The sequence below is a fragment of the Glycine max genome, chromosome 16 (assembly GCF_000004515.6).
Source record: "Glycine max cultivar Williams 82 chromosome 16, Glycine_max_v4.0, whole genome shotgun sequence".
NCBI lineage: Eukaryota > Viridiplantae > Streptophyta > Magnoliopsida > Fabales > Fabaceae > Glycine > Glycine max.
In genome coordinates, this window is record NC_038252.2 from 4,313,411 (window position 1) to 4,378,018 (window position 64,608).

General features: G+C 31.3%; 5 protein-coding genes and 1 non-coding gene across 12 annotated transcripts; 1 reads left to right on the plus strand and 5 right to left on the minus strand.

Moving 5' to 3' along the window:
- The first annotated feature begins 2,826 nt into the window (after window positions 1–2,826).
- Window positions 2,827–7,036, plus strand: LOC100790844 (DNA cross-link repair protein SNM1). Of its 4 annotated transcripts, none has more exons than XR_005889126.1 (10): window positions 2,827–3,440; window positions 3,950–4,130; window positions 4,290–4,529; window positions 4,638–4,782; window positions 5,314–5,448; window positions 5,546–5,612; window positions 5,746–5,823; window positions 6,157–6,209; window positions 6,329–6,533; window positions 6,627–7,036. XR_005889126.1 is itself a non-coding variant. In XM_041010779.1 (9 exons), exons 1-9 carry the CDS (start codon window positions 2,921–2,923, stop codon window positions 6,425–6,427), a joined length of 1,518 nt encoding a protein of 505 aa, XP_040866713.1. In that variant the 5' UTR covers window positions 2,827–2,920; the 3' UTR covers window positions 6,428–7,036. The 4 variants fall into 4 exon arrangements, 1 of the variants encoding a protein (XP_040866713.1); XR_005889127.1 differs by having other exon boundaries at window positions 5,314–5,442; XR_005889128.1 differs by lacking the exon at window positions 6,157–6,209.
- Window positions 7,037–10,457: 3,421 nt separating this feature from the next.
- On the minus strand, window positions 10,458–11,751 carry LOC100791374 (uncharacterized). The gene has a single exon (XR_005889129.1). It is a non-coding gene; the product is annotated as an uncharacterized protein (transcript).
- Window positions 11,752–13,143: 1,392 nt separating this feature from the next.
- On the minus strand, window positions 13,144–15,748 carry LOC100787141 (syntaxin-22). The gene is made up of 7 exons (XM_003548774.4): window positions 15,476–15,748; window positions 15,296–15,389; window positions 14,611–14,747; window positions 14,266–14,334; window positions 13,913–14,070; window positions 13,724–13,824; window positions 13,144–13,546 (listed from the first exon to the last, which is right to left on the minus strand). The coding sequence occupies exons 1-7, from the start codon at window positions 15,646–15,648 to the stop codon at window positions 13,481–13,483; spliced, it is 798 nt and encodes a 265-aa protein (XP_003548822.1). The 5' UTR covers window positions 15,649–15,748; the 3' UTR covers window positions 13,144–13,480.
- Window positions 15,749–17,213: 1,465 nt separating this feature from the next.
- LOC100791900 (ATP-dependent DNA helicase At3g02060, chloroplastic) lies at window positions 17,214–29,586 on the minus strand. Of its 4 annotated transcripts, none has more exons than XR_418676.4 (14): window positions 28,722–29,586; window positions 27,825–28,050; window positions 27,364–27,609; window positions 25,964–26,098; window positions 25,744–25,868; window positions 24,346–24,485; window positions 23,278–23,348; window positions 21,928–22,089; window positions 20,597–20,683; window positions 20,203–20,376; window positions 19,947–19,991; window positions 18,995–19,351; window positions 18,108–18,460; window positions 17,214–17,454 (listed from the first exon to the last, which is right to left on the minus strand). XR_418676.4 is itself a non-coding variant. In XM_003548438.5 (13 exons), exons 1-13 carry the CDS (start codon window positions 29,330–29,332, stop codon window positions 18,359–18,361), a joined length of 2,481 nt encoding a protein of 826 aa, XP_003548486.1. In that variant the 5' UTR covers window positions 29,333–29,586; the 3' UTR covers window positions 17,623–18,358. The 4 variants fall into 4 exon arrangements, 1 of the variants encoding a protein (XP_003548486.1); XR_418675.4 differs by lacking the exon at window positions 17,214–17,454 and adding an exon at window positions 17,623–18,028; XR_418677.4 differs by lacking the exon at window positions 17,214–17,454 and adding an exon at window positions 17,623–18,031.
- A 3,256-nt stretch (window positions 29,587–32,842) lies between these two features.
- Window positions 32,843–37,630, minus strand: LOC100790329 (potassium transporter 4). The gene is made up of 9 exons (XM_003548776.5): window positions 37,362–37,630; window positions 36,707–36,947; window positions 36,357–36,602; window positions 36,157–36,207; window positions 35,786–36,046; window positions 35,555–35,607; window positions 35,052–35,166; window positions 34,709–34,963; window positions 32,843–34,115 (listed from the first exon to the last, which is right to left on the minus strand). The coding sequence occupies exons 1-9, from the start codon at window positions 37,404–37,406 to the stop codon at window positions 33,025–33,027; spliced, it is 2,358 nt and encodes a 785-aa protein (XP_003548824.1). The 5' UTR covers window positions 37,407–37,630; the 3' UTR covers window positions 32,843–33,024.
- Window positions 37,631–52,402: 14,772 nt separating this feature from the next.
- LOC100792421 (ethylene-responsive transcription factor LEP) lies at window positions 52,403–53,732 on the minus strand. The gene has a single exon (XM_014768825.3). It carries the CDS (start codon window positions 53,606–53,608, stop codon window positions 52,901–52,903), a length of 708 nt encoding a protein of 235 aa, XP_014624311.1. The 5' UTR covers window positions 53,609–53,732; the 3' UTR covers window positions 52,403–52,900.
- Between the last annotated feature and the right edge of the window lie 10,876 nt (window positions 53,733–64,608).

Below are 64,608 nucleotides of genomic sequence, written 5' to 3' on the forward strand. Positions count from 1 at the left end.
TAATACTGAATAAGATATATTTAATGAACATTTATTGAATGCAATAAATATAATAAAGTTAATGTTATTTAATTTTTTAAATTAATGAATTGAATATTTATTACTATAATTAATAAACATTTATTACATTTAATAAATTTATGTTATTTTATAAATATAGTATTTAATAATACAATTTTGTTTTGGTACAGTTTTATTAAATTTAGTAAATATAGTATTTAATGATATTATTTAATAATCTGAGTCTTTCATTCTTTTTAATTATAATCTAAGGATTAAATCAAATTTTCTCATTTCTCATTTGAAACATTCTCACATATATTTAGTATAATTAATAAATATTTATTAAACATATTAATTTTCATACCGATTTAATAAACACACACAATGAGAAGGAGAAATATTATGAAAAGTCAAAATTCATCAATACAATACATAAAATATTTTTATAAATACTACATTAATAATACTAAATAAGATATATTTAATGAACATTAAAAAAATGTAATAAATTTAACGTTAATTAATTTTTTTATTTAATGAATTGAATATTTATTACTATATTTAGTAAACATTTATTACATCTAATAAATTTATGTTATTTAGTAAATATAGTAGTTAATACAATTTTTTTGGAACAATTTAATATGATCAATGCTATTGAAGTAAATTTAATACATATGTCTATAAATTAAAATACTTATTATTTTCTTTATTTTATAAAAAATGATATAATATTAAATAACACATTTATTAGCCTTCAACAAAAATAGATTTATTAGATTTAATAAATTTTTATAAAATATAGTATTAATTATTTCATATTTTGAACTAAATATTTAATTCACATTAAATAAAATAGATTTACTAATTTAATAAATGTTGTCAAGTTTATAACTTTTCATACCAATCTACAAGTACGGTGCAAGAAAAAAGAAGAAAGGTATTCGTCTACTTACCCACCAAAGCCACATGATCTCCTATGTTGTACGAGTATAGTTTTGTTGAAGAAAAAGATTCGGAATAACCCCCTCTAATAAAGTCATTGAAGGGGATACGAACAGGCAAGTGACAGAAAAGAGTAAGGGTGTTCTTTAGGCCAAGGTCCTATGAAGACTTAACCATGCTTCTGCTAGGACACAAGATGGTGGATTGCATAAAAGAACCTATAACTAGAGGACAAGCTCTCACTAAAATCTAAAACTAGAGAGGAACCAAAAGAAGATTCCTTAATCCGTCAAACTCCCCAGATCTCAAACTAGAGATCCCAAAATCCATAAAAACTACCACGTACATGAGAAAGTATCCGGTCTTTGGACTCAGAGAAGGAGAAAAGAAAGGGCTCGACACTTGATTATAATAGCTATATAAGGTGTACAAAGTTGACAAACAGAAAGGGGTACTAATAGAAGTTGAGTCCCATAAGCCCAAATGGCCCAAGCTTTTGTGGACATTGAATTGAATCTTGCAAGATCAACGATTATAAAGCCATATATATTGTATTTGAAAAAGTTCGTTTACTTGTCAAAAACACAAAGGGATGGACTATCGTCCACTACTTTGATCTGAATAGATTTTATAAAAGATGAAGACTTGTGTGAAAAGTGTAATAAATAAGTGTTTAATGAACATTATGGTAAAACTTAGGAAAGGAGTAAAAACACTAATCAATGTGATTATAAATGAATTTTTTTTTATCACTTCTGACTACATTTATTATTTTTTAAATCACTATTAACAAACTCTTAAACTCCTCTAAATCAAAAGACATTTAAATATTATTTATAACTAAGTTACTTCAGACTTTTACAAACAAGTGTTTGTTTTGAATTACAAGATTCAATAACTCAAAGTGTGGATAAAACAAAATTAAGCTCAATCTCTTCGAAATAATATTTGAAATACAAGATTCAATTGGTGTGACCAAAGTCTTAATTATATTATAAAGCTTAAACTTATTATCAAGAATTGATGAATTTTTTTTTATTAATAATTAATTTATTTAATCATATCCAATGTCCATCTTAAGATATTAGGTGTCCAAAATTAAAATACAATAAATAACTTGTTAATTATTATAATAAATTCAGGTCAAAGAAAATTATAATTTTTTTTGGGGAATTTTCTATCGACATATTAATGTAATATTAATTATTAAGAATTTTCAATTGAATTAATTCAATGATGAAATCCACCATCACCTATATATGTAATTTAATAAATGAAATATATTAATCTTTATCCAGTAAAAATTGTTACATATATATTAATCTATCCAGATTATTGATATCTTGTTCATAATAATTATATGATCAATAATAATTTAGATTAAAATTATAAAAAAAACTTTTTTATTATTTTTATTTAATTAAAATTTTATTAAATTAAAAATTTAATAAAATAATAAGTATAATAATAAAATAAAAACAATATTTATTTATTAAAATTGATAAGATGGTAAATTAGAACTTAAGATATTAAGATATTTATAAGGTATTTATGGCAAGAGTATATGGTTTAGCCGTAACCACATGATGCACAAAAAACAAGTGATGGAGCAGGTAATTGCAAAGGCCTATAATGAAATGATTGGTGAAGATCAGTGGCTCCACACATCCAACTGTTTGGAAACGTCCTTATGTGAGCATAGTTAAAATAAACTTTGATGCATCAACCAAGAGTGTGAATTGCTTCAAGAATACCACGCGTCCTTATGTAACGATTGAAAAAGATAAAAATTAAATTATATTTTAAGTAAATAGTTATTTTTGTTTGTAACGATAAATTCGTTCTTGACGCGTCAGATAAGTCTTATAATAGATGACCCTAATTAAAATCTCGTTAATTTTCCCGCTGGTTCATTTAAAAAAAACCCAAATAGCCATTCAATTTCGAGGCTTTACGCGCCGTTTCGAAAGCGATGACGCTATCCACCGCGCCCTCACCGCCACCGGCATTAGAAGAGGAGCCGTTACCTCACGACGGCGACGATTACCACGGCATCGTTTCACTGGACGACGAGGGTTTCCCGTCGCAATTCCCCGAATCAGGAACGGCGTCGGAAAAGAGCAGTTTCGCCGCGGATTTCTATCGCAGCGGAACCGATTGGTCCTCGCTGTTGTTGTCGCTGGAAGATAGTAAACAGAGCGATTTAGCGCAAGATTCGGGGAAGAAGATGAAGCAGGCCAATCTGTTCCAGATTTGGGGGTTTAAAAGAAACGACGCCATTGGTTCAGTTGAATCTGGTCCCAGTAAAAGTGGTTGTTGTGACGACGGAGGTGGTTCTTCTGAGAGGAAGATTGTGAAACCTGAAAATCGGTGTTCGATTTTTCCCGACACAGGGAAAGAGTTCGAGAACGCGAAATCTTCTCGCAAGAGAAAGGGTTCCTGTGGTGAAAATAGGGTTACACGTTCCTGTCCCTTTTATAAGAAAATGCCAGGTGAAATGAAATGAAATTTCTTCCACTTTCTTTTTATCGGTTATATCTTAGTAACTTTTCCAATTCAAGTTGATTCAGTGAACCAACTTAAAGGGTACAAGTTTAAGTCCACTAGAGTGTTGAAAACAATATCAGCTGAGAAATGAGTTTGGCGAAAGTTATGTGTGTTTGATTTCTTCCTTTTGAAACAGTTTTTAGTTTTCAAAATGCAGCTAAATAAAGTTGGTGCAAGGCACATAACACAGTGTGGAATTGAAGGATAGGTTGAACAAGATGAAAATAGAAGATGAGAAAACACTTGTTTTGGAAACAATTTTCAAAACTTAGCTTCATAGATTTTGCATGAGAATTTGATTGTTGATTTGAGTAGTATTGTTTTATTAAACATTTTTTAGAAGAAAAAAATTGAGAAGAGAATCAAACAGACCCTTACATGTTGATTTTTCTTCTTCTCTGTTCCGTGAAGTTTCTGAATGTTCTAAATGGATATACTATATTTGTCAATGCAGGGACAATGTTCACTGTTGATGCTTTTCGTTATGGGTGTGTTGAAGGGTGCTCAGCATATTTTCTTACTCATTTCCATTGCGATCACTATGGTGGCCTTAGCAAGAAATGGTCACATGGCCCTATATATTGCTCTCCTCTCACAGGAAGGCTCGTTCAAATGTGTCTCTCGGTAAATCCTTTGTAAGATTTCAGAAGCTCAACTGTCTCGTGTCTCCTATGCTTTGTCTGTAGATTGCTCACTTTCATGGACTTATGAATCAAACTGCACTTGATCTTATTTTTTCCCTTGCAATTCTGTGAAGGGAATAACTTGTTTTTTGTTAATATTTGTTTGTATAGGTATATCCACCCTTTGGAATTTAATGAGGAACATGTGATTGATGGTGTCAAAGTGACTTTGTTAGAAGCTAATCACTGCCCTGGTGCAGCTTTGATTCACTTTAACCTACCAAATGGCCAACGCTATTTGCACACTGGAGATTTTAGAGCATGTAAACTAATGCAAGCTTACCATCTTCTTGTAAATCAACGTGTGAATGTACTTTATTTGGATACCACATATTGCAACCCAAAATACAGGTAAGACACTGATCTGGTTTGTATAGGTCTTGTCATTTGGTTACAATATTTAATCGCTGGTTTTTCCAACCTCGGTTGATGGTTCTAAGTGACAAATTTCTGCTTCAGGTTCCCTTCCAAGGAAGAAGTACTCAATTATGTTGTCAAAATCACAAAGAACCACCTCAAAATTCATCCTAGAACTTTAGTGGTTGTTGGGGCATACAGTATTGGCAAAGAATGTGTATATCTTGCAATTTCTAAGGCTCTTGGGGTATGTATGTTTCTTTCCATGGAAAACTTCTATTTTGACTTATGTATACATTCTATACCTTTTTCTTTTCAATTGTCCTTCTTGTTGACATGAAGGGATGTCCTAGGAAAAATAAAAAAAAAACATAAATTGATACCTAAGAGATTGATTTATGTCTTTATGAGGATCTAATCTATAATGCTGATGGTTTTGAAGTATTCTCTTTATTTCTTTGATCCTTCAGATCATATATTGATACCTTCTTGATTGGTTTGTCTCCATAACGATCTAATCCATATTGCTGATGGTTTTGAAGTTTTCACTTTATTATTTTGATCCTTTTGCAATGTCTAAATTTTTGCGTGCTGGAGTTGCCAACATTATAGCCAAATGACAATTTTGATTATTTGTGGTATGGTTATGAGGGTTTTTTAGACTGTTTCATGACCTGAATTAATAAAAGTAGCTTTAATTTGCCTTGTGATGTCCCCTCTTAGAGGCTTAGACTGTTTGACCCAGTGACGGAATATATATGCCTCTTTTATGATTCAGGTTAAAATTTATGCAAATGCTTCAAGAAGACGGATTTTGCAAGCTTTTGGTTGGCCTGACCTTTCAGATAAACTCTGTACAAACGGAAACAACACACTTCTCCATGTTCTGCCGATGTCATCTTTAAGAGTTGAGGTTTAATTCTGTGCCGTTACATTTTAATCTCAAAAGTCCTTCCTCTTAAAAAAATTTATATTACAATTCACCATCATGTTTTTACTTGTTACATCAGACCTTAAAGGATTACTTGAAGACCTACAAGGAGCAATTCACAGCAATTTTGGCATTTCGTCCTACAGGCATTTTACCTATACTTATGATAACATTTATTTCTGAATCATCTTGGTATTTTTAAGTTATCAACAGAGAAGCTATTTGTGCCGACAGAGTAGTTCAATTCAAGTGAAAATACTTCATCCTTCATATTTTTAGGTTGGACTTTCAGTGAGAAGATAAGCAACGATCTGGAACTAATTAAACCTGTTTCTAAAGGAAATATTACGATATATGGTAAGATAAACTGCATTTCAACAACCACTGATGATATAAAATATGAACTTGTTATTAGTACTTATTTGTATTGAAAATGCTCTGTACTGGACAATGGTGGATGAGGGTATAGTGTTTCTTCGTAGTAACAATCTGCTTTCTGATGCTGAAATGCATCCTCAGTGTGAAACACAATTTTAATTTGTTTATTCTCTATTGCCCTTATACCACTTCTGTTGGTTTTTAAGTGTTGTTTAAGGTTGGGACATAAGAATTAAGAAGTATAATTAATGTAAGTACAGTTTATCTAGTAGAGCAGTACAGTTTACAAGTCGTTTTTCTTCCTTCTTTTAGGGGTTCCCTATAGTGAGCACTCCAGCTTCTCAGAACTGCAAGATTTTGTTCAGGTCCAGAAGTGAATATTGTGATTACTTTCATTGAGACATGATAATTTATCTGATGATATCTACAAAATTGTAATATTTTGTTCTCCTTTTCTAGTGAACTTACCTTTATCTTCATACAGGTTTTGAGGCCTGACAAGATAATTCCAACTGTGAATGTTGGAAATGCTGCTAATCGAGAAAAGATGCAATCCTACTTTCGAGATTGGTTGAAGGGCTAAATTCTCTGGGTCTCTGCTATTCCTGAAAGAGATTGAACTTTTTATCTGAGATTACCATTATAAAACCAATTTGCAAGGACTCAACATTTCTTGCTGTGCGCTGAAGGTGATATATGAATTCTTTTTACACCTTAATCATTTGGATTACATGCTTTCTCAAATGGCTACACAGTGCAACGGGTGTTTTGACATGTTTCAGGTTGAGCCCCGGTATGGTTCCCATTTGTTGCCACTAAAAATATCCCTGCAAGGTCCTAATGCAGGGCATGCCACAATTTTATGACAACCAAAATAGGGAAAAATAGAAGGAGATTCCGTGCCTTCTGATATTGTCTTCTGTGTACCTTAGCAACTGCCCATTTTGAACATTGATGTTTAACAAATAGCAGTGAAGTTTCCTATTTTTTATCCCGCTTATAAATCAAGTAATTATTGTTGTTTTATTCCGTAGGACTTGGTTATATCGAGTAGAGGGCTTTTGCTAAAGCTTCATGTAGGTATTTTTATTCCTTCCTTTGTAGTATGTTGGTAGTAGTTAAGCTACCTGTACGTTGGAGAAAAATATCGTACGATTATAACACATTTAATATCGATTTGCATTTGGTGAAATCAACCTGAGGGATTATCAATTTTTCATTTAATTTTAAACTTAGATTAATAAATATTTCAAAACTTCTCAACTTGAAGAACATGGGAAAGATTTTAGATATCCTAATAAGAAAACTAAGGAGTTTTTCAGCGTACCCTTCATGATATGCAGAGCAAATCTTGTTATCTATTTTATTTTATGGTAATTTATAGTTTAACAATCTTTTGCGATTTGATCCTCAATGCTTTTAACATGAGACTTTACTCCTGCGGATTGATTTGATGTCATAAAATGAGTCCTTATGTTAATTATCATAACACTTTACTTGCATCTACTTTTTAATAATTAAAAAGATACTTGTTAGAGTTATATAATAAAAACAGAAGTTTATATAAGGGTTGAGTGTGTTAACAAGATACACTTTTAAGAGTTTTAACAAATCAAAAAGTTATAACTTGGTTAAGTTTTTGCTAAAAAAACAAAAACACGTGAAAATATACTATCATTCATACACTAATTTTTCAGGCGTTCTTTAAAAAATTATACCATCAAAAGTATTTTAATAACTCAAAAGCTACAAGTTGTTAACGTACTTCTAGAAGCAACTAAAACTTTTTATATAAACATGAAGTTCATTTAATTAAATTTCACATGAAAAGATATTAACAAACTGTCAACGAATTTATCGTGTAACAAACAAGGATGCTAGGCTTTGTTATAAAACAGTAAGTGATACTCAATTACTGAATCACATATGCCATTTGACTCTAAGGAGATTCTATTAACATTTTCTTTTTCAATCTTAATAGATGAAGATAACCATACCTGCCTAACAGACCATGGGAGACAAAATGATATAAAACTTTTAGTTCCTATAAAATAAATAAGTTTTATATTTTTTGATATTGAATTTAAACAACATTTTTTTTTATTTTTTTATCTAAAATATAAGTAAATCTCAATTAATGAACTCTCGTCTAATGAAATTATTATTAAAATATCTTTTATTTTATGTTTGATATCAAGTTCCAATCAAAGATAATTCAAGAAAAAAATTAATTTTAATTGAAAATAATAATTTAATGAAATTAACTAATTTCCTTAACATCGTGAAACATATTTTTTTATTTTCTCTTTTCATTATAATCAAGACCGGAGAGAGTAAATACTAAAATTATTATTTTTGATCCATTAAAAATACCACACTTTCTCACGATCACACAAGAATTTTCCATACTTATGTTTAAACTGACTTAGTTGTTTGTTTTAATTCAAATACTCTTTTAAATTTACAAAGATTATGTTCGATAGGGCAATTCAAAACTTTTAACTTCTAATTTAAAACGTTACTTGAAATAGCATTCTTTAAAACACAACTTGAAATATCCTTTTTTAAAACATTAATTTTTAATTTTTTATATTTTCTTTTAAATAAATCATGATATTATTACTTTTTTTTATCATTTTATACCCACTTTAACAATTAATTTTATCGAATACTTCTAATTTAATAAATTAACTTTTCCATTTCCAGCTATATGGGTATTCAGCTTCCAAGGATAGTTGAAGCAATCGGAATTATATTATTAATTAATATATTTAAAGATTGTTTGCAAGCCCCACGTCTTGGCACGATGGGCTCCTTGTCTAATAAAATTGTCATATTCTCTGATCTCGCCCTAGCATTAAAGCCATGAATTATTATGTAGAGTACAATCAAAGTCAATAACGCACAGTAGAGCTTTCTGAACTCCATACCTTGTTAGTTTGGACAACCGTCACCCAAAAGAAATTAAACTTGATAACCATATTTTAGCATGCCACATTGCCATTTATACCAAGTTCTCAATGAAAATGCACACAAGAAACGATACTGACAAAACAAACACATATTTACTTCTAGGAAAAAAAATAAGAAAAAAACAAAAATAAATTTCTTCAAAATTTAAAATTAACTCTTCATTAATTAATTGTTAATTAATTTATATATATTCTCTCATCTTTTAGAGAAATTATATGAAATTTTTTACAAATCAACTAATATCGAGTAAATATTATCGAGTTAATTTTAACTTATAAAAAAAATCATCTCATTTTCTTCTTATTATCTTAAAAAGTGCTTATAAGAAAGCATACCCAAATAGACCCATAGTGGCTATACAACTGTAATTTTGGCTCTAAACCAAGTACAAAATTGCTGATAAAATCCATAGTTTGTGTTTGTTTCTATTAAGATGCTTCGGTGATCTGTCTGTTGAAGAAAGAGAAAAAAATATTGTGCTCAAACTCTCCCTGTATGTAGTGCCCCCCATATGCATCCCCATAAATGCAATTCACGTGCTGTAAGGGCCATAACTAATGCTGGATCACAAAAGGGATATCAATCACATGATTTCAGCAAGAACTAAGGCAGATTTAGTTCATGTGCATTTCACAGGTTGTTTGCTTATGTCAAAGACCGAAAATAAATGGTAAATCTACCTTGTGCAGTAATATACTGGAACATCAAGCACAAATATCTTCCATTTCATCTTATAATGACAAACTGTCCGATACCAACTTTTTTTTTTAAGTATAGCCATGCATAACCCAATGATTAGTACTCAGTTTCTTTTGAAACTGTCCCATGATAGATTATACTACATAAACCTGTTAGACACTGTCATGATGCCATCACCTTAATCCCGTGCAGAGTGCAGAAAAAGAACTCAAGTAGATTATGCAAGCCACACCTCCAAGACATTAGACCAAAGAGAAGCAAATGGCATAAAGAACCTTAAGCTCAATAAATCAGTGGTTTCAAAGTCCTTGATTAGCATCCATGAAAGAATAAGCCCACTGACCCATCTTAACAGGTAGTTAAAGATCATGGAGAGTAGCCAGCCAAATATAATTCCAAGGCAACTCACAGGCTAGTTTAGAGAAATGTAAACACTTCAACATCCACAATTCATCAAACAAAGAAATCCTACGTAATGTAAACTTTAGGTCATGCAATAAGTCATCCTTCACCACCACTGGCACTAGCATGAGCCTATTTGAATACAAGGCTAGAAGTACTCTTGAGAGCTTTATGTGTGTGTGTGATCTTGACACGCTACCATCTCAATTGTATAGAATACTAAATACTAAATATTAAATTTCACACATAACACTTACCCTTTTTTTTTTATAAAGGCACTCTACCCTACATTCATTATCACTCATTTTTCAGATGAAATGCACGACAGAGATCATCATGTTCATTTACCCTCCAAACCAGCTACATAGTTTATCAATATTTTCAATTCCAAAAGGTTATGCATAACCAAAGGTCCAAACGGAGACAATCCACCTTTGAGTACCTTCAGATCTCCCGAAAGAGATTAGTCAATGTGAATGACCTGATATGATATGCTTGTGAAAAAAGAACTCATCATATCTATGAAGGGTGTTTAGGAATATGCAAAGCAGTGAAAAGTTCTATATCATAACAAAACAAAATTGGAACTACACACGTATTCATCTCTCTCACTCACTAAACAGGAATACTAATGTCCCTACATTCTGATCAAATACTAACGATAGATAACAAAAATTCTAAATAAATAAATAAATAATGAGCGAAAAAAAAAAGATTCAAGCCTGGGTGCCAGTAAAGGCCTTCATCTGAATATGGCTGTGATTAGCGTCCGTAGGGGAAGCCGCGGTGGGGAGCGCCTCATAGGATCCGAGCCTCCTGCCACCGACACTCCTGCAGACGAGAGCATAAGTAAGGAGAACGATTAGGACGACGAAGATGGTGTGGATCAAGAACGCCAGATCAAGGATCGCGACGGCGCGGAGCTTGGACTCATCGAGATCGCATTGTGGGGAACCTTCGTAAGCGCTGGTGACGTCGAGGAGGCGGTGGTCAGCCCCTCCGGGATGAAGGCGTTGGCGTAGAAGTGAGAACCCGCTCTGAAGGCCCAGAACCCGCGGAGCCGGAAGGCGGCGGAGAGCGCGACGTCCGCGGGGAAACAACCGGGGGAGCGCGGCGAAGGAGGAGGCAGAGGAGGGGCGGAGAGGTGGGAGAGCCGAGGCGGAAGACGGAGAGGCATTTGGCCTCGATGGCGGAGGTTTGGAGCGAGGCGCGGGCGGAGGCGAGGGAGGCGTGGAGGAGGAAGAGGGCGGAGGCGAGGGCGAAGGAGAGGTCGGGGGGGAGAGGGAGGAGGGCGGGGGAGGCGTCGGCCAAGAGGAGGGCGAGGGCGAGGAGGAGGAATAAAAAGAGCGAGGCGGCGGATTGGAGGGAGGTGATGCGGTGGACGGCGGTGGCGCCACGGACTAAGGGATCAGCGTCGGCGGAGATGAGGAGGTGGTGGGCCATGGCGAGGAGGAGAGATGTTATGACTAAGTAAAGAGGGAGGCGGCGGGGGTAGGGGAAGGGGTGGAAGGGTTTGGCGGCGTAGGAGAGGGGCGATTTGAGGTAGTTGCGCGTGGTGGTTATGAGGTGGTAGATGCCAAGCGTGAAAAGTGCTGCGGAGGAAATCACTTGGTACACTAAACTCCCCATTCTGTTACACTGCTTCTTCTCTTCTTCTGTCAGGTTTCATCTTCCTCTTCCTCTCCCTTTTCTCTCTTAATTATATTATTATTATAACTATGACTTTTTCCCTTTATTGGCTTTTCTTTCTTTCTATCTCCCCCAACCCAAAATCTTATCATACTTTCCTTTTCTCTTTCTCTCGAGAGGATGTGTTGACAGTTTATTTTATTTTTTTTTCATGAAAGAATGTGTTGATGTTTCGGATGGAGAAAAAAAATATTTAATCGAAGAAACACATTGCTTTTCTAATCGAAGAAACACAATGCTTTTCTAATCCAAGAAAAAAGAAGAAGATAAAATGAGAGAGAAAAATTAATTTTTAAAATTAAATTAATTTTTATCTTTTCTTGTTTTTATTATTTTCCTTTTCATCTAAACAAATCTTGTAAGTCTATTTTTGGTATAAAAGAAATAAAATCAAATTTAGAAGACAAAAAATAAATTAAATTAATAAAATAGGACAAAATTTAATTTTATTTTAAAATATGTTTTTCTTTCAATTAATACAAAATTATTTTGATTTAGCTAATAATCTCTTGTTTAAGTCATAGATGTGTAATTTTCTTAAATAATTAAAGGAAGAATAATTATATCATTTATTGATATTTTACTTTTTCTTTCTCTTACCCAATCTTACCATATATTTCAATGAGTATAGCATAATTACAATTCAAAATTAAAAAGTATTTGTTTAAATAGTTTCATATTTTGTCATATAAATATAAATATTTTTATTATAAAATTAAATGTAAAAAATTTCTTGTATTAAAGTCCATAGGGAGTGCATTGTTATTGTATTGCCTTATAAATTTTAATATATTATTTATTGTATTATGTTATATGATTGAAAATTCTATTGTTAATACTTGATATTTGATAGTAAGAACTAAGTAACACCAATCAAAGGTTATTAACACCATATATTGCTATTTCTACCATTGACTTAAATGTAATTTTAGCATATTTATCTTTTTTAATTCATAATTTTAAATTAGAGATATTTAATTTCTATATTTCTTAAAATTTGTAGTATTGATCTCCTATTTTAAAATAAAAACATTGAATCTTTTAATTTTGTAAAATCTACAAAATTAGTCCATCTATCAAACTGAAAATGTTGATTATTAATAAATTAATGTTGACTATAATGTTGACTAAATAAATTATTTCATACCACATCATTAAATTTGGACAATATTAGGTTAATCTCTTCATCGATCGATGATTCAAATTTGATGGAAGGTTTCTAAAATCGCAAATTTTATAATATTAGAAGATTAAATGTCTTTATTTTAAAATAGAGAAATCAAAATTATGAATTTTGAAAAATAGGAAAACTACATGTGTCTATTTTAAAATAGAAGGACCAAACTTATGGATTTTGACAAAATAAGAGAATCAAAATTGTATTTAAGCCTCTGCAAATTAATAGCGGTTGAAGGGATAAGCAAGCTTCAATTAAGTAATAAAAAGTCCATAATATCATAATTCGAATACAGAAACAGATTGTTGCTTGAATGCGAAGCTAAACAAATATGCAGAAGAGAGGGTTGGAAGGGAGAATTTACACAGACAATGCAGCATGGACGTTAAGATAAGCACAGGGAAGGCACTAGCCATCAAGTCATCAACAAATTGGTAATGGCTTTTGAATTCATGTTTAAATAGAAAGTACAAATTCTATGTTGCAAATTTACATTACAAATACAGGACAACTCTTCTTATAATCGCTTTACCTCACTAACTTCTTCCAACTTCCACCTGCAAATGCGCAGTCAGCATATCAAACTGCAGTGCAGTACTTTCTAACACATTTCTTTTGGTCAAAACACTCTTCACACAACAAAACACTCACGAAATATGGGATGAAAAATCTGTCCAGCTTGTAGGCACTTGCACACTAAAAAATGAGTACAACAAGTAAGATGACAAGCACGACCACAAAAATTGCAAGCAACCACCAACACTGCAAAGTAAGAAAATATTTAATGAGAAGTCATATATTATAAGAATGATGTAAAAGTGTAATAACATTAATAGTAGAAGAAGAATGCTGTATGCTACTCTTGCACTTCTTCCAGGCTTTGATTGTGTTGGAGCATTATTAGAGATTATTTAGTATGATAAGATCTTTATGACTCACCCATGAGGTTTTGGATTTCACACTTTTGGAAGCCTTAGCTAGCTGGACCCTAGCTTGGGTTGTTGCACCAGCAGAAGCATCAATATTTGAATGAATGTCATCTGTCAGAATGATGCATAGAAATATGAGCGAAGAGAATAACTAAATGTTGTAGCAACAAGAAGCTAGTAAAATGGTAATCTTATTTACCAATAACAACACCCTGATCATGAACCAGAACAGCTAGGTCCTTGAATATTTCATTTGCTTGTCCAATTTGCTCTTCTACCTCTCTAATTCCCTGTTCTCTTTCTTCAATCATGGCCTCATTGAAGGATATTTCATTGTCCAACAGAAGTATCTCTTGCCTGGATTTTTATTTCAGCGATCAAGGAAACCAGACCTCGAAAAATTATACTTCAATCAAGAGTTGAATAAGCCAAAAACAAACTATACATATATCTTTCAAAAACGCATATATTGTTTATATATTACAATGATAAGATAAAGATTAAACAGAAGTCAATTGGTCCCGTTAAATAGCTGAAATGTTGCAGACTTACCTCTTATGCTCTCTGATAAAAGGTTGGCTTTCCACGTCTATCCCAACCGATTCTTCACCAGAGCCAGAGCTGTTTACAAACAAACAAATGATAAAGGAGAGCTCGAATCAGGAGGGAAAAAAACAAAAAATAGGCTCCAAAGGTTAAGAAAAAGGGTCTGCAACTGCAATTGCGGCCCAAATCTCAAAGTTTTTGGGGTATTTCTGACTGCAATTGTAGCTACATTAGCTCTATTTGTTTGCAATTTTCCACAATATTAAGGATTGGAATGAAACTGCAACCACAACGGTGACTTTGAGGAGTATAGAAGTGATATTTTTACTATAATGCAAAAGAATGATTGACCTTGTTGGTAAAGAAGAAGGGGCAGCAGGGGTATAAGCTGATTCGCGCTCAGAGGCAAGCTGTTGTACTTTCTGGAACTCTTGCAATGTGGTTTGGAAATCTCTTGCAAGCTTAGCATCCTCAATTTTCTTACTAGCCTGGGTTTAGATGAAGAAAAACTGGGAGGGTTAACTAACATCCAATTCATATTTAGCATTCACAGTTTTCAAGCATAGAAAAAGAAACAGAAAGTTTGGAGCACCAAATACAAGGCCAAACAAAAAAGTCAATTCCAAATTTTCAATACTAGAAAGCATCACAAGGCTATGATCGATTGACTTTTGGTACACGGCACGCAACCATTAGTTTCCTGTGGTTCAACAAGGGTTGAATTTCTTGGAAAATTTCCAAATAGAAACTAGAACCCAGGTTCTTTTATTTTTTCCTCTCACTCTTTTCTTATGAACATGACTTACCAATAAACACTTAAAGAAGAAGAAAATAAGAAGTAAAAATGAAATAGGCTTTTTTCCATAAGAAAACTTAATCATAAACTAATTCTAGTTTGTAGTATAATCTTTTTTTATAAGTATTTACGGAGAAAATTGATCTAATTGATTTATGAATATGATCGATTGTAGGTAATGAAAATTCTTAGTCACACATGAAGCATCAAATTAAAAGAAAGAAAAGAAGTGAAGCATACATTGGCATTAGCATCACGATCAGATTCAGTCAAGGATTTGAGCTTAGCAGAACTATCTTTCACCAGCAGCAATATTCTCTGCCTCGTATTGTGCCTACCAAACACGCCATGGTAAAAAAAACAGAAGGAAAAAAAAACAAAGAACCAAAGAAACAAGAAATAGAGCGAAGGGGAAGGTACAGTTTCTGACGGTGTTCGGGAGTGTCTTTAACGGTTCCAACGCCATCGACGAGTCGCCGGAAAGTAGCGACGGCGGTGTTGATCTGGAAAATTCCGGCGGCAACGGCCTGCGACGGGGACTGGTTCCGGCGAGAGGGAGGGTTGGGCCCACCTTGGATGTCTTGAAAACTCATGGCTGATGGAATTATGAAATTGAAGCAAAAAAGTTACTTGCTTCGAGACAGTGAGAGGAATATGATTTCAATTCAGTTTGAAACTTAAAATTAATTTAATTGTTGAACCAATTGGGAAGTGCCACCTTGACTCAAAAGACTACACAGACCCCACTCTCCCTTCTGTTCTGTTTTTTCTTTGGATCATACAAATGTTTTCAAAAATAATAAAAAAAGGAGGTACTCTAGAAATTTTGCCAACACTGCTTTCATACGAAAATTTGTATCTATTTTTTTTTTCGTCTTAATAGTAGTAGTTAATGTGACTTAATATGCATTAAGTAAAGATTTTTTTTTTGTTAGAAAAAAATTAGGAGGAAAGTCCTTTGAGAGGCTTAAAAAATGTTCATAAAAATATTTACATTTAATTTTTGTTTTCATGCACAATTATGGTAATGAAAATTAAACTTAAATCCTTGTATATTTACACCAATCCCTTGGATTCATTATGTAATTAGTTCGTGAAAATGCATTTTATTCTGTAGGTGCTACTTTACTATGTGTAACGTGTTCCTCGCCGAGACGTGTGCCGTCTTCAGGTCTGAGTTTCACTTCTTTTTTTTTTTTTTTTCCTGGTGGGCCTTACCACTCTTGATACTAAGATTGATATTTTGATAATCTATTACACATTTTTTTTTTATTCATAAGGGATTAAAACACAATATCATAAGAGAAGATCTACTACTCACCTATCATATTCAATCGACTAAGATATGTCCCTCGATAACTATTACAAATAATTAAGGCAATTTTTGGTTGATGATTGAATTTTTATTTGATACAATCTTTTATTTATTTTTTGTTTAAAATCATATCTTTCCATATGATATTAAAGAAAGATATAGATTTTTTTTTTATATATATTTTATTTTAGGACAAAACTTAGATACCATCCTGTACATGTTTTTATTTTGTTTCCTAGTCATAATTAAAGTTTAACCTCGATAATTCATATGATAAAAAATATTATTAGAAGAACACTAACAAGATTATCTTTAATACTTTTTCTCTCACTCTTTATTTTTTATATGGAGCTAACACTCTTTATTATTAGTAGTTAATAATTATTGGAAATCATAACTATTAAATGTCAATGTAAACTGTCGAATTACAACTCTACTTCTAATCGGAGAATAATATCAAAAATGTATATTGGACCTCGTCTAAGTTTTTTCTTTTATTTTATGCTAAGTGCTAACTGATCATCAAAATATCAAAATAGGTATTGAAAGTGACCTGTAATATTAATATTTATCCCCCCACCACCGTCCTCCCCTTATTAATTGTTATCCTTCAGTGGCTTTTGTTATTTTCTCCAAAATGAGTTCACTTTTGTATCTTAAGTTATTTTCTGTCACTAAAAACATGCTTCTTTTGTCTGAGATATCCATTAACCCATGGTGTTACTTGACATTTTTTAAGGTGAAGGAATGTCTTAATATAATAATATTTGCAATTTAACCTTTGACTATATTCTCAGGAATATCCAAAAATATGTAACCAAACATGCAAAGGATCGTCAGACATCAGTACACAACATTCTCAATATTTTCATGTTCTTGTGTCATGTTCCTTATTTTTCCTTTTTCTAACACTTTGTAAGTACTTCACGAGTCTTTGGTAAAACATACTGATAAGTGATAAGTGAAAAGTGCTAACAGTATGTGTAGCCTGTGCACAATATGCATTAACCACAGCTACTCATTAATACATGCCATAAGGTTATAGTCAGCAAGCTTGAGATGCCTCAAATGATTTTCATGTTTTCTGCACAATTAGAGAAGGATAAGTTTTGTTGTCCCCTTCTATTTTGAGAAGTATTTTTGAGATATAAGCATAGGAAAAGGATTAAAAACTGAGAAATAGAAATAATTATATAAAATGTCCACCACAGTATTAATATTAAATAATGGAACTAATTGTAAAAACTTGTGGTTACAAGAATTTCTTTCTATAGAGAATACAAGTTTCCATGAGGAAAATAACACAGATACATGACAACAACAACTATAAACAACAGTATATTTCTGACTTATCAGTAACAAAAATGCACTATTCACCAGACCGATTTCTAGTTTCTTTAGAATGTATTAGCTAGCCTGAGACTGAATCTTAGCATTGAATTTCTTCATATCAGGTAACTTCAACGAAATCTTAGAGATGGGACAATTGAGGAAAATATGGTCGGAGAATACTTTACAATGTCATGTATAAAAAAAACGACGAATTCTGGATAATTTGATTAAAGGTTTACTGCATGAAAACTCTAGGTCATCATAGGCAGCTTCTCAAAGGAATGTTGTTTTATGATTGCAAGTATTGAAGGTGATTAGGTCACTACCTGCTACGCATAAGGCATGCAAATCAGGAGTACAATTTAGATAACCCCAACTCCAAGGTGCTTGTAAGTTGTAACTAACCTCATTGATGTGGCTCTGATTATACATCTTGAAAGGAAGCACATATTCACCATTATCAACTGATAGTCCCCAGTCTGTTCTGATGTCCTGTACTGCCAAGTCAGTCAAGCAAAACAATCTTGTTTTGCATTCGCCGTGGTTAGTTTCTGGCCTTTCAACACACTAAATCCACCAAATCTTACATATTTGTGATGTAAGCAGTAAGTTGAGTTTCCAACTTGCTTATTGGCAGAAATGACCAGGATTTGAACCTAGTACTTTATGAAGGAGGGTAGTGAAGCATGAAGTTCAGCCAAGCATTGAAAGATCCAATTAAGAAGTTGTTCTTTTGGTAGCTCTAGTAGTAGTTCAGCCTGCATGAAGCAAATCATTAGGGAAAAGGAATAAGAGCTAACTGCATTTATATATGATTTCCGGCAGCAGTATATGTATGTTGCCTAAATTATCTGCAGAAACCAAAAGATAGGAAGGATCCATTATGCACAAGAAATTACTAACGTAATGGACAAAAGCCGGCAATCATAATGGCCAGAAAAAGAAAAATACTGGATTCATAATTCCTATAGATAAATGGTAACCTCAGACTTTTCATGGTAATGACATGTTGACATTTACAATGAGATAGCCTATCAATATTAGATGCAGACAGTCATCTTGCTTGTTTCTAAATGAAAATATGACATTGAATCCCTAATGCTAAAACAAAATAGGTAAAAGAAAAATTGTTCTGCTAAAATTACACTATTAAATATTTAAGTGTGAATGTGTTAAAGATCAGACAACTATAATGAGGGGGAAACTGAACAAAATACAAAGGCAGATTCCAAAAGAGATAACAAAGGCCACCAAATTCAAGAATTCAGAAATAAAGAATTTCTATGCAATACCTTAATTTGGTCCCCCTCAAGAACCAATGAATTTCTATGTAAATCTGATGCCATGGACTCTGTCATCATCTTGAATACCTTTTTACTCATGTTTGTTTTCATATAGATCATCTTCCCTGAAGAGTAAATACTGGTTATCCCTAAATCAGCAGCCATTCTCCTCAAGTAAAGCTTCTTCAGTAAAATCTCCATGGAGCGAGGCTCTTTTCCATATTGGCGGCGCAAATTCTCTGTAAATTGCATCAGACTCCAGATGTCTTTCTCAGCAACTCTCTCAGCGTCATTTATTATTTTCAAAGGGTTCTCCAGATAATTAATGTAGTCAGAAGGGAGATGAGGATTGATGTTTATGTCAACCTAAACAATAATAAAGTAGAAAATGCATCAACCACAAGATCTCTGTTATATGCATCTATACAGATGTTAGATACATATTTTACCTACATAAAAGCAAAGACACATAAAAATGAAGAGAACAAGAATTCAAAAGAAAAAGTTTGTTTGAATAATAATAATAATAAAACTTGAAATGTTTGAATATGAAAATATGCACACAAAAAGAATCCTCGGCCTTAGTTTGCTATTGAGGACAGATTCTAAAAAAAAGAATCAGTTCATTATAATCATCCAGCCTCAATGAGACCAATAATTATTGAGTAATTACTTTTATGTGTTTGATGTCTTTACATTATTATAAGAATTGTGATAGATGACCTAATACTATCTTTTCCACAACAAGGGATAGATGTGAGCTAGAACACCGTATTTTCTGGTTCACATCATTTTACAATGTGCAAAACAGCATTTTACATTTTCCTGTTTCACCTCAAGCAAGAGAAAAACAGTGTCAGTGTCAGATTTAATTTGTGGAACCCTGTCTGCTTTCAGATAAACACATATCAAGCATAGATTATGCTAATGTCTTAAATCCTTTGTGGTACATCAAGCATACCTGCACTGAGTGATAAGGAACTGAAACAACACGGTGATCTTCAACCTGGAAATAAAAAATAAAAAAAAGAATAGGATAAGCACAAAACTAGCAGGCAGATGATCAAGAACTACAGAGCAAAATGCTAAGAAAGCGAGTTTTCACTTTTCAGCCAACAAACAGTGCATGCAAATTAAACAAAAGAATACTTTTATTTTAACTACAAGTCCAGGAACGATGGCACATAGCAAGAAACACGTCGCAAATCGAAGTTTACCTTGGACAAGCTCTCGAAGAGCATCTCAAAAAAAAGATCAATACCAACATTTCCGACATCTCCTGATTGTTGTTCACCAAAAATTGCACCAAAACCTCTTATACCCATGTCTTTCTCTGCTAGTTGGAAGCCTTGACCAAGTTCGCGGCATTCTTCAATAGCAGCAAGCCTCTCCTACGGAGATCACCAAGTAGAATGTCAGTTTTAGGCAATTGTTTAACAACTAATTTTCTATATTTCAAATGAAAGAATCAATTTAAATCTAGGAATAAAAGTGAAGAAGTATGAAATATGTTAAGTTATGTGACATTCATTTGTCATATCTGATGAATCAAGTATTGTTTTGTGCAATTTGTTTTTACAAATAAAAGGTAAAGATTGACAAGAAACATACCAATGCTTGATCAGAAAGCAGGCTTTTGTCAGGGTAAAATAAGTATGCATGTGCTTCCTTATCTGCTCGCCCAACCCTTCCACGCAACTATCAACATTGAACAAATGAAAAAATTTCCAATATTAGTGAAACAGTAATAGATGATCTTGTGTGGTCTGACTTACTGTGTTCCAACAAAAATTGAAAAACTTGAAAAAGAATGCATACAGGTTCTTTCTTTTACTTCTACACCAGTAGGCATTGCTAGGCCAAAATCTGATTTGGGTATTTATAATTCTGTATTATAAAGTTATTAGGAAGTTATTTTTATATAAATTTCAGATTAGACAGTAATAGGTTATGATGTGACATATAAGTTGTGTTACAGACTTCTAAAATGCAATTAAGGTGTAAGGTTTATGAGTTTTGAAGGAGGAAACTCCTTGTTAAGGGAAAACCTTGTGTTTGTTCTCAAATATGGCCTAAAAACCAGACTATTTCTATCTTTATTCAGAATTCAGTGTGCTTATTTCTTGAGTCCAACAGCAATAAGCAAGCAACATATCAAATATTGCTTATCAGGCATGTATTAACCTCATTGTTGAGAATATAATCAAGTTCTTAAGGAAGCAATCACAAGGCAACTATATTTTTTCAGAGAAGTAGTGAGATGCATTACTTTTGGTTTGGAATTTTGGCAAAATGTTGGCAAAAGCAGTTCAAGAGTGACCATATGGAATTTTGCACTTCCTCCAACATACATCGCATAAAAGGATTTATGTTAGAATACCTATAGAATATATCATTATCATTACTGTATCAAAAAATATTTTAGAGTATCTTGGATGATCTCTAGGAGTGGTTTCCATATTCATTGTATTTCATCATATGTTTCCTAATTTGATTAGCATTAAGAGAGTAGCAGTGGTACTAGAACAAATAAGGATTAGTACTTTTGCCTTTAGCATCACATCAATAAGCATAAGAGAATATTATCCATAGTCTCCCATTCCCTCTATTCCTCCTTCTCTATCTAAATCCTTATAATTCTGACATTTCACATTCAATTTCTTTCAGTCATAAAAAATATGCTTGTTTGAAACAATATTAAGTTGATAGTGGGATGAAACAACAATTACTCCTGCACAAGATCTGAAATATGAAAACAAAACTACTTGATGATCTAAAGTTCTGTATTCATGAAATTATCAGCTCAGGCATTATATCCTGTGACAGTGTAATACATAATACACTGCCAATATAATAACATTAACCAGTTTTAAACAATGTTTGGAGTCAGCAACAGAAATATAAGAACATCCAAACCAAAAATAATTTAGGAAGAACAAAACCTGGTACAACTGTGCGAGGCCAAATTGTTGAACATCCTGAATGATTATGGTATTTGCATTTTGAATATCAAGCCCACTTTCTACTATATTTGTGCAGATAAGGATTTTTATTTCACCCAGAGCAAACTTCTCCATGGTATCCTCTAATTGTTTTGAGTATAGCTACACCAGAAACACAATCAAATGCATACAATTAAAGTCAAAATATCATTGTCAACACATGATGCATATATACACTTTTGATACAAGACAATTAACTTTTGTAGTTGATCAATCCAAACATATATTTTCATCATATGAAGAATAACTTTGTCGACTGAGTACTTATATGATGCACAAGTTCCCCCAAAAGATCCAGGAGAAATTTATCATGGTAGAGAGGCAGTGTGTGTGCCACACCATTGGATTTGAAGTAGCACTAACATCTTGCGTTGAATAAAAGGAAGAAGTGAACTTGTATGACTGAAGCAGATATAATTTTGTGAAGAAAGGATTAACTAAAATTGCACATCATGAAATGTTCTTCACAAAGCAGCCAGTTGGCCAGTATCCAGTATAGATGATGACACATCAAGCACTTAAATGCTTATTAATAGAATGACAACCAACAAGTACAAAATGTATAAGCAACATCCCAGAATATAGTGCTTCCCACATAAGGATGGAATGAATTTGACAATTGCATCAATTTCCATAATTAGATTAGATTATTGGGAGTATATTGCAACTTACTAAAGGTAGAAACTTGTCATACTAATGTTAATATCAAAGAGATTGAAAAGACTCTTGCCTGCAGAAGTCTAAAGGATAGTTTTTCAATAATTTAAGGAATGTTACAATATCTAGAGTCATCACAGAAATGTATATGCATGGTGAATATGAGAATGCAAAGCACAGATGTTAGATTGTAGGCTGTTATATTGCCTGGAAACATCAGGGAATACAAAGATCTCTTCATGAAAAAATAATATTAAAATACAAAATAACTATGCCTTTCTTAATTACTTATCCACCTACAGAGTTACAGGGTAAATGTGTTCAGCCAAAATTAACATGCTTCAGGTCTAAGCAAACGGTGTTGCATTATCTCTAATATCTCTAATTTCAAGATTTCAGACTTCAAAGTGAGATAATTTATATAGACACACTTTATAGACTTGTGCTGAAATCACTAGTAAAGATTGGTAAACTGACAATTAATGGCACTAGTAATTTTGAGAGTGAGAAATATTTTATTCACTAATCACTACTTCACTGATGTTTAACTTAAAAAGAATTCTATTTGGAGATCTGCTTGACAGTCCTACATGCAAGCACTAGACCCTTAAAAAGGTGTAAATGTGTAACTACCTTCCCATGGGCAATGGCTATTTCCACATTTGGAAATGACTCTGCAAGAAATGTCATTACTTCATCAAGTCCTGTAACACAATTATTCAGAAACAAGAGTCAGTACTGTAATGGACATTAGACATATTAGCAAATATACATTAACAGCAACACCACAGGCAATCTCCTTTTAGGTCTGTGATGGTCATATAGTAAAATTCTTCTTGTGACAGGAACAACATCAAATTTGCACAAAACTTATTCACACTAATGGGAGACTTTAGATTAGCTTCTTTATATTATTTATTACTTTTGATATAACAGCAGGCTTCTCAGTAACTGAAACCACAAGTTTGCTGACCTTGTGTTCCTCAGATGAAATGATCAGCATAGCATATCCCATGAGTTGTTTCTTGTAAATTGTAATGTCTCAAAATGATTTTAAGAATATGTAAGGATGTGTTTGGCTTATTTTTTATTGATATGTTTTCATTAATACTATGAGCTTATGACCTTGTTTTCACTTTATTTCTTGTTTTCAAGAATTTTCACAAGAAATGGTGAAAATAAGATTTTGCTGTTCTCACTATTTTCTTTGCAAATTCCTGAAAAAATGGAAATAAAGTGAAAACAGGGTGGCTAGATATTAGAAAGCTATACTTGAGCAATTTTCCAGTAAGCTTTCTGGTGCCACATATGCATTCTGATCTTCAGTTTGCCCAACTTAGTTAATGAACTTATTAAAGTTTGGTGCCTTAACTGGGAAAATATGTAAAGAACTGAATATTATTTCTAGATAATCTGTAAAGAAGACACATATATAGGAGACTAGCTGTGCTGTCATAATTACTGATAAAAAAAGGAAACTAAATTACAAGGAAATAAATCTATACAAAGAAAAACCAAAATAATGAAATAAGGAAAACTTGAAATATGAAGATAATCAGCTACAACAAGAGTGACAAACAACACTTCTTACTTCCAATTAAACATAAAAGACATTGCATAAGGTAATAATAGGTCTTATTATCAGACTTGGACAATACATCAGCTTACATGTCTGTATAGAAATTTTTAGCTGAGAATCACCTTTAATTCTTGGCAGAACATAAAAAACTTGACCACCACGATCCAGCTCATACTTGATGGCTGATACTACTTTGTCCTCACTGAATGAAGAAAGGTGAGTCTTGATAGGAACTCTTTCTGGGGGTGGAGTTGACATTAAACTGAAACAGAAATTAATAGAACTTACAGTAGCATTATACTTAAGCTCAGGGGTTAGGTAATCTTAATGATGTTTGATTACCCTAAGTTCAATAGAAAGAGCCAATCATGCAAAAGATGAAGTTCCCATCTAAGCATCCAACAAAGCACGATGCTAGGAAAAACTAGAACCAGAAGATTAAGGTGCAAATAAAAATGTTAAGGTCATTTCTAAGAGCAGCAGAATTTTGCAGGGGACAAATGTTACTGCTACAGAGGTTTGTGTTTAAGTTAAATTTTCAATATTCTGGGGAGTTGACAAACCAACTTCTGTTAACTAAGATAGTTTCATATTTATGCCTTTGACTCTATATTTTTCTTCGTCACTAACTTATTATCTCTTAACATTATGGATGTCCTGTTACACACAATTTTGGGGGAAAGCAGGGTGGGGGAAGGGAGAATAACTTGGCATTCAAGTACAAGAGATATTAGACTGTTTCATCATATCTTTTCTCAATATTCATTGGGACTTAGCTCCCTCTTTATTTTTTCGAGTTTTTTTGGATAAAAAATCCCCTCATCGTGCATAGCAGGATAGACAGCTTAAAAGAGTTGTCAAAAAAACAAGTCTCCCAAAAGCTTAAGCTATCAGGCATCATCCATCAGGTGAAGGCTTGTGAAGGGTTTTATACCTAACATGACCCCTCACACAACAGCCATGACATGGCTAATTCACAAGCTACTCCATCTTGTGCTAAAATTCTCATTTAGAAGAATATGCATGTAATCATGTTGAATCAAACTCTTGATCACTTGGTCATAGAGGCTCTAGTCTCTAATACCATGTCAAGAATCAACTCTTCCAAAAGCCTAACCTATCAAGTGAAGACTTATAATGGTTTAATATCTAATGAATCAAATCGCAACTTAAACATACTTCTAGTATAGAAGCTTAAATCTATGCTATGGGACCATAATTCATATGTTTTGGAAGGCCAATTATATCATAATCCGACATAGTACTCCTCTGACCCTCTCTCTCTCTCTCTCTCTCTCTCTCTCTCTCTAACTCTCACACACACATTTTTATAGAACATCCACAACACTACCTGCTTAAGTGAGTGAAAGAAAAAGTACATTCATCAACCAGATATGTTAGATAAAAAAAAATCCAATAACAATATGCAAGACAAATTCATGAGAACTTTTGTTTAATATCAAGACCAAGTTAACCAAAGACATTCAATCTTCCTTCCTAATTTGTGAAAGGCTAGTTACCTAGCATCACGAAACCCTGTTAATGCTAAATAAAGAGTTCGTGGTATAGGGGTTGCAGATAAAGTAAGTACATCCACAGAAGTTTTAAAAGAAGCAATCTTCTCCTTCTGTTTGACACCAAACCTCTGCAAGCAATAAATTGTTGCTCAGTAAGGAAAGAAGGTGGAGTGCCACTGTAGTTAAAGAAAAGGAAAATATGTAGAGCAGATAATTGGTAAACCTGCTCCTCATCAACCACAAGCAGACCAAGGTTGTTATATGTAACACGGTCTCCTAGGAGTGAATGAGTCCCAACGATAATATCCAAGCTACCATTCTTAATCTTGTCCAAGTTCTCTTCTTTCTCTGCTTTGGTCTGAAAATTGAGATAAGTGAAATAGTCAATAATTGATATAGAGCTTATAAACTATTCATAAATATCCACCTAGAAGCCCATGATGCCTATCATATTTGATTGACAATTTTCCAAATTTCAAGTTCCTACAATGTCCATATGCTTTCACTTTATAAGAAAAGTTTGTAGTGGGAAAAAAGGAGGAGCAAGACATATCCAGTTTTCGAATATTATAATACCATGAACTAGTGAATTTAATATATATCTGAATGGCAAATAAGGGCAGTAATGTATACTGTACCACCATAGAATTATTGTCACTCTCACCACTGCAGATCATAAAGAAATTCAGATTGTTGAAAGGATTAAGCATAGGATAACAATTATAAATGGCTTTGTAAAATGCATTTGCCAAATCAGGAGAAAGAAACCTATAAGAACCATCACATAAAAATGATGTATGTGAGGAACAATATAGATCCATCAAGCAAAATATAGTGCCACATTTCATATATCTATGAATAATAAGAGAATAACAGCAATAACTATCTAATATTGTCAGTTAGAAAGTGGGTTTGAGTCTAACTCAACCCTAAACATGCCCTCTTTTTCCCCACGGCTACCCGTCACAACTAAGGTGGGCTAGGGGTGACCACAATTAAGGTGGCTTTCCAACTTAGCCATTAGTCCATAATAATAATAATTAAAAAAAAACAGAATATAGAAATGGACACAAAAACAGCAATTACAATTAGAGGTATAAATGATTTATGATTAACTAATTTAAGTATATATTTAGTCCATGCACAAGCAATAAAAATAAAACTAACCATTCTAATAGTAAAAGTGTAATAGCATCACAATTATGGTGAGTGGTGACCAATAGCATGCATATGCAATACGCTAGAAGTAGATAAAGTCAGAAACTACCAAGGTGATGTTCTAGATTGGGTATTTCACTCAAGGTAGATACTAAAAGGCTATCAAGTTTATACAATAAATGGGAATTTTGTTGTTAGAGCCAGGAAACATTACCCTACCCAGAAACTGGCGTGTATTCAGTTCAGACCATGATTATAATCTATGGGACAGTTCATGAAATATTTTGATTCTGATTAAAGTGAATTATCATTGGAGAGGACTTAGTGATAATGAACCCATATTATTATTTGACTACCAAAGAAGTTTTAATTAGATTAGTGAAATACCTTCTTTGTAGCATGCAACGCTAACAACTAGATGAATTTAACTACAACTGAAACGGAAAAAATTTATCATAGTCATACCTGAAACCTGCTTAGTAGTCCAACCTTAATATCAGGATATACAGAAAAGCGCTCTGAAATAACATCAAAATGTTGTTTTGCTAGAACTATTGTTGGTGCCAGAACCATTGCTTGTTTTTTAGCTGAGACAACACAGGAGATAGCACGTAGTGCAACCTCAGTTTTACCAAAACCAACATCTCCACAAATTAATCTGTCCATTGGAGTTTCTCTCTCTGTCAAATCCCTCTCAACATCAATAAATGCCTGCAAGAATATGCATTCAGAAAAAGATTACATAACTGAATAAGCATCACATAAACATATAATATTGTAACAAGAAAGAAGTCAACATGTGCACTTTGATTCTTGAACAACCAAGAAAAGGTATTAGCACTCAAATAAAAATTAAAATTGCAACATAAAACCACAATCAACTAATCCCTTTCCATAAAAAAACACAGCATTTAGTATAACGTCACCCGTTTCTGATCCGGCGTAGGTTCATACGGAAACAGGGCTGCAAATTCGGCCATGGCAGGACTCTTTGGATAGAGAGGCCTTCTTTGTTTGAGCCTATGTAGATAGAGTTCCATTAAGTCCACAACCATTTTCTGTATTGCAACCTTCCCTTTAACCTTTCTTTTCTCCCATGCACTAGTATCACTCAACTTGCTCAATGCCTTTGGCTTTTTGGTTTCGTTTGGCCTACAAATGCAGACACACACACAGACACGCCACATTTACCACAACAGTCATTCACCAAAGCAACTACGACCCTTTTCTGGATAAACTTCTCAATAAGCACTTACAAAAGAAGAAAAATAAGAAGGTAAAATAAATTAAGCTTTCCCATAAGTTCAAATCAACTTATGGACTTCAACTTTATATAGAAACTCTCTTATTTAACTTCTCCAAAAGCTGATTGTAATCTATGCATAAGCTACTTTTAACACTAAGAAGGTCTAGTTCAGTGACTTGTTGTAAAACCCCTGGTACCTATCCTCGACTCTAACAGATAAAAAAAATATAAGCTACTTTTAACTCGCAGGAGAAGTTTAATTCATTTTACTTTCTTATTTTCTTCTAGCCAAATGATAACCAGCGCCTTTAGGGAGGTTTTTATTGGGAAGCACAAAATTACGATGCCCATGATTTGTTTTTACTCTCCTATGATTTTCACAATAAATACTTATCATTTTAATTCCTTAACTAATACCCTAAGGGCACTAGTTAGCCAGACCCTTTCTTCTATTATAAGTGCTTAACGAGAAGTCTATCCAATGAAGGCCCCCAAGTCCAACTTCATCACCACCACCTTCCACATTGAATTCAACAAACAACAAAGAGGGTATGCAAGATAAAAAGAAAACACTCACAAACTATATCTATAGAGCATTTTAGCAGCCTTGTTTACAGGTAGCTTTGCCATGCCATCAGCATACTCAATGAAGACATACTCAGTGGGCTGTGAAGAATTCTTGGCAACATCAAACCTCATCCCAACGAACCTCCCAACTCCGACTTTCCTGTGCACAACATAGTCCCCAGAACGGAGCGTGTAAGGGTCGACTTTGTAGCTAAAGACCCCATCTTTACTCTCTCTGTCGCCCTTCAACTTCTGCAACCCTCTCTGCTGCTGCACCTTCACCATCTTCATGTACTTCCCCGCCTCCTCCGAGTCCATCACCGTTCTGAAAGCCTCCTTCTTGCTCAAGTCGCGCCGAATCCTCTCGTTGAGGACGGTGATGGGGTCGTTGTGGAGTTCGGTCTTGGAGGGTGTGGAAGGGGTGTAGGGGCTTTGAGTGTACACTGCATTGGTGGGGGAAAGGAATAGTCTTTTGTTGTTGTTGTTGTTGTTGTTGTTTTTGGGGTGTGAAGGGTATGTGAGAATGAAGAGGCTCCATGTTCTGGGGGAGGAGCTGATTTTGGAGATGAGGGGTGTGGGAATGTGTGACCTTGGGAGAAGAGAAGAAGAAGAAGAAGCCATGTAGGTGTGGGTTCAGATTGTTGTCATTGAAGAGTTGAAAAGGAAGGATAATTGGGAAATGAAGGTTTTGGAGGGGTTTTGTTTTTGTTGGAACCAAGGAACAAGAAGGATTATTATCCAGTGTCGTAATATATATGAAGAAATGTTGTTTTTGTTATCTATCAAGTAAAGACCATCATTTGTGTGGGGTTGAGTCGTTCAGAGATAAGCCTGTGGAGGGAGGGATGCCAACAAATGCATACCTGCTCTAAATTTCAGTATTCAGATATTTTTTGCATACCAAAATTAAATACGTATGATCTGATATTTTTACAATAATCTTCGTTTCATAGTTTGTGTCCAATGGGCCTGGAGGTTTTAGGAATAAGGGCCTGGTGTTTAGCATGGGATAGAAAATTACTTCCTGCACCTCTAACATTGCTTCTTGCACCTAATACAGAATGTAATTTTAGATTCCAGAAAGAATGTAACTTTACATTCCAGAATAGGTGCAGGAAGAAACTGCCCATGGGATATTTCGTGGAGGTCCATATTACTCTTACAGCCCACTTCACTACTTCTACAACTTTTTTTTTGAAAGAAACTACTTCCACTCTTGAACTTTCCTTTTTATTTTCTTTATTAAAATTCTTTTGATCGAAACATGTTTTGATTGTCAATAATACACAATGGTCATTTATTTCCATTGTGTTATAATTGAATATAAAGGATGTGACTTCGCAATACACAGCAAAAACAATTAAACAAGTTCTCATATGTTGGTGTGATTAATTAGGTTATTGCAATAACATCTTTTAAATTCAAATACTTGCAAGTGATCTTCTATCTTATCTTTTGGATATCTTGTGTGTGTGTGTATCGCTTGTATCACAATTATTGAATAATGAGAAAATCCTAATTTCTTCCATTCTCTATTGGTATTAGATTAGCCTACTCACCACTTCCTCCCATGTGGAACTCAACCCCCCCCATCATACTCAACAATCACCATACTTGGCATGCTTAAATCACTCATATTTTGTACAAGCTCATGATGTCACCAATGACACTCCTTACCCCATGTAACTGTTGACGAAGGAGATGCAATCATTGTTAACTCTGCTTACACTCATTGGCATCACCAGGATCACTACATGTTCCTCGCCCTTGTTTGATCTTATGATCTCAATGCTCAAATTGTCATGACTTATGCCAACTCTTATGTTTCTGCATGGAAGAGGTTAAACAACCAGTAAGCGAACCAATCTCACACTCATGTCATGTCTTTGAAGGAGGACCTTTCAACCAGCACCAAAGGCATATCTAATCTTAGTGACTATTTGCATTCGATCCAAGCGATAGTTGATGGACTTGCTTTTATTGATCATCATGTTGATGACCTTGATCTTGTTATTATTACCCTAAATGACCTCGAACCATCAATTCACGAATTCACAACCTCACTTAACACTAGAGATACCCCTACTATTTGATGAACTCTTTGACAAATTAGTGGACTTTGAAATACTTATGCATCATGGTGCTTACTCATTTTGGGAACTGGTGTACTTTAAAATTTCAATAATTGACAATAAACACTTGTATCAACCTATGTCAATTATCAATACTAAAGTGTTATCCATAAAATCAATAAGCAGTGAGTATATGATAAAGTGTTATGAAATTAATAAAGTTTTACAAAAAAAATTATGAATTGAATTTGACCTTTTTGGCATAACTCACTATAACATGCATCCTGCATCATACTTGTAATTGACCTGACTTGAACCTACTCCATGAAACGTGAAGGCTTCAACTTTAAAATTTGGCACAGATTACATCTAGACCTTTTTAGTTCCATGCAAACATGATTTTTATTTTTTTTGGTGTATAAAACCTAATTGGGCTTAATTCTTGTTTTAGAAGCCCTAATTGAAGTTAAGCTTTTTAGTTTGACCCATTATCATCTATAACCCTTATTCGGTTCAATGATTAGTTCAACCAGCTCGAACCATAAGATTTAGTGAAATTGTTAAAGAAAAATCATAAGATTGAAAACAAGTTTTTAAAATTAGAAATAAAAAACTTAAAACTATGAATTAAAAATTGAAAAGTGTTTTTTATTTTATAAAAGACAATACTAAAAAACAACCTAAATAGGGTCTTAGTAAATTGGTTATAGTTGATTAAAAAACTCTAAATAATCAAATTCACACTTTTTTAGTATAATCAAGAGAAGTTCGATTATTACTTTCATTTCTAATTGACAACCCTAAACCTACTAATAACTTTAAGATTTTGAGAGACCTAATCTCAGCCAATAAACACACAAGCTCAATTTATTTTGACGAATTATATAACCACAAACATAGACATTGTGCTACCACTTATTTTTAGAATATGGACAATTGTGAATTGATCGTCCTATTGAAATTATGTTATTTTGTTAATGGAACAAAGAGCCCTTTCGAACCAAACAACAGAATAACAGTCAATGAATTATGAATAAATGCAGATGGTATATAAATACTAAAAATAAAATAGTAGATGAGAATAGTTAGATTTTACAATTATTAAGAAACCAATTATTCATGGCCTCCATAGGAACATAAAACATAGAGAGAGAAAACTACTCCTAATAATTCTTAAAACCCTTAAAAAGACGGTTTTTAATGAATGCCCAAGCTATAATGAAACAAATTACTAAATTGTCTTAACTAATTTTTTAAGATTCTACAAATGTGGTGGATTCCATATAGGGGTGTGCTGACTTTAGACATTCTATTTTCTTGCTCTGTTCAATATTAACTTGTTTCCATCCTTTCTAAAAATTGAAGTGTCCTTTTCCTAGAAAACAAATAATAGATCAACGACATAAACTAAGAAGACATGATTATGCAATATTAGGAAATATGTCTAAATGCACAAGTATCATGCACAACACAAAAGAGATAAGGAATTGTGATAAAATTGAGGTGCGTCATGATTCCTATATCAATTTTGTTCAATCTAAAAATCTCATTTTCTCTTTTTCTTATCCAAATATTTGAGGTCTTATGATTGATTGAGATATCCTCTAAAAAAAATATTCAATTCAGATATGAAATACTTTCAAAAGTTTAGTAATTAAAAATTTAGTGAAATTATGATAAAATTTGAAAGATTTTGCAAAATAAGAGACTAAGGTATAAAGAGGAAAATTATGGTATATATATTTTTATTTTGTGTGGAATTTGAGATCTTGATTGCTGATTGTTAAGTAAAAGAATCTTTAAAATAATTTAATTGATTTAAATTTTAAAGATTTTGAGTAAAAAATGGGTTTGGCAGTTTAAAGTAGAAGAAATTTGACAAGTAGACTAAATATGCTCAACTTTGAAAATAAAAGGAGCTTTTATTCTTAAAAAAATTGAGATCAAAATCTCATACGTTTAACTTTGAAGTGCAAGCATATTCTTATAACAAATTAAATTTGCGTGTACATTAAACATTCACTAGACGAAAACGAAATAAAACAGGTGGACGCGGAAGTAAGGAAAATATTCTGATTCCTAAATATAATTCTAAAACCTTATTGTTGCAACTATGTAATTACATTGGGAGAGAGATGCGAAAGCAAAGATAAACACGTAGCCCCAAAAGACACTCATTTTCCCGTGAGCTACAATTAATTACCTATGCAACTAGGATCAAGTTGTAAATTTCACCAATAACTACACATAATATATCATCCCAACTTCAATAAGACTAATGTGAGGAATGTTAAGAGCTACAGCTGGACCCCTGCAATTCTTGCGCAGAAATGAGTAACCAATATCAATCACGAGCTTTTTCAAGAATGAGGATGATTTCCTTGCCTTCACATATGAGTGCCCCATTATATATGCAACCCCAGCTTCCTTGGCTTGAATTAAATCCAAAAGCTCTTCCCTAACATCGGGATCCATACCAGTGTTTTCTGGTAGCTGAAATCTTACTCGTCGTCTTCTAACTTGCGGAGTTTCATCGTCGTAAACCGATTGCAAACTTTGCAGGGTTGCAGATCTGCTGCTAGGGATGGATATGTCAACGCCTATATCCTCCTGCTCAGAAACTATTAAACTTGAAGCATAATCATAGTTTCTAGAACTTATAACGGCCATCCTCCCATCAAGTGAAGAAGAAGCTTCGGAACTTGAGAACTGAGGTTGCACTGCTTCCATTTGGATAAATTCTGCTATACTCTGTATAAGATGATTCTCAAAATCTCCATCATCCCTTTGAATGTCCTTGTAACCATATCTGACAATGCACCTATACATTCGATATGGTCTGGGGCAAACTCGCCCAATAAGGAAACGTTCTTCCGGTGAAACATATGGAACAGGAACTGATTTTACACAAACAAAAACCAACACCTGGTGAAATGCAGGAAGATTTGTTACAAAATGGGAAAATATTGCAGGTATGCCTGTTGCCAGTTCAGTGTAGATGAGACCAATCCCAGGTACACGAACAATGCCAAGGCTTGGGCCCAAGCCCAGTAACCATTTCAATGAAACTTTGTTGTGCAGATCATAGCTGTACTTCCTACGAGTTCCATAATGCCACACGTACATAACAATCATGAAGATGAATGATAAGACTAGAGGTACCCATCCTCCCTGAGGCACTTTGATGAAAGCTGCTGATAGATATACGCCCTCTATCACCCAAAAGAATAAAAGAAATACAACAGCAATCAAGACACTTTTCTGCCAGACAAAGATTGCGACTAGTGTCATCAGAAATGTAGTTATGAACATAACTGTCATACAAGCCAACCCTGTAAACCAAATACCCAAAAACAAATAACTTCAATATGACAAATAAAAAACAAGTTTTGATGCAAGTTAAAAAAAAAAAAACAGATTTTAAGCTGAATTTGCCAAGCATTAACTGTAATACATGATCAAAGTAGAAGTCATGAGCATATGAATACTAAGGGAAAGGAATGATATCTTTCTGTGTACTTGACATTATAGTAGTATTTATGTCATTAAGATTTGTACATTCAAACTAAGATTCTTTTCCCCCCTCATATGATTACTTTCACACCCACAAGCTAATAATTGTGCATATGAAGCATCTATTTTGGCTTTTGATAAGTTTGAACTATCAATCCAGTTTCATAATTGGGGGAAATCAATGCACTCAAGCAGTGAACAGCCAATTGGCACCAGAGCACAACATCACTATGTTGCCAATGCTGCCAATCTTGACTATATGACTAGCCATGAAAGATACAAAATAGCAAGACAAATGGTCTTGTGTTTCTATGTGTGTGTGTGGGTATAAATTACCATAAGCATATGGGAATAAATTACCATAAGCATGGAGAGAGAGAGAGAGAGAGAGGCTCATATGGGAATAAATTACCATAAGCATTTCCAATTATGGTCGTGTCCTGAAATCCAATGGTTATTGCAAGAGTTAGGATCATAAGTATCCAATTGATTTCTGGGATATAGATCTGTCCATATATATGTTTTGAGGTGTGTACAACTTTGACTCGCGGAAAGCAACCAAGCGCATGACACTGCTTGATGATGGAGAAAGTTGCAGTTATAACAGCTTGACTCCCAACAATTGCAGCAAGGGTGGCGATTATGAAAACAGGCCAAAACACAGGGTCTGCAGCACAGCCAAAAACATTAATAAATTGCATTCATTTAAAGCACTGGCAGTAATATCAATAAGTCAGAGCGCTGAATCAACTAACCAGGTATTGAGTCATAAAAACCGTTATCAACAGAGTCGAGATTTTTAGACAAGAAAGCAGCTTGACCCATATACTGTACCACTAAACACGGGTATATAACAAACGCAAATGCAAGCTGCACAAGGAGAAAAAAAACTAATAAATCTCTATCGTACAACAAACAATGCATGCTAATCACCAGCATAGTAGTTGTACAGTGAGTGATTATTCTTTCCTTAAAACAGCATAAATTTATAAAACAAAGATCAAATTGATGGTGTTGAAAATTGGAATTAAAGGGAAAAAATATCAAAGAGTGAAGACAGAAATAACAGTAAGCAACTGTGTGGTGCTGTCTGTCATAATGTGATGGTACAAAACGATAACTACATACTCCTAATAGTGTATTACAACTAAAACAAGCTCAGCCAAATAAGACTTTTACCATAATAAGACACCAAAGCCAAAAAGAATCCTAATATTCGGTGACAGAATCATAAAATGCAGTCAAGCTAAAAGCGCACCCTTATTGACGAAGCAGTGAAATGACCAAGATCCGCAAACATAGCTTCAGTTCCTGGAGGGGGGGAAAGAATAAACAATTAGCGAACTCTAGCATCTGAATTCAGTATCTAGAAAATTAAAGCTCAATTAAATTTGTAAAGTTGAAACAAAGTATGGAATATCCAGCATAACATCACAATAATTTATACTGAACTTCAGGTAACTGTTATGTAGATCAAGAACTAGCATACCAGTGATACAAAGAAGTATCCCTCCAAGAGAAACCCAACCTTCTTTACCAGTCCTGCTAAAAAACTTGATGATATAATATGGCGATATAGCACGGACTATTTTTGGATTCCAATGAATTGTATTATACACCCCAATAGAAAATATTGATACAAGCCAGATTATTACAATTGGTGCAAACATAACTGCAACTTTGTGTGTGCCACAATGTTGGAGAGCAAACAGTCCAACCAATATGACACAGGCAAGCAGGACAAGTTCACCTGCAAACAACATGAAATTTCTCAAGTTCACCTGCAACCAATTTGCCCTTAGCATAACAAAAGCAATGATGAGAACAAAAAAAAAAAAGAATAAATGAGATTTGGCTCACCATCTGTTAATTTTTTTTCTGTAACTTTTAGTCCTGAGACTGATGCTAGAACTGCAGCGGAAGAATCAGGGTAAGAGTTAGCTTCTTAATAAAAGCAATAAATTTTCATGTAAACAAACCAAAGGAGTTGTGCACTCAAACTAGGGACAATTCACACCAAAATATCCTACTAAAAAAATTTAATAACACAAGTACCATACCCGAAATTGCTGGAGTAAGCACACCATCACCAATGACCATGCAAGCACCAAACAATACCACAACAAGCAGGGCTGTTCTTAACCTTTTATGTTTCTCCAGAAACCTCTTTAGAGGAGAAGAGGCTATAGCCTGTGAAGAGGGACCATATTTATAGGATGATAACTCCTCATCAGCTGCTTGTTGATTGGGGAGCAAATTAAACTTGGCATGCCTACAGAGCAGCGAATAAAGAGCGAATGTTCCACCTGATGACAGAAGGATCATGCTCGGATCACAATCACACAGTTCATATAACCTTTCTACAAGAAAAAAGTATTTAAAATAGAAAATAAAGTCATCAGCATAATACCTTCCCCGTTGTCATCAGCACTCAATAGGATGAATACATACTTAAGCAACGGAATCAAAGTAAGGGTCCAAAAAATCAACGAAAACGTGCCGAATATAGTTTCCTCGTCATGGTGATTCTGCAACTTCCCCTTGAAGGTGCTTGTGAAGACATAGAGAGGAGAAGTGCTCAGATCTCCATACACCACACCAAAGCTTTGATACGCTAATAATAAATTCCTAGACAGATTCACCCAAGACAACTACAAAACACAAAATAAACAATTCAAATATTCAACTTCCATGATTCAAGTAAGCAGAAAACTCGGAAAACGAACCAGTGACCTATATCATCGAAAAACATTACATTTCAGAATCAAACAAAGAAGAAAGAAATCCAATTCAATTCAATAAAATGATAAACTAAACCAGAATTCGAAAAATAAAATAAAAAATGAATTCCAGCTTGACATGAAAATCAACAAACACTTTTAAAATTATATGAATTAAACACGTCAACGAGTTGCTCAAGCTATACGAACACAGAACGCTTATAGTGATTGAATCGAATTGCAGTACTAGCAGGGGCGCAAGAACTTCACACTCTATTACAGTTCACAGGTTTTGGATAAATCGAAAGCACTGCAATAGCGAGTAACGGAAAAAAGAACCCTAACCTGAGAAGGATTCCGAGAAGTCGAAGTTCCGGATTCCGGTTCCATTCTCTAGAGAGAGAGAGGAAGGAAGGTGAAGAAGGTAAGAGCGAACGAACGATATTCTTTTCTTCTCTCTGACGAGTCACGAGTTAGTTGAGTTCAGTTTTCAGTACTACTTCTTACATTTCCATTTCATTTCATTTTGAGTTCCCTTTGGATGATTCCTTTAATTAAATAATGAAATGCGTGAGACACTTGACGAACCAGACGGAACCTATATATCCTTGAATTAAAAATATTTCAATTTCATTTCCAACAACTTGCACAGTTCATCAACACACATTTACCTCACGCGACTGGCTAGGCGCGTGGCACAACCTCCTATACTAGCCATCCCGCCCCAAAGAATCGTTGTGTTTTTGTTAATCTGCTCTCTTAAGTTGGATACGTTTAACTTGGGATTCCAAATTCGTTGTATTCATTTAATTATTATTAATTAATTAAAGGTTTTATTATTTAACGTGTGAATTAACTTGACACCGTGTGTTTCAGCTTTACATATGTTCAATATTTGACTTGAATAAGATATCAAAAATATTTTTTTAAATAGGCAAAAAAAGATATTCGCATCCCTATTTGTATGTCCATTAATGAACAGTTGTAGTGTGAGTAAATCAACCATAAGGATGTTATAAAAACGAGTTTTGAATTTTTTAAATAGTATTCGGGCAAAGTTTCACTTAACTTATTCTCATCCTTTTATGCCCATTACTGATCATATGTATTAAACAGATATTGTATTTTGATATAATAAATAAGTTATTGGTTTTGTTGATCATTATTTTAAGGTTAATAATTTAAAAAAATATTAGAAATTGGAAATGTGTTGATAATATTGAATAATGTTGTGATTTTTACTGAATGTATTTATTTAATTATTGTTTTTAGAGTCCATTTGATTGGTTAAAAATAAGGTATTGTATAATACAAGAAAAAATAACACATGACATATATATAAGTTACAGAATGATTTTTTATCTTTTATATAATTTGATAGTAAAATAATATAAAATTTACTAAAATATATAATATTAATTATCTTAATATAATTTAAATCAAATTTAATGTGTTTACCAAAATAAAGAAAAAATATTAGACAAAAGATTTTATATGTTTTTTTAAATGATTACGTTAGTTAGTTACTATTTTTTAGTTATTAAAGAGATAAAAATAAAAATATATGTATCATTTTAACCTTTTGTACTTTAGAGAAAAATTTGTCTCATAATTTTTTAGTAACAAAAATTATAAATTTTATCATATTTTTATTTACATGATTTATAGGATTCCCTACTTATTTTTTTTCCCTATCATTTTCAAATCAAACATAAAATAAAGATATTTTGTCACCTAAAGTATCATATCATATTTTTTAACGAATGCAACTTGGGGACACGACTTAACAATATTCTTATGTGATTTCTGACAATTTTACTAACCCCTGCTTTAAGAACAATTAATACGTTCAAGAATGGATAAAACATTAAATAATGGAGTACAATAATTATTCTCAGCTTAAAATTAGAGTTTTTCTTAGATAAGCGTTAACTTTTGTTGTACGAATTATCAAGATGGATTCTAATTTCAATTTAAGAATATAAAAAAATAAATAAAGCAGTATATTTATACTTTGTCTTTAAGGAATTAATAAATGATTTTTTTACCGAATAATGAATGAATTTAATTAAAATATATAAATTAATAGTGTAAATTTTTTATACACTATTAGCTAATTATGTATGGTAAAGATAAGATTGTTAATTTTTATATATTATTCCTTCAAAAAAATTTACTTTAAAGATCATACTAGTAAAAGACGTGACAAAGGAAGGTGGTAGGGAATGGAGAAAGAGGAGAGTAACCAAATGAAACAAGTGTCAATGATGGAGATGAAGTAAGTTGCTAGAAAGGAATACCATGAGGTTGTGAGGGCTCTTAGACTCACCAACATCCTCCATGTTTTAGTTCATTTCATCAATTCACTCTAATTGTTATTCAGATGGTGAGAGTGTGAATAAAGCACAGACACTTCAGTGTAAATACAAAAATGTGTTATTGTCTTTCATCATTAACTTTTGATTATAGTTGCTTAATGTGAATAAAATGGAAATGTTGAGTCTTGTTTTTTGATCATTAACTTTTGAATTTAGTTGCTTATTGTAAATACAAAAATGAAGTTACTTTTGATTTACACCTGCAACATTAAAATTTAAGTCTCTTTTAATATGTTAACTCAATTTGTGGAGACAGGGCTTGTGGCTATTACGGTTGTAATTTGTTGTGGTAAGAACTAAGAAGTCGTCAATAATTGTTAAATTTGAACCAAAAATCACATTTTTCTCTTTCATATTTAATGGGAAAAAAGATTAAAAAAAATCTTTACTTAATCCCACTTTTTCTTTATTGTTTTCAATTTAAATTTCAAAGTTTTCTTGAATGTCTTGTTTTTCTTCTACAGTAAGTAGCAAACATACCGTTAAGGTGTGGGCATCTCAGTCATGTGCACATGTGTAATTTTATATTGTATTATTATGATTATGATTATTACTATTAGGTGACCTTCTAACAGATGCACACTTGAATATGAACAGCGTCTACGTCAAGGGGAAAGGTCGGTTGTCATTTACTCATTGATATGATTATGATGGCTTAAGCTTAAGCTTGTTTTTTCATTGCATGATTCAATATAGTATAGACTTTCAAACATTTGACCATCACTTATTTAAGAATATCTTTACCATGGCGTCAACTGCTTTTACATTGAATGCATGATGCATCCGTGAAGAAGCCACAACAAGATAAAGTTAATTTACACTAAAGAGTGGAGGCAATAGTCAATGAAATCTAAGGGTGTTGGTAGATTGAATCGGTTTTAAAAAGGAATATCATTAGATTTAATTATTTTGGTTTTATTAATTTATTATTTAATTGATTTAATTTAAATATTTATTTTGATTTGATCCGATCTAATTTAAAGTAGTTTCAATTGAATTGATTTTTGATTTTTTTTTATCAAATATTCAAATAATAAATAATATATATTTTCTCTCTCCACCTAAACCTAAACATCCTTCCTTTTTTTTTTTCTTTTTCACAACCACCCCTGCCGTCATCGTGGGCCAAATTGCAAACTTGTCCTCATCTAGACGTCATGAGAAAAAGAATGGCTTCATTTTGCAGCTTTTCACTTTTCCTTCAACTTTTCAATAGGAAAAAAAAAAGGTTAGCTTTTTTATGGTTTTTAAAAAATAAATAAATAAAATGACTTTTTATTTATCTTATCTTTTTGAAACAGGATTTGGTTGCCTCTGACATTTGTACGGTGTGTACTACTGTACTCTTTGTTGTTCGTGTGTACGAGAGGAATTTTTTACTGTTTTGTACTTTTATTAACTTTTTAAGAATTTTATTAAAATGGACACTTAGTTACACGTTTATTATGACATATTTATTTACATATTTTTCACCGTCAAGTACTTAAAAAAGACATACAAACTAACCTTCCACACTGCATGGTCAAACACATTGATACAAGTTTATTGAATTTTATTGTGATTATTTAAGAGTTATATATATATATATATATATATATATATATTATAATTTTAAATTAGGTAATAGTGTAAAAAAATTACTTTAATAATGCACGAAGAATATTAAACTCTCTTTCAACAAAGTTTTGTTGCGTTATGATACTAGAAATGTCATATGTATAATAATATATCATAATTTGTATTACAACAATTTTTGTGTCCATTTCTCTCTTATTTATAATTTATTACATCTCATAATAATATAAAAAGATAGACATAAAAATTAATATTAGACAAAATGGTTGTATATGTATCACGTCCCAATCAATCCAAAATTTGAATTTGTTTTAATTGTTTTTTCCTAACTCACACTTGATATCTTGTTATTATCAACTCGAAAAAAAAAATAGAATTTGCTACCTCCAAGAAGTGAGGGCATTTTTAAGCTCATGAACTTTTTTTTTATTCTACTTCTGTAGATATATTTTGGGAGCAAGAGAATACATGAAGGGATTGAAATATGGATGGCGGCTAGAATGACAAAGCTAAATAGGTCTTTTACTATGGAAAAGTCTTTTTAAACCATTAAATTTATTCATTTTTAAATTAATAGTTAAGATTTTTCTTTTTCTCTTTTTCAACGTGTCTTTCCCCATTTAACTTTTTACTTGCACTGCAGCTTCATACTATCTATCTATGAAAGATTTTAGTAATCACCAAAACGACACCACACTTTCACCTTCTACTCCTCCTTCTCGCCATCTCCAACATCACTTGATATCTTGCTATTATCAACTCAGAAAAACAGTAGAATTTTCTACCTCTTTGGTGAGGGCATTTTTAAGAAGATGGATTCTTTTTTTATTCTACTTCTGAAGATAATATATATATATTTTGGGTGCAAGAGAATACATGAAGGAATTGGAATATGGATGGTGGATAGAATGAGAAAGCTAAATAGGTCTTCCGCATGAGAAAGTCTTTTTAAATCATTATATTTATTCATTTTTAAATTAACAGTTAATATTTTTTTGTTTTCTTATTTTTGTTATTTATATGTGTCTTTTCCGATCCAACCTTTCATTTGTTGAAAATAGTTAAATAAGTTTTTTTAGTAACTTTTAATATTTTTTAAAATATTAGTTTCTATTTTTTTATATTTTTTTCATTAATGTATTTATTTAATATCTTTATTACTTTTTTAAAAATAAATCATAATTTTATTATTTTTCTGTTATTTTATAATTTTCAACTACTTTAATAAATTAATTTTTTAACTTCTAATTATAAATTTTAACTAATTGAATATAGGCCTAACTGTTTGACCATGTATTTGTTTCTCCCTTTTGAAGATCTGGTGACCCTGTCAATTCATGAATTTAGTTTAGGCACCTTTAGGTATATAGAAAAACGTGACAATAGAAAAACAAATACACAATGAATCATCTTTGTTGAATTATCATAAATTCATAGTAAGGATGGCATCAAGTTATCAAAAACATAGGAATGACATTATATAGTTTTGAATTTGATTCCTGCGATTTAATGTTTTTTTTGTTTTCGTTATTTTTGTTGTTTTAGTTATTTTTCGTCTTTAAAGTAGGTTAGATAACACTTTTTTACTATTTTTTTTACTATTCAAAGTATTGTCTAAGTTGCTTTTAATAAGGAAAAATAAATTAAACATATTTTATAAAAACTAAAACAAATTCTTTTTAAGGACAAAAATTAAAAAAAAAATCTTACATTAAAAAAAATGAGAAGTAAAAACTTTATTATCAAATAAAATTCATGGGGTACTATATACCCTAATATATATAAGGATCTCACATGCCATAGAAAAGGGAGAGAAATATACAAGATCCAAGCTCAATACACCAATCAGAAAAGGAACAATGCTCGAGCAGCATCCTTTTTGGCCTTAAACCAAGTCTAATAGCCTTGATCAAATCCAAAACTTCAATAAAATTGAAAAGAAAACCCTAAAACACAAATTTGTTGTTCATATTCCAAGTAGACCAGATTACTGTGTGCCGCAAGAGATATGAACAAAATATTATATCTTTTTCCTTCATAACAACGAGCTAAACTGGATATAATAGTCAAAATTGTTAAAATATTCAAGTCATACGTAGTATGCCAAAATCGATTTGTCATTGGACAAGATAGAAATAAGTAAAAACCATCATCTGTAAATGAGTAGCATAACATACGAGATATACCCTGCACTTGAGACAATTTTTTTTTTTTAGGTGAGCTGCACTTGAGACATACTCATCGTTTAAACATATTAACTTGGGTTGATAACCTATCTACAGTGACCAGTCCACATAAAGCAAACAATCTTTTACATTGTTTATGCATAGATTATTCACTCTAAATGTTATATTTACCCAATAAAAATAACGAGACATCAATAATGTTAATTTAATATTTTCAAACTAAAAGCACTAAATTTATGACAAAAAGAATCTCTTAATGACGAACACATTGGAACATTATTGAGGAATAGAATAAATCCACAGATTTCGACATATGATTGTCGCGACTACGGGGATTAAGTGATGACTTTGATTTGTACCCCACACTGCGCAAGCACACGGGCGCGTGGGTTACTCTCTGCATTTTCAGACCACTCAAAATGTTAACCCAATTAGCCGATTAACAAAATGAGAAGATCATGACACAAGCCACAACCTTTAGAAATAATACAGACAAAAAGGAAGAAAAGAAATAACACATGAAATTAATTATATGGGCAAATTCCATGGATTTAACTTTGAACGGGTTTCGATCTTTTCGAACAGTGTAAAAGGGTGTTTTGTGCTGTGTGTCAATGCTTATCTTTTTTTTTTTTTTTTTCAGTTAGTGTATGAGTGGAAGATTGAAGAATAAAAACAGGCATAAGATAATATTAAGATCTGGGTTGTATACTTGTATTAGTGCAACTTCAACAGTGTTGGAATGATTGGATAATCGAAAAATTCGTGTAAAGTACCTTTTGTAGTGCGCTAAATCATCTAACACTACATATTCACTGTTGCTGATTTTTTTTTCCCACATTTTTCCACTTTTCTCATCATCCACGTTAAGACATAATCGTGAATTCATTTAATCATTCTAATTGACAATATTTTAAGTATTAATTTCTAAAAAAATTAACGTAAATTTTAGTGTTTGAACTCCTATTTTTGTTGAATGTAGGTTGCTGTCTTATTTCATTGTAAACTCTGGCAAAGTATGGTTGATAAGTGACAATGATGTGACCCGCAAATATGTGGCTAAATATTTTGGATAAATTAATTATTTGATTTCCATAGAAGATACTATTTTAGGAATTGTTCTTGGTATGAAAAAAGTTTTAAGGCTTTGAGTCCTTATATCACACTACTACTTAAAAAAGGACCAATTAATCCATATAGAAAGTCTAATTTGTAAAGTCTAATTTGTAGTAGTGTCACTTTTATTAATACAAAATGATCCTTGATGTTATATTTAGAAGCATTAACTATAAATGATGGGTCATAGGTAAAAAAGTTACTCAGTAATGTAATTAAATATAACGACTACTTAAATTATTGAATTTTGTGTATATTTTTAGAAAAATTTAAATTTATGAGATTTTTAATTAAAATTAATTAACTTAACTATTTTTATGTCTTAATAAATTAGTTATTTATTTCTTTTATATATCAACTGAGGTAGTATACGAGAAAAGAAATAAATTAAATGTGTAAAATAATTTTTAATAGTTATATATGAACATTTTAACATTATAAATAATTCATTGATACCTATAATTTTTTTATCTCACTCTTTTTATAACATTATATTATACCTACACTTTTATCTTTTTTATCCTTTTTTTCTCAGTAAATGTCAACTAACATGTTACTTTTCATGCATAATTTTTTAAATAATTTATTGATAATTTTTAAGGGAGTCATAATTTTTTTATAATAATTTAAATATACATTGAAAAAAACATGGTAGGGGAACCCCTTGCCTCCGCCTCTGGATAGTCCTATGTTGTCTTCGTCTTTCACTTTTCCAATGGTATAAAAACATGATTTACTCAATTAAATTTGCATATCTTAACACCGTTAAAAAAGTTGTTAAAAAATTCCTATAATAGATAATATTTTTAAAATTTATTCTTTAACAAAATTAAATGATATAATATGTCCCCTGTAGATTTTTTTTGACTATGTGTCCCCTATTGATAATAAAACTTTAATTGTTGTTCTAACTAATTTTGTTGTATTTTCTAATAAATTTCATTTTTCTACTTTACAAATTCTAAAAATAGAGTAAAAAACATATTGATTCAATGCAAAATTAGTTTTAATTTACATCTTTACTTTAAAAATAGTTTTGCTTATATAGAAGAAAAACCGAGACACAAAAAATATATTTTTTATGAAAAAAACAAAATTTTTATGTATCAATTGAATAAATGACTATTCAAAACTCAATGTCCTGAAGAAAATGACCATTCAAAAATTTCATAATTAAAACGCTCTAATGTAGTACATAAACATTCTATTGATATTACTCTCATCAGTGGGGCCGAATTAGCAATGGTTTGCTCGAGCAAATTTGGAAAGCAGAACAATAATTAGGGTGCTGCTCTCTAATTTATTTATTTTTAAATTTAATATTTGATCATGAGCATGCAAATACGATAAAAAAAAATAAATCTAAATATAATAAACTATATGATTTGTTAAAAAAAACAAAGATAAAGAGAAATAAAAAAAAATAACAATTAATTATTTTAAAAGAGAGTTGAGTCTATGAGAGTCTAATCTAGCTTAGTCTCCTACAACATGATATATTAAGATTTAAATTTCTATTGAGAGAGATATTTATAGTGTCCGATGGTACCTTGAATAGATTATCTCTCAAGAAGAAACTGGCAAACCAAAAAAAGAGTGTTAAAAAATCTTGACTTGTTTTTAAAGTATTGAGTGACTAGAGTCCTTTCTCCTTGAGTGAGACTGGTCGCTTTGTGAAGGGATGGGGTTAGTGGTTTCTCCGGTTTTGTTGGGGAGCAGAAACAATCTTCATGCTGGGTTTCAGCCATGCATGCCATTAATTAAACCCAGAATTTACTTGTGCTAAGACCCTTTGGAGACTGAGAAGCCCTGAACTTAGTGGAACATGGATATGTCACTGACCATTCATACTTTTTGGATATACTTGTTAGTCGTTATCTATCTGCTTCAGAAAGAGTGGACTATTCAGCATGTCTTTCTCCATGCAATTTTTGCGGTACGTGCTTTTGTTGGCAGTTTTTTGGAGCTATATGTTATATACGCAGTTAGGCCAGAGCAGTCTTCGTTTTCATTCTGATTTTTAGGGATACGTCTACGTAGGGTATACCTTATATATTGGGGAAAAAGTTTAAGGATAGGAAAATTGAATTAATTACCTATGTCGTGGAACGACATCTGAATTTTCAAGGACGCGGTTCAATAGCTGCATGATTGAATCATGATAAATTCAACTATTCAAGAATAGATAGTTATATGTATTATATACGTTGATTTATTGGTTAAATATAGCTCAACGTCACTCAAATATCAAGACACAGTCAGAATTATACATAAATACGCGGTTGAGAAACATTCCCTTACACGTGATAAATTACCAAATGATGGCTTAAATATGACTGTAGTTCCTGGAAAATATATGAATTTTAGTTTTGGTTTTGTATTTTTTTTTTGGTTTTATCTCTAAAAAATATAAAATTATTGTTTGTGGTTTCTATTGTCACCTGGCACTCATATGTTTAATGGAAAGTCTAATATAATGATCATCCTAGATGATACTTACTGGCTAGTGTTTGTGGTATATACCATATATTAGTATGCGACACCTCTATTTTTTTTAAAAAATATATTCTAAAATGAATGTTATTTATCTACATTAATGCATGTTAGGGGATCAAAAGTGGTTTTAAATTTTAAATAATTCATTTTAAATGCAGTAAAAAATGAATTTAAATTTTAGAGAGATGAAGATAAAAATAATATTTTGAGGACAAAAACATATTTAACATATTTTTCAAAGAAAAATAATTATTTTAAATTTTACAAGAATGAAAAACAAAAACAAAATCAGTTATCACCATAATTTTGGTCAATTTTTGCATGATACATAATCAAATTCATTAACCTTTTTCCTATTAATTGAAAAATTAGGTTATATTTCAGGTAAATAAAAGTTGATCGAGTCCATAATATTGATGTCACTATAAATACCATTAAAGCTACAATGGCAGATAAACATGTAATACAAATTGTCACTGGTTAGCAAAGAATTTAGAAGAAGAAAAAAAGAAGAAAGCATTTGCCGCGCGCTATGATCAGCACTCTACGATGAACACGTATTTAAGTAATGGAATATTTCTTCACCATGGCCGATGATTCTGTACTTTCTTTGAATAAGCTTGTAAATGATAGAGGTTTTTTTTTTAGAAGCGTAATAATAGAGAGGTGAAGTGATTGGATCTTCATGCACCACACCAAAGCTTTGATATGCTAATAATAAATTCCTAGATAGCTAGATTCACCTAGGAGAACTGCAAAACATCAAATAATCATGATTCAAGTAAATGGACCAGTGATGTAAAATATATAATTAAAGAAAATCCTACTAAAAATGATCATAATTCCCTTGATGATTGCTAATGTAATTTTTATGAAGCGCAAGGTTGACAATACTCTAACAGCATTAGCAGTTTTGAACATGTATTTTCTTGTCTCCAATGTCGTACGTGTAATTTTTCTATTGTTCTTCGAGACTCAGAAGTTTTATTGGGAAGAAATAAAAGTTGTAGATCAGATTGGTTCACTTCATCTTCTATCATGTCATCTCTGGCTTCAATATGTTCACCAATTTTATATGAATCCATTACAACCAAGTAAGGAACCAATACCATGTTGCTCCAAACTATGAAAATGTTGTTTCTGTCCCTTGACTAAATAAGGTGGGATTGTAAGTACTTGATCTCTATTAAGCAGTCAAACAACTGAGAGCCACTAGTAACTAAAGAAAGAAAAGGGAGAGAGTTCAAAGGTTCGAATTTCCCGCAAATATAAAAATTAACAATACTATCAACTAACATTTACGGATAAAAAAACAACTAATAACAGTACATGACTGAAGAATAAAATCTGAATAAAGTTAAGCAACATGAATATGCTGCATGCAATCTATATAATTCCTGTCTAAGAAAATCATGGGAGAACTATTTAACCTTCTTCTTCCAGGATGTTTTCTATATAATGGTAGCTAGCTGGAAGCTGTTAATTCTATCTCTGTAAGCAACAATACAATATTCATTTGAAAAGGAATTCTCATTTTCTACTGTCTCCTACTTTATACAACTGGGCACCGGCTATCACTTTTTGAGCGAATAACATTGTTAACAAGTGATTTTTTTTATGGGTAAATGTTACCGGTGTTATTTTGTTAGATTTTGTTAATGAGAGAGATTTGAATTCATAATTTATCCCATTTTTGTTTTCTTTTGATCATCAAGTCAACTGATAAAGTTAACAAAATGTAATATATTTACGAGGATTTTCATATTTCTGACTCCTAGCTTAAAGATGTAAGCCGATCGAAGTCACGAAATTCAGCCTGTGTCCACATATATAATTGATTACATTAATCAACTGTTGTTTTCTTTCTTTATCCAATATAAGTAATTTTGGGTATACGCAAAAACAACTGGACTTAGGTAAACAACATACTTCTAATAAATCCAGTGCATAACATGTAAGAGTCTGACAAGGTAAAGAATAATTCTGAATGAGGAGGGTTCAAGCTTAATTGGGACAGAAAATCCAGACAACAAGAAATCCAATTGAGTTGTCCTTCTTAGAAATTCCTTGATAACTAAGGTTGGTTCACATTCAAGTATACAAATTCAAATATATGGAAAATTGAAGAGGACATTCCAAGATATTTATAGGAAGTTATGGAACACTTTCTAAGGACTTAAAATTGGTTCTTTTAACCTTGACACTTTTACACTCCATCTAGAAAATTGAAGATTAGAGTTACAAGAAGTTTTGTGGATGTAACTCAATTATTGATATCTATCACTCATTCTTGAAAGAAGTCAGATCATTTTCAATAAATAGAGAGACTTGTGAAGAGTTAGAACATCCCATCTTAAGAGAAATAAAACAAGAGTAATAGTGAGAGAAAAAATTTTGATTTTCATCACACTTAGTAAGAGTTGAGAGAAATTATAAACCATCATTGTTGGATGAAGTTGAGAAAGAGTAATTATAATCTTATCTTTAAACCGTGGAGATATTGACGGGCTTGATCTGGTGATTTTTACCTTTCACATTAAAAAGATTTTTCACATTAAAAATTCTTGGTGTCATTCTTTTATTATTTATTCTTGTTTTTCTATTTCAGTGTTTATTTTGAGTCAATAAAGAGAAAAATAATACTTTTAGAATTGAAATTAATTAGTATGACACTTCATTCTGTGTTTATCAACACTTTAACAACTTGACTGATTGATAAGTGATAAACATAACTGTTTTATAAGTGGCATTCGTACCCCCAGAGCATAATTGACCCAATTTTAGCATAGTTTCTTCCACAATTATGTTTTCTCCACACAACACAAGCTTAAGTGCATTACACCCCAAATCAGTTTATCCACTTCATGAATAAAGATATACATGTAACGCCTAATAACTAACATTTGTTCTGTCGATGAAAACAAAACAGGTACTAGCAAATATAGACTCGTATCTAATATATACTACATACAATTCAGGTCATAAATAATATTTGCACAACAACCAAAATCCAGAAGATCAAAAATTAAAATTGGCTCTGCACCTTGCTGTCTGTAGGTCCCATACATGTCCAAAAGGCACCATTCCATTTAGTACTCTAAGTCTAACATAGCAAAATATTCCAGAATCGATGCATTACCAATATAATAATCTTTAAATAACCATACTCATGATGAACTACTCATAACCTAGACAGAAGAGATCACAATGATTGGAAGAAATAGTTTTATAACCAAAATTAGAAAATAGACATATGCTTCCTGTCATCCATTCTATAATAACATGATGCCTTTATTACAAACAGCCACGTTAGTAATTGATGGAGTAATTAAACCCATTAATACTTCCAATTCTATCATAGTTGCCCAATCTGTCATTTGCTAAGGATGTGTTTGGATAAGCTTTGAAAACAAGTACTTTTCCATGTAGAGCTTTTTTTTTTTTTTTACTTCTTTTAAAATTAAATTATCTAATGATCTAGTGTAATTTATCTCTACGTACACAACAACCAATAATATAATGAATGTGAAAGAACAGCAATAAGAACAATATGTTTTCAAACAAATGCAGGGTTGATGATTTAATGGTTAAAGGGAGAAGAAAAAAGAGAGATCATTAATTTAAATTTCTTTTACTATAAAAAACTAACAATTAAAAAATAATCACGCCCTATAATGATGTCATGTCAGGAACCTCAGATTTATACCTATTATTCACTATATTACTTTAACTAACATAACAGCAGAAACAAGTGAGGAAGTTAAGAACTAAGATTACATGCGCGTAACGCACGTGCATATACGAACTTGTTAAACGTTTCAACTTTGCAGCATGGGCCTGTAAGCCCACCACCGGTTAAATGGGCCTTCTACTCTGCCAGTTTGGTATTAGACTTCACAAACTGTCACGCAAACCAACAGAAATATCTATCCCTCCCTTCAGAAAAAGAAAAAGAGAACAAGTCGCCCAAATAAAATTTCTGTATGCTATGGTATTATAATTAAGAAACATAACATCAACACCTCTCTCTGATCGGTTAAAGACTACGAAATGAGAATAATGTGAGACCCAAAAAATATTGTCATTTTTAATAAATTTTTAATTTTAACATGAAAGAACGTGTTAAATAAAATGTACAACTGAATGTGTTGCTAATATTTCACGAAATATATTACACTTTTTTTTACAGAATAAATATATTACACTTGAATGCAAAATTTTTACTTTTATGAGGTTCAGATTATCTTTATTATAAATTTTAACTCATCATACAGAACTTTTTCTATTTTACTAATACTATTGTAATTAAATCTCTTGACCATCTATTAAAAAAAATATCTTGACCTTTGAAAAGGGAATTTTCCATCTCTTAAAAAAATTTGATTTTGGTTTATATCAACGTGGCCAGTTAAAGACGGAATTAAAAGCAGAATAACTTTGTCTCGGATATTATGTATCTAAATATAATTTGACTTGTTAGAAATTAAATAGATTTAGAGACAGAACATTTCATTTTTAAATTTTTGTCACTAATTTATAAAATTTGATTTTCATCTCTAATACTTATTTTTTTACCTCTACTTTTTGTGTGTGTATAATATTGAAAATAAAATTACGACTTAAAACCTTGTGCATAGTACTCAAATTTCACTTTAGGCCAATTGTGGTGGTCTAATTTTTCTTTTTCCTTTACTTACATATATGATAGACATGGAATTAGTTTTGTCTCTAATTTCCATTAATAATTTATCCTTTTCAAAAGTAATATTCCTATACAAAATAAAAGAATTGATTCCAATGCTAATAACAATTAATTGGGCCAATTTTTTTAAAAAATATATTTGTTCACAGTACCGTACAAATACACCTATATTGAAATAATAATACTAATTATATATGCAAACATTTTTAATAGTTATGAATTTTGCTTTAAAGATTATACTAGGAACTATTTTAATTACATTGCTGTATATATATGAAAAAATAGTCATAATATGCCCCCTCCACTTGTAATTATATTTACTACCATATGTAGTAAATAACTATATCAGATTAGAAAATAGAATTAGTGAATAAAATGAGCAACAGAAGTTTGATTAATTGAAAAAGTTTTTTCCCTTTTCTATTTTACGATTTTGACACTTTTATATTTACCTTTATACCTTTCCTTGTATGATAATCATTTCATGAAAACAAGGATTTTTAAAACCCAAACTCTTACTTATTGATGATAATAAGAATGTGGATCCGACCAACTTTATTTTAGGAGAGCCAACTCACACTTAAGGTGAAGGGCTCAACAATCAGTAACCCACAAATTATCCAACTAATAACCTGAGTGAACTTATTTCACATGTAGGTCTCCTGATCAACTCAATGACCAACCGAGTCTATCGGGCAAATACCATATCCAACCATCTTAAGAGAATAATTATACTATCAAGTTAGTATGCATTCAATACCGTTAAGACTTAATGATAACAATGCATACTTATCTTGTACCAAGTCCAACTTCACACTGAGCCAAGGCTGGAAATTAAGTAAGGTGATATGTTCTCTCTCTTGGATGTTCTCCGATATAAACAAGATTTTAAAATAAAATCCTAACTTTTTTTTATAAATGCATACAATAAACTTAGACTCTTCCGTTGATCATTGAAATTAAGGAAACGTTTTTGGTTATCGCTCCTCCTTACAATATTTCTTTCTCTCTCTCAAACTAGCATTTGGTGTGTGAGTGTGTCTACAAACATTATCCATAACGGAAACATAGGGTGAAAAACATAATTTTTAAAGCAATTTATCATTAAAAATGTGAAGATATGCAACGTAAAATCATCGTCATATTCACCATTAGATCCATCCGTACCCTTTGCGCGCATCTCCAAGAGGGAGAAGTCGCAATACAAAAGTCACCCAACACATTACACACATTAAACTCACACACACGAAGACAAACTTCTGAGGCCTAAAATAAGACAATAATTCTCCCATTCACAATCACTACATCTTCTAGTTGACACACATTCCACGACCCAAATGGCCAAAAAAAAAAAAAACTCACAGAGAACCACAAAACTAACTCTAGTACACAGCATCATGAGCATGCATTGCCTTTACGGATAGTGTCTGATCAGAAGAAAAAAGAGGAGTTTCCAAAATCAAAAACTTGAGACGACCCTGCTGCTGCAGCCACATTGTCTGACACTGCTGGCATTGTGCTAAACATTGGATTATGCAAGTAATTATCATCCTCCTCCCAATAATACCCTCCATCATTATTGTAAAACCCTTCATAACCCACGGAGCTAGTAATATCCGGTGGCAACGGAGGAAGCTCTATCGTGCTATCTTTATTATTATTGCTATTGTTAATAATATTATTATTATTATTATTATCTGGTTGTTGTTGTTGTTGGCTAAACTGAGAAGCTGCCACGCTGGCAGAATAAGAACCGGAGGGGAAGGCGAGGAGGGAAAACGGGTCGAATGAAAGAACCGGGTCGGGTTGTGGTTGGTCGGGTGAAATGATGGGGGTGACGGAGGAGCCGGGGGTGGTGTCGGCGTAGACGAAGTTGGTGCGGGCACGTGAGCCCCGCATGGCACGTGCGGCTCTGTCGTACGCCAGCGCGGCCTCGTCGGCGGTGTCGAACGTGCCGAGCCAGTGCCGCTCCTTCGTGGAAGGGTCGCGAATCTCCGCCGCGTACCGACCCCACGGCCTCCGCCGCACGCCGAGGTACCTCCCTCCCCATGATGATGATGCCCTTTGGTGCGGCGACTCCTGCGTCGTTGTCGTTTGCTTTTTCTTCGCCTTCGACGACGACGTCGTGCGCGGATTCATCGTTATTGCGTTGTTGTGCAGGAAGAAGAAGAAGAAGAAGAAGAAGGTAGTGAAACTGAAAGGAGGTGTTTCTGTTTCTATTTCGGTCTTTAAATCCTTTCTATCTCTTTGGGTTTGGTGGGTTTGTTTTGTTGTGGGCTCGAGCCTGTGTGGTTTAAATAAGAGACATTGTTGCGGAAATTGTCGTTTCTGCCCCCATTCTATTCTATTTTATTTTCCCATCTTGCCCCTCTTGTATTATTTAACATGCATTTGTACGATAATATTTATTAATTTTGTTCATAATTAATTTATATCGATCAAGAACTTTATTGATTATTTTTAGTGAAAGTTTTTTTAATTATATTTTTTTATTAGATAAGGTTCAAATATAAAATTTTGATTTAAGTATTCAGACCAAATTATACTCCAATTACCATAATATAAGTTCTTCTTTATATTTTTACCATGACATCAATCTTTATCAAACAATCTGAATAGTGATATTTAGTAAAATATTTCCTCTCAATGACATGTTTCATTCATAAGATTCAAACATAAAGTTTTATTTAAGAAAATTGAGTTTAGTTTCATTCAAATGAATGACTTGTGAGTTAGTTTTTCTTTGTATGAATGAGTGTTCACATGCTACCTTTTTTATTTCTTAGAAATTAAATATTTAACACATATCCTATATTTTTAAGATATGTGTAGCTAAAAGAAAGAGAAATTAGAAGAAGAAAAAATAATGTGATATATATATATATATATATATATATATATATATATATATATAAAATAAGAAATAAAGAAAAAATGGGATAAAACTAAAATAAAAGAGGAAATGCATGCGTTATAATAGTGATCTTAATAAAGAAAAAATGGGATAAAACTAAAATAAAAGAGGAAATGCATGTGTTATAATAGTTATCTTATATTTTAACCTTCTTGAAGCTTTGTTGCTTTATCCAACATATATATGCAAGTTTCTAGCTTTCATAATCTGCCATACAGTGGTCTCATAATTGAGTAATCTAACAGAAAGTGAAAAAGTAGCAATGAAGGGGCACCCTGGGTTACATAATCCATCACTGACTGACTCTTAAAGGGGGCTTTGAACCTTCACAAAGTGCATTTTATTTATGTCAAATGCGGGCTAAACATTGGTACTTTTTACTGAAAATTTATTCAATTTTAAATATATTTTTTTATTAATGATTTTTATTTCATATCCCTTTTCTGCGAGAAGAAGCGATTTTGTGATAAATGAATTTCAAATGATGGGAGAAATTAAATATGGATGTAATAATATTAATATGTAATATATATATATATATATTATTTTTGGGTAAAATATTAAAAGAGAATTTCTCTTATATTATCAGTGGGTGGCATAATTAGAAATCCAAATGACTAATGATAAGCATGTTCTCCTAGATACCCCATTTCATGATTATTTCTCCAATCAGATTAGTTATGCTTTGTTTAGAATTAGCCAAAATAAATTTTAATATTGTGTCCAGAACGCATAGGAATAAACCCCATATAGTCCAAAGTTGCTGCATGTGACCCTTTCTATCAAATTATGGGATAGTACATGAACGTGGAACTTATCTCACAAATAGACCCTCCACACAATCTATTAAGATATAGAATCCATAGTATAACTTTATCTATTAGTCTTTCTCATTATTTTTTATCAGCCCAAAGGAGGAAAGAAAAAAAAAAGTTCATATGAATTGATCAGTTGCACATTTTGATGATCATTACAGGTGGGAGGAGCTCCATGCCCTCTTTGATGATTATCCTATAGAAGCTAAGATCTTTAAGAATAAACTACTTATATTTATCATCAGTAATTATGTGGGTGTGCTATGCCCAGTCAATTCATTCTTCATTTGGCTGCATGCTCTACAACTTCTGCTCCTACTTTTTTTTTAGATTTAATATTGTGAAAACAAAAATTCCGATTTTTTTTTTTTGATAAGCGAAAAAAAATTAGCAAGGCGATCAACTAATGTATGAAAATTCGTTTTATTGTCTAATTAATAAAAGAAAATAAGCAAATATTATGTATGTCAAACAATTGTTTTTTTATATTTAAATGATATATATATATATATATATATATATATATATATACATATATATAATATAAAGTAAATTTTAAAATTACAAGATAAATATACACAATTTACTCAAATAAATAACTATAAATTATATGTAGTTTAGATTTAGTGTGAAAGGAATATATTTTAAAACAGCAATATAATAAAATAAAACCATGAATGACTGAGGATTAAAATAAAATAATTAATGTAATTAAAGTTAGGGTTTAAAGAAATCTTCAAGTAAAAGAAAATTTTAAAAATAGTCAATAATTTATTTTTAAAAAAATATTAAAAAATGGTAAAACTACATATTACTAGAACAAAAAAAAACATATTTAAGATTGAAAACTTAATTTGTAATAATATAATGTAAGTTCGAGTTCTTGTAAAAACAAAAGCAACTTACTTTTGAGAACTTAATTACGTGACTCGAATTTGAGATTTATTTAAAGAATTCTAGTTTAATTTTATCTGGACCAACAATATGCTGGTGAGTAAAGACCGTTTTTGTCTACAAAGCGCGAACAAAGTTTAACATCCTTCTCATAAAAAAAACAAATTATTATACATTTGTTTTTTTTTTAATTCCTTTTACATTTTTACATATTCTTTTACATTGGGAATATATATGGCTCATCTATGTCAATGGGTTTAACTTTGGGTTAGTGAATTTTTGTAAATCTCTTTATTCGATTTCTAAAGATAAAAAAAAGTTCATTTATAATATTTGATTATATTATGAGATAGTTTGTTTAAATTTATTTTTTTAAAATAAATACTTAAAAATATATAAGATTTATTTCTCTAAATAAAGAGAAAATAATTTTTTAATCACAAACAGTTCACACAAAACATTAAAAAAATAAAGAGAATACAACTCTTTTCGAGCATAAATAGTTTAAATAAATACTTTAAAAAAAATTACCGTACTTATTTTATTAAAATAAATATTTTTTTTTCAAGAAATAAGATTAAACAAACTCACATGATATTATAACGTCCAATTACACCAATCATAATCAAACTTATTGCACGGGTAATTAGTTACAGTCAGTTAGTAAATTGATCATTTAGTGGAATTAATTTACCGACCGCATTTAAATTTCATTGAATGTTTATATTCCTTACTTTCAGTTATACTTGGAAAATATTGCTTTGCCTTCTGATAATTTCATCTAGGCAGTTACAAAAGTACTAATTAGTACATAAATTAGCTTTTGTTAATTTCACTTTGAAACATTTTTTAATTTGCTGATATTTCATGAGATGATGATGGGTGTCTGGCTAGGATGATATATTTGAGAAAGTTATGACTTTGAAGGGAAATTTTAGCAGTTGATTAGTTTATTGTCCAAGTCTAGCTTACATATAACCTTTTAGATATACTAATAATAATGTGTTTAAGGAATATCATTACTCACCCATGTGCAACCAATTTGAGCCATAAAGTCAATGATAAGCTCCACAGTCTTCCCTTCTTTTTATCAACAAAGGCCACTTTTTTAGTATAATCATATTTAATTGTTAATATATCCTTCGATATTAATTTGCAAAGTTTGGAGTCTACCACCAGTCCACCATGCACATCCTTTAAATTGAATTTCCATTTAATTAGTGAACAGAAAGAAAACTTAATGAGGCAAAGCATTGTTGGACAGCATGTGAAAAAAATAAAAATAAAAATACATAGGCTTTACCTTTCTTGAGGAAAACAATGGCTAGCTAATTCTTAATTAGCGAAAATTTATAATTGCAACTCCTCGTAGTGGGACTTTGACCAAATGTCTCATACCTAACAAAACAAGGTTTGCTTAATTATGCCACCACACACACAAAAAAAATCAGTTACTAATAGATAAAAGATACCATGTGTTAAAATTTTCGTATGTCAGCATAGCTTTTGTCAACAGAAATTAAATTATTAATATAAATGTAATGAGTTTAAAAAATAAATGTTATACCCGGATAACCATTAAAAAAATTAATGGTAGTTATAATTTTTAAAATAATTAATTTAAACTTTATAAACTTACATACATAATAATTTATAACTGAATAACAATATAAAAAATCTTTTCATTTTTCGGTGCACGCACCATTTATTTAAATTGTAATTATTTTTTATTTAAATTGTAATTATTTTTTGTGTAAATGTTTATGAGATTAAACGAATTAGATAATATAGTAAACATATATTCAAAATTTCTAATACTGATTCAGTAATCATGTTTAAAAGACACACATGAATAATTATGTGTTTACAAATTATTTTTTCAATTTTTCATTTAATTAACCTATGATCACTAAATATATGGATCAAATAACATAAAATTATTTTAGTTAGATATAATAAAACATGTTTAACTCCAACATGTCAACCTATGTAAGAAGCTCAAATGGGTTTGGTTAGATTGAAAAGTTCAACCCACCAATCCACACAGCCCACTAATTTTAAAGTTTTTGCGTTCAAATTTTATGAATAAAAAAAATTAATTGAACATTTTAGTAAAGATGATCAGTCAGTTTTTTAATAAATATTAATTATTAACAAAATTAATAAATAATCTATATCAATCAATGTCATCATGATAAATAAAATGCTCAAAGGAAAAGATATCTATCTTTAAAAAAAACTACCACTCGATGCACATCATCAGTTGTGTGTTGAAATTGTATAATTAAGTTATGTATTCTACTTTTTGACATTAAAAGTTTTCTGGTAGTTCTAATTTATTTCGTAAAATTATTTATTTATAGTAATTTTTAATTTTATTTTTCATTAGGTTTATACTAGAAATGGCTAAAGTGAAAGTTATTAAGATCAGAGAATAACAAAAAAAAATTCAAAAGAAAATTTCATCTATACAATTTCAAGGAGTAATTAATGTGAAATTTTAGTTGTATACGTACATACTAATTTATTGCCGAGGAATTATCTGGGAAGTATCTGATCTCTCGATAGCATGACCCTTGTTCAATTAGATTAAGAGGTTCTTATTTCTTCTGTTAATCTAAAATAAGCTTTATTAAGGCCTAAATTTTCACCGATTGTACTTCTTAGTTAGAGTCTTAGAGATTTCACTTTTAATTAATAAATGCATCTCAGCCTTATCGGATTAGGAGACTACACATTAGTCATTGATACTACTCATATATTCCAATGTGTTTAATTATAAGATTTTTTTTAAAAAAAAATTGTTTGTTATTTTTATAAGATTTTTTTATAATTTTTAAATATATTAATTATTTTTTTCTTTACATATCTTTATTTTCTAAATAATAAGAGAAATAAGTAAGTGGAGATAAAAAAAGAATAATTTTAAAAGTATAATACAAATAATTAATAAATTTAATACAATAATTATTTTTTTAATAGAAATTGAAAGAATCTTATAATTAACAACAGATAAAGTATTAAAGGCCAAAATTCAAAGAATTCCAAAATGATTACTGTACAATGTACATTACACAATACTTATCTTTAAGCTCTTGTTTCTCGAATGTCGAGTGTAATGTAATTACATAACTCTCTCCTCTTCGTTATTTTTAGTCATTATAATATTTGTTTTAACTACTATAATCAGGACATCTAACTCTATAGTAAATTTTGAAGTATTTCCACATGTTACTATTGTTTAGGCAAGTTATGAGGCAATCATTATAATATGATTATCATCTCCTCAATTTATCCTAATATTAGTAATCTTGATTCATTTGAGATTTTTTCAACCAAAAAGTCTAATTCAGTTAAGTTGAATAATATACATTAACTGTTATAAACTCTACCAATTAAAAAAATAAGATTTTTTTTCTTCGATAACATACAATTATGATATATAAGATAAAATTAGAAAAGGCAGAAGATGAGAAAGAAATTCGAAGGTGATTTTTATACATATAGCACAATAAATTAATTTTTTCAAGATAAAAGAACTTATAAAGACTCGAAGAGAATATTTATTAGAAATTTCAGTAATTTTTCTTCTGCAATTTGGCGTTGATGAAAAAAAGAATAAAAGATAGTTCCATAGGGATTTGGAATTGGTATTATTTTAGGTTTGTGTCTGATAATGGGCACTTTTGTCGTCTTCAGTGGCTTGTAGTTGTGCGTGTCCAAAGGCATCTTTGTAATTGTCCCACATCCGCAAAATAAGATGGTCCAAGTCTACGAGTTGTTATATAATATTAGCTTGAACATGTTAGCATTTCAAATTTTCTACTATTTATATTGAAGGTGTAAACATTGGAAAATGAAATTTTCATTATTATTGTCATTCTTCAAATGATTTCTTTTATTTATCATATACTTTCATCTTTGTTATTTTATTAGGAAAAACATTTTAACTCACTATCTCTTTTTCTTTCCTCCTTTCAACCACCAACAAAAGGTTATAACTCATTCTTACACAGTTACACCCAATATTTTTACAAATACCATTTTAGATCATGTACAAAAAAAATACCGTTATATATATATATATTATACATGTCACTTTTAAAAATTTATGAAGCATTATATACTTTCTTAGAAAAATATTGTTAGTCTTTTATAAATTTTATATTTAACAACTTTTAATCTTCCAATGGATTTTTTTAATTACTAATTATTTTACTTTAACATAATCGTTTTTTAATACAGATAAATATACAAATAGCTAGCGCTCTTTTAAAGAGAGGATGAAAGAAATAATTAAGACGAGGAAAAAATTAATAAAAAAAATTGGAGGAAAGAACTAAAGTGGTAAAAGAAATTAATGAATTTGATATTAAAATGGTAAAATAAATTAATGTAGTTGATGAATTTTTTAAAAGAGTAATTTTTAAAAATTAAATGATTTTTTAATGAATTAAAATTATTAACTAATTTTAACAAACTTTCTACTAAGTTTGAATCAATTAGAAGTAGCTTACATACAAGTACAGAGGGGATAAAAATAAATCTTACTAATGAAATACATACTTTAAATGAATTTATTGAAGAATATTTAATACTATTTATTAAAAAATATTTATTTAAAATATTATTTTTAGTTTCTTAAATTTTAAAAGAAGTTTCATTTATTACTTTATATTTTGAATTTTTTAGTCAATTTCTATTAGCCAAATCCTATGCAAATTTATTCATGACGCTAAATCATTTTTTTTATTGTTATAAAAATATCATTTTTATTAAATTTGACAAATTTAACTAACGGTTTTTTTTTCTTAGAATACATGGATGGGTGGGAATCGAATCTGGCGGAGAGAGAGGCACCTTCAATAGCAACGTCAATGGCCATTACTCAAGAAATTTTTTAAAAAAAGTATTCCTCGACACAAATATAAACATCAAATCAAGTATAAAAATTAGTAACAATTTTTTGGGTCGGATGATTTTCGCTTTTGAATACATTAATATTGATACAGTGATTATGTATTATATTGGTAGATATTTTTCTTTATCACTAAAGTAAAATTGACTTGCCTTTACAGTTGGGTAATAAAATTATGATTTTGATACATAATCAATTTTACTCTAAAATTTCATGTATCCCCTATTTGAAAGACAATGCGATTCCTTTTGCACGACGTGGAACTCCAAAAACAGAGATGATCATCATGCCTATTATAATCTCTAAAAGTGTAAAGGAAGTTCAGTTGATGAGAAATGAGAATAATAAAAACAAACAAGACAAATATAAATATGGCTTAGCTGTGCTACACAATTGCTCAAATATATAATTCTTTGAATGGTTAGTAATTAGCTTTAAGCTAACATGTTTGTTAACGGTTAACGGAATTTGCTTTAAATGGCTGGTAATTGACCTCAACCCAATTAACTTTAAATGATAGTGTGACTATTAATTAATTTTTTATTTTCACCGTCCATAATTGCATTATTTTTTTTTAATAGTTCTCACGTGAATGATAATTATTCTCACTATATATGTGCTTATTCACAGTCTCTGTATAATTGCATGATTTATCTTTGTAGTTCTTGCGTGAATGACAACCACGCTCACTGTTTTTTTTTTTTTATGATTAAAGTTTAGGTAAGCTAAACCATTAGGATCAGCCGGACGATGAAGGATTGGATAATATAATTGTATGTATAAGATCTTAAATTCTTATGTCAGTGTAATTATCGTAAATCAAATAAAAATTTATGTGAGTTGATCCTAAAAACTTACAATGATCAACTCAAATTTCATTATTCAAGAAGAGCTTGTAGAGGTAATTATATAATTTGAAGTAAAATTTCAATTAGGAGTTTGATTATTTGATTTATTTCTAACTAAATCAACCTTTATTGACATATACATGTCTTAATTATTTGAATAATTTTTTTTCCTATAAATACTTTAAAAAATTATAACGAATTAGGAGTTTGTCGTAAGATACAGTCAACTTATATACACTTGAATTTGTACACTGAGTTATTTAAAAGCTGAAATGATTAAGTTGATTTTAATTCAAGAGAAAATCTCACTTTTATTTTACTTTAATGTTTTTCTTTAACAAGTGCTTAGGATAAGTTTGGGGTTGTTAGCTTTGGGGCAATCTATCTTCCATCCCCACGTACAACTTGACATTGTAAACATTGTGTTGTGGTCATAGAACAACGTAAACAAAAATGTAGAAGAATAGCGCCTAATATACCAAACTAACATGGACCAAATTTTCAAATGCTAATGCCGAGGTAGTTTATTCCTCCCTAGTTACTAAGCAAAACGACAATCCAATCCAATTCATGCTTTTTGTCCTTCAATGGTTCACATATGAGGATTTAGAAGGAAGGTCCTTCATGGTGTCGTTTTCTAGGAAACATCCATCTCTTTGAACACGAATCTGTGCTCGTGAGAGTTGCCCTTTCCTCATGTGCAGCTATAGTGCCTAGTCTGCCTCATTTTTATGGTTAAGGTTTTCTATATTTAAATAAAAAGTCTGAAGTGAAATTCCATATTTAATAAAAATGAAAAAGTTAAATATCATATTAGTTGAAAAAAAATTAATAAATTAAATTTTAAGATTTTGAATAAAAATGTATTATTAGTTTACTTATATAATATGCTTGAGGATTATTGATGTAGATTTTTTGGGTATTTATTTCATCATTTTCTAACCATTGATATTTGAAAGAAGTCATTTAAAACTTGTAATACATATGAAGGAACTGATGACGTGTTTTTTTTGTTACTTCTTTCTGTCAAATCGCAAACAGTAAAAGTTGAACTTTTTTCCTAAAGACTTGAAGTGAAATTAGGTGTTGAATTGAACAGTTGGTTTGGATATTCTCAACTTAAGTGACCATCTCGAGGGATGGGGACCTGTCTACGACTACAAGTGACTAGCAAGCATGGCTCTCATTTGTCATTATAGTCCAGGCATTTACTTGAAATTGTGAATCTTATTGGAATGTTAAAACTTTAATCATCCTGCTTCATTACTTTTATGTTTTTTACTGAAAGATCGTGATCACATATGTCTAATGACATTCCTCTGTTTCCAACTTAAGAGTATTTGATGTTCGAAGGAAAAGAATAGGCCATTCCCTTGTCAAATAAATGTAAAATAATAACTGTAGTTAATAATTTCAGAAATCAATTGTCTAACCGGATTTTTCTTTCATTGTTAATACTAATGTTAAATATATAATATAAAATCATTCATGTACTTTCATATGACATCTTAAGCTTTTGAAATAGTTAATTATGACAAGGTATTGGTGCTTCTATGACTTGGTAGTCTAGAGTTTGATCTTTCATATAAGTATAACACATCTTTAAGCTTTTGAAAGTTTGTTGATGACTTTCATATAACATCTCAAGCTTTGTTTTGAAATATTAATTTATGACTAGGTATTAGTGCTTCTATGACTTTGTAGTCTAGAGTTTGATCTTTCAGATAACATCTTAAGCTTTTGAAAGTTAGTTGATGACTTTCATATAACATCCCAACCTTTGTTTTGAAATGGTTAATTTATGACAAGGTATTAGTTCTTCTATGACTTGTCTAGAGTTTGATCTTTCATATGATATCTTAAGCTTTTGAATGTTAGTTAACATCTCAAGCTTTGTTTTGAAATGGTTAATTTATGACAAGGTATTAGTGTTTCTTCTATGACTTAGTAATCTAGAATTTGATCTTTCATATAACATGTTAAGCTTTTGAAACAGACGAGGTATTAGCTCTTCTATGACAATGGTGCTGCATTGTAGAGGATCTTTTATAGGAGTTAGGTGAGATGGTTATCTATAATCTATAATCACAGGTGACGTACATTGGCATTCTGACACATCTTCTACTACAATTGAAGGGGGTTCAAGTTCAACATTCTGATCTTGCTTCTCAAGCTTTTTGTCCTCTGCCATGACTCTCTAGTAGTGTAGAGTTTGATCAAAAGAACTCGTGTGTGAGACAGAGTTTGAATATAAAATCAATTGTCTTTTTACTTGACATAATTAAGGTTATATTAGGTAAAATTAACTGAAATGCTAGTTGGAAGTTAAAAAACTAACTAGTAGTTGATAATTGAAAACTTAAAAGTTAACTTATTAAATTATAAATATTCAATAAAATTAAGGGTTAAAGTAGTTAAAAAATATAAAATATCAGAAATAAACATATTTATATTCTATTATTTTGTGTTAAGTATTCTACTATTAATCTTATACTATTTGTTAAAATGTTTTTAATCAAGTTTAAAATAGTATAAGAAAATATACTTAAGTAGACATTATACTTTTACAATGTTAATTAGTGTAATAGTTAAAATAAATCATCTAATATAAAATTATTCAAAAAATAATAGACAAAACATAGTGTTTAAATAATAAATTAAATATTATAAGTAATACAATGGTTAAAATAAATAATGTTACAAAAAATATAATAACAAAAAAAATATATATATATCGTCTATCATTATCA

Coding starts and splice junctions, on each gene's coding strand:
- LOC100792421 (XM_014768825.3), bottom strand. CDS start 53,608: ATGAATCCGCGCACGACGTCGTCGTCGAAGGCGAAGAAAAAGCAAACG.
- LOC100787141 (XM_003548774.4), bottom strand. CDS start 15,648: ATGAGTTTTCAAGACATCCAAGGTGGGCCCAACCCTCCCTCTCGCCGG. Junction 14,071..14,265: donor TTTATCAGAGAGCATAAGAG/GTAAGTCTGCAA, acceptor ATAAAAATCCAG/GCAAGAGATACTTCTGTTGG. Junction 13,547..13,723: donor TGAAATCCAAAACCTCATGG/GTGAGTCATAAA, acceptor CTTACTTTGCAG/TGTTGGTGGTTGCTTGCAAT.
- LOC100790844 (XM_041010779.1), top strand. CDS start 2,921: ATGACGCTATCCACCGCGCCCTCACCGCCACCGGCATTAGAAGAGGAG. Junction 4,783..5,313: donor CAATTTCTAAGGCTCTTGGG/GTATGTATGTTT, acceptor TTTATGATTCAG/GTTAAAATTTATGCAAATGC. Junction 5,824..6,156: donor AGGAAATATTACGATATATG/GTAAGATAAACT, acceptor TCCTTCTTTTAG/GGGTTCCCTATAGTGAGCAC.
- LOC100790329 (XM_003548776.5), bottom strand. CDS start 37,406: ATGGAACCGGAATCCGGAACTTCGACTTCTCGGAATCCTTCTCAG. Junction 36,948..37,361: donor CTTCTCGGAATCCTTCTCAG/GTTAGGGTTCTT, acceptor TGTGTTTTGTAG/TTGTCTTGGGTGAATCTGTC. Junction 34,116..34,708: donor CATAATTGGAAATGCTTATG/GTAATTTATTCC, acceptor TTTGGTTTACAG/GGTTGGCTTGTATGACAGTT.
- LOC100791900 (XM_003548438.5), bottom strand. CDS start 29,332: ATGGCTTCTTCTTCTTCTTCTCTTCTCCCAAGGTCACACATTCCCACA. Junction 19,352..19,946: donor TTCCTTATCACTCAGTGCAG/GTATGCTTGATG, acceptor ATTATTGTTTAG/GTTGACATAAACATCAATCC. Junction 18,461..18,994: donor TTGAGGGGGACCAAATTAAG/GTATTGCATAGA, acceptor TGCTTCATGCAG/GCTGAACTACTACTAGAGCT.